Source organism: Arvicola amphibius, chromosome 14 (genome assembly GCF_903992535.2).
Source record: "Arvicola amphibius chromosome 14, mArvAmp1.2, whole genome shotgun sequence".
NCBI lineage: Eukaryota > Metazoa > Chordata > Mammalia > Rodentia > Cricetidae > Arvicola > Arvicola amphibius.
Window position 1 is genome coordinate 36,747,591 of NC_052060.1, and position 72,089 is coordinate 36,819,679.

Below are 72,089 nucleotides of genomic sequence, written 5' to 3' on the forward strand. Positions count from 1 at the left end.
CAGAGAGAGAAGCCAGAGGCGATGAAGCTCCAGCCCAAGATGGACGTACAGTAGAATCTACCTGGTAAGGCACCACTTTGTGGTGCTACACAGATTATTAGATATGGGTTAGTCAAGATGTGAGTAAGAGGCTGAAACTAAGGGCCAGGCAGTGTTTAAAAGAATACAGTTTGTGTGTTGTTATTTCGGGGCATAAGCTAACCATGTGGGATCCAGGCAGGACGAAAAGCCGGCCCGCAGCTCCACACTACATATATATATATATATATGTTATAATATAAAGTAAATGAAAATAAACATTTTCGTTTTTGTCAATATCTAAAATATGTATGTACAAAATTATGTGGTGGAAAATATGTGATGGACATTGAGATGACTAAGCCAATAAAGGCCTGCACCTCAAGCATGAGGAGGAGCTCAGGTCTCCAGCACCCACAGAAAAGCAAGGCATGGTCCTTAATGTCTTTAATCTTGTACTGAGGGCTGGCAGAGGAAAGTTAGCCTCCAGAGCTTGCTGGATATCCAGTCTAGCCCATCAGTAAACTTCATGTTCAGTGAAAGTCCCTATCTTTAAATCATAGTGGAAAAATGACAGAACAAAACATCTACTAATAGTTCCTGGCTGCCACTGCACACCCACAAATGCACATGCACCCATTAGCACACATACTACACATATACACAAATAAACGATGGGGAAAATGGAAGGAAGGATGGGGAGAGAGAAACAGAGAGAGAGTAAAACCATTTTACTTTGTTTGTAATGCTTTGGAAAGTAAATACTGGCTGTCAAGTCTCCCATGTGTGTCTGGTACCTCCTGTATGGTGAGGTAGAAATAAATCCAAGTAGGCATATCTGGGAGACAAGTGATAAGGCTTCTCAAGATAGTCAAGAAACTGACCAAGGCAAGGAACACTCAGGGAGCTCTTGAGAAATAGTCCAAGAAGCAGCTCAGAATGGTGCAATCATGATCACCAGTCTGTGGCCACTGTGAGCCCTTTGACCTTGCAGTCAGAAGGAAGGCCGTAGAGATGCTCCAGCTTCTCCCAAGCCACCCTTGGTATCCCACTTTAGTCTCTAGTCTAGTCTCTTGGCTTCCGTATCATCCTTGCATATTGTCTTCCTGATGCTGACGCTGGGGCTGGAGTTCTCAAGCCACACTCCCTCTTGCCTGCTATTCTCTATTGGAATTAAGAGTCAATTTTGACTTACAACCTGATTGGATTGAGAGATCCCCAGCAGACTGGTAAACCCAATTCTTGCTGTGTCCGTAAGAGTGTTTGCAGAGAAAACAGTCATGCCAGTGAGCAAACTAAGTGAGCAGGATTTACCCTAAATGCTTAGCATGGCATTCCATAGGCTCAGACTTGGAATAGGATAAGAAACAGAAGCATGTACTATTGTTCACATATACACCACTCCTTGAGTGGATGCTTTTGAAGAATCACAATCTCATACATTTATACAATGCGTTGATAGCACTTTTGTGCCCATTTCCCTCTCCCATTTTCCTCCCATGCTGATGGACCCCCTTATTCCAAACTTGTCCCCTTCCTACTTTTTTCTATTTGAGGTTTTATGGAGGTAGCTACAGCTTCGTTCGTGGTTACACTGGTTACGCCATATTCAGCACACAGTATGCCATAGCATGGTTCCCTGTCCACCAGTTCTTACCGTCATTCCCACCTCATTTTCAGAAATGTTCCCTGGACCTTGGAGAAAGTGACATTGATGTTCTGATTAGAGCTAAGCACTCAACACACTCTTCTTCTCAGTTATGAATCTCTGTGTTAGCTATTCCCACCTCAAAAAAAATAACTCTAGTGCAAGGCTGTAAACACAAATATTTAGAAGGCAGTTTGGCAAGATGCTTACTTAATATGATATCAGTCGTTAAGTTCCCCCTAGGGCCTGTGACCTTTCCAGCCCTTTTGACCCAGCTTAACTGTAACATCAAGCAAGCAGCAAATGCATTCAGAAAGAAGTTGGTTAATCCCCTACCCAAACAATCATGCCACTATTGCGCCAATGGGCATATCTTGTCTGGAAGGTCAGTACAATGAGCCCACAACTGGATAAGGATACCAATAACCTTTTCTTCCCTATAAGCTTGGACAGCATCCCATGGAACTATGAAAGCTTGCTAGTCATCAGGGAGGAAGTTCCAGTCCAGTTCCAGCTTTCTAGAATCTGTATTTTTAGAAATACAGATGCTTTAGAAATACATGGTGCTTCCATGTATGTATGTATACATGGTGCATGTAGAAATACATCCAGAGAGTTTTAACATCTCAGTCTGGTGAGGAAACAAGAGCAATGGAAGTAGCCCTTATTTTTTGGGGTGTCTATGTGAGATTCCTGGCCAGTAACTTATAGGGAAATATTTTTGACCTGGCACTGAAATCTATGTTTAAAATTCTATGGCTTCTTGGAGTAGCATTTTCTTTCCATACAGGGAAATGTATGAAAACAATATTTTGAACATTTGAAATGTCTACTTGAACATTTTTCAAAATTAATTATATCTTTCAGTTATCTTATAATGTAGTGGGCTTCTAGGCGACTTTTTTTTTTTTTTACTATATTCTTAGTGTTGCCTGGCCTTCTATGGATCCCTGACTTTCCCTATTCCCTTGCCTCATCCCTCTTAAACCTTTTCTGTTGTAGGAGTCACATAGCTCTTTTATATCACACATGTTTAAATATCTATAAAGTCTCTGATCCCTCCCACTGAGGCACTAGACACTGGCTTTAGAATTAGGCAGCCAGGGTCTCTGCAACGTGGTAGTGAATGCAATGCAATTTTTTGCTGGCATTCTTGCCTCTGAGTGTCAGACTCCACATTCTCAGCCTTAAAACAGAGTCTTGCACCAATGGCTCTCCTATGGGGAGTCCATGCCTCCAGTCTGACAATGGTTGCACCAGTGACTTCTTATTCTAAAGCCTCCAGTGTCTTGAACCAAGTGTATACTGTGCCTCCCAGATCTCCATTCTGCAGACAGCCATTGTAAGTCTGTTCAGCATTACTCTGCTCACGTGAGTTAATTTATTCAATCCCAATATACATAGTCTGCTTTCTTTCCTAGTAAAGCCTAATATATGAATACATATATATATATGTATATGTATATACACACATACATATATATAACCACATTTTTTGTTCCTACTTAATAATATACCTTGAGTCATTTTGACTATTAAAGCAAAACATTTGTGAAACCAAGTACAATGGTGCCTATCTGTCATCTTAGTGCTTTGGAAGCAGAGCTGGAAGGATTATGAGTTCAAACCCTAAAGGTTGCTACAAAGGTTGATGATGTATCTCAATGTTTGCCTAGTACGCAATAAGCCTAGAGTTTGAAGGAAAGTATGAACAGATGTCTGTGTAAATGCTTGCTTACTTTTTGAAATCAATGGATAAAACCAGTATATAGTCCTGAGGAATCGTGACCCGCAATTTCACTTCAAACTAGGTCTTTACACCAAATAAATGGCAGATGAAGGGTTGCACAACTGGAGGCTTCATGGTCACAGCTCATGATGCATTTTGATTGTCTGAGTTTAAATGCTTATTTTATTACTGGGATAAGTTTAACATGAATTAAAACTGATTAGTCAGTTGGTCCATAGCTGCAGATTATCATGTTTTGGCCAGAATGACTTCACTCTCTCTTATCCAAATCCCATCCTGGTTTAGTTACTTTCAAGACTATAAATGCTCTAAAATCCCCCTTTACAAGAAAGATACAGAAAACAGGCATACATATTTCTATAGACAGTTAGAATTCTTCCAAGTTCCAATGTACTTGGCTTCTGGTAAAACTAAGCATCTACTCTTATTTTCTCTTCTCTTAGAACTATGTTAGTACCCTCCTCTCCTAGCTGTTTAAAAAAAAAACTCTGTTGGTTATAAATCCAAGTCATTAAAATCATATGGACTTTGAAGTCTGGGATATACAGTGGGCATTCTACTGACTAGTCCTAAGCAGGCAAAGGCATGCATGGTTTGCAGAGTTTGCTCAGGCAAGAGCTCTTCATTTCTCTGCTGATTAAGAACAGAAGACCCACTGTCCACAGAGGAAAATGGCAGGGCCTCAGTCCTATACAGAGTCCTAACCTATCTGTCTCATGTCCTCAGCTGCCAAAAATGAGCTGAATGGTATATCAAAGGTCTTCCAAATTGAAGGAAATTGGGATTCTGTAAGTGTTTATTTAAGTGGCAGCAATAATTAAATTTTAAAAACTGTGCCCTATTGCCTCAGTATATGTCTTAAATAATCCTCCTTGTATGCTACTACCTAACTCTGACACTCCATCTCAAGGATAAAACAGAGGTCATTAAAGTATTTATTTCAATGCCCACTCTCTTAGCTAAAGTTTCTACTTCTGTGAAGAGACACCATAACCACAACATGTCTTACAAAGCAAAAGATTTCATGTGGCTGGCTTACAGTTTCAGAGGTTAAGTTTATTATCATCATGTGAGAATCATGGCAGCATGCAGGCAGACATGGTGCTGGAGAGGTAGCTGAAAGTTCTACATCTTGATCCACAAGCAACGGGAAGTGAACTGAGACATACTTCCTCCAACAAGGCCTCACCTCCTGAATAGTGCCTCTCAATGAGATTATGGGAGCCAATAACATTCAAACTCACATATCCACCTAATTTGCAGCATCTTCTTTCTCAAACTCTGTCTTTTAAGAAAAAGGTCTATGCTTTTGCTGAGAGATCGTGGGAATTTAGAGTCCCCTCAAAGCTTTCTTCTTCTCCATGAGCAGCAAAACACAGTTGGGCGTTAGAATAAAATTCTAGTCTTTTCTAGCATAGTAGACAGACTACTTTCACAACAATTAATCTTATTTTTCAAAATACCTAGAAAATTGTGAATGTTCCCAACACAAAGAAAGCAGAAGTTTGAGGAGATGGAGATCTCAATTATTTAAGGAATGTCACCGTGGGTGTGTTCAAGTGCCACACTGTACCACACAAACATGTACAATTCTTGTTTCAGTTTTAAAAGTTCAGTAATTCCAGCCTTAGAATTGCCATGCAGGTTGTACTGGTGTGTGATGGGCCAATTCTTCAGGAACACTACATTAATTGAGGCATGGCCATGTCTTAAAAGAGAAAGCCACTAATTGATTAGTTCTCAATATTCCTCCAGAAATATTTTGGTTATCAGCTCCATGGTTATACCCACAATAACTTATCTGAGACAGGTTATGCAGCCACAAAGCAACCATTAGACTCTACTTGCACATGAGCATACAGTTTCACTGTTATAAAATATTTGTCTTGGGGGCTGGAGAGATGGCTCTGAAGTTAAGAGCACTGGTTGCTCTTCCAGAAGTCGTCAGTTCAATTCCCAGCAACCACATGGTGGCTCACAACCATCTGTAATGAGATCTGGTGCCCTCTTCTGCCATGTGGGCATACATGGAGGCAGAATTTTGTATACACAATAAATAAATAAATCTTTAAAAAAATATTTTTCATAGTTTTTAACTCATATGATTTATGATATGCATACTAATACAAAAATGCATGAGATGATTATAAATACACAAAAATAGTATTTTAAGTTTCAATATCCAAAACTTTGCATTGATGAGTTTCAGAAAGAAAACTTTGGAGACCCAACCTGCTGAATAGGCAAGCTTTGAGGGAGGGAAAGAGAACAAACACTATCTCTGGCAGAGAACCATAAGATCATGGAACTCAAGGTGCTAAATCTCCAGAGCAGAGGAGGGCAAGAAACAGAATGTTGGCCTGACTGCAGGGACACAGGTGGAAGCTGATGTGAGATTTAGGCAGGGTTAGGTCCATGGAGCCTCTAGGAAATAGAAATAGTGAGTTCTTCCCAAAGGAGCAGCAAGACACTTTACCCCACCACACGTTAACTTTACAAAAACCTATGATGACTTTTTTGTTTGGTTGGTTTTTATTTTTTTGGACTTGCTACCATGACTTAAAGACAACCTTCTGAGAAAATCCCTCAGGTCAAATTCATTTTCAAGACACCCTATACACATATTAACTGCCCAAAGAATGATAAGTCAAGCACATTAATATCTCTCTCCTGCCAACAAGTTCTGAACATTCATCCCACTTATTTAATTAGGAACTTACATATGGTATAAAATAATTAAGGTTAGACTCTATGACCAAACTATAATAATGAACATTAAAGAAATTTACAATTAAGATAATGTAAAGTTATTCACAGAGATAATGTTTTTAAATGTGAGAGAAGGTTCACATTATAAACGAAACATTGGTTTTGTCTATGTTGTTAGGAGCCAAAAATATGGTGACTGTTACACTTTAGGCTAGAAAGGCAAACTGTGGCTCCACATGCTGCAAATTCCATTAGGTCACAAACTAATTAAGTATAACTTTTCCAATGAAAATATTAAAATGTGGTAATAGTATTTTTAGGTCACAAAGTGGAAAAATATATTAAAATGGAAAAAAAAAACATCCTTTAATTCTGCAGAAAGCTTTCAGTGAAACACTCACTGAATTACAATGCTTATTGTGGATACTATATATTTGTTCTATTTTACTAGGGGGCAAAAATCACTCTTCTTTTCAACTTCTTGTGCCACCATGGCTGACAAGCACAAACAGTTTGAAAGCGATGCCCAGCAGAAACCACTGTGGTTTGAGAACTTCCTAGTCATCTTGTAGTTGGAGGAGGGGGAGAGTGATTCTGAATGACAAGCATGCAAGAAATAGCAAGGAGGATGTTCAAGTAATGAAGTGCCCCCAAATGAGCAAACACCATGAAGTCACCTAAGAAAAACAAACCTTAGATTTGCAAAACACATTTTGTCATTTTCCATAGAGGACCACCTATCAGCTCTATCCCACCAGTCACTCCCCAAATAACCACATAGAGATTTAATATTAACTATAAATGCTCAGCCGATAGCTTAGGCTTGTTTCTAACTAGCTCTTACAACTTTAAATTAACCCATTTCTATTCATCTATGTGCTGCCTTGAGGCTATTTACCTCATCTATGTACTTCCTATGCTGCTCACTCTGCAATTCATGGCGTCTTCTCCAACTCCATTCTTCTCTGTGCCTGAAAATCCTGCCCAGCCACCAGCCAATCAGCTTTTTTATTAACAATGAGAGCAACATCTCTTCAAAGTACAGAAGGATTATTCCACAGCAGAAAATAGCTGCTTTCCCCAACACTGCTAAACAGAATCCAATTCAGTTAATTTATCTTAGTAAAGTTTCATTGCTGAATATATAAATAATCATCTCCACCATGAAAAGCAACTTTAAGTGGATAACAAGCAACAGTGCCTGGATACAGATGAAAGAGAAGCCTTTCTATAGAGGGAAATCCAGGTGAATCATATCATGCTCCCCCAAGTTGAAAACTCACAAAGAAAAATGCATTCTCATTTACTATAACACCAACCCCACAACAGACTAGCAAGCAACAGAGCTGTCTCATCAAACTGTGAGTAAAGCCAAGCATTCTGCACTGTTAAACAACAAAAGAATGCAAATACAAATCTCCTACTCAGACTGGGAAAGACAAAAAGGAATAGGGTCACAAACAGATGAAAGACTATTGATGAGTTTCTTGAAGTAAATAGATGGTGGTAACGTTCTCCATGAGAAAGTTTGAGCTTGGGATGCACCATTAGAGACAGTAATGAAGTTATGCCAAGAACAGAGAGGAGGATGAAAAGAAGGACGTGAAAGTGAGACAGCTCACCAGGCTGTGCTTCTGGATGGCAGAAACTGAACATTCAACATATACCTCCTTTAGAGAAAATCCATTGAGAATTCTTTGTAATGCTTGCATGAACTTGGTTTCAATTGGAAATTGTATTTTTTCCAAAAATAACATTTTTTATTAATTATTTGAGATTTTCATAGAACACACCCCAATCACACCAACTTACCATTACTCTGAGGTCTACACTACCATCCTTATTACCCCCACCAAAGAAAAATACACCAGGTTCATTTTGTGTTGCCCATGTACCATTCTGTCCTTTCTGCCTACCTATCAGGCCAAGGTAGTTTTTTTTTTTTTTTTATTCATTAACTAATACAAGCAACACATACAAAGAAGGACCTTCTATACCACTTCCCCTTTTCTGTTTAAACAAAAAGGAAGGTTTTAACATAGTAACATTCTAGAAAGAATTACAGTTACAATATTTATATCTTCTTTATCTTTTATCATAACTAAGGAAAACTGCAACTATAGATTCTTCAACTCCATCAAAGACTCCAGAAGGATATAATATTGCCTAAGTAAACAGGAAGTGCATTATAAGCAACTTCCAAAACTCTAGAATTGACAGAGACATCTCACTGCCTGGACAGTCATCCAAAGTTCTTCTGTACCATTGGGGCATCCATCTTCAGCTCACAGGCCCATAGTATTTGGCAGACTTTTCCATGAAGCAGGAAATTTCAAAGACAGTTCAGTCACATTCTTCTTTATCCTGCAGAATGTCTCACAGACTCTTTCACGAAGCAGGAACCCCCAAAGGATCGTCTCACCTTTAGGCAAGTTCAACAGTCATTGCTTTGTGGGTCCTGCCTGTCCAGTTTATGCAACAGTCCAGGCAAGAGCAGTTTCTTGCCCAAATGGCTAACCAAATTCATAAGGAGCCTCTTTGATGCCCATCTTCCTCTTGAAGTAGATTGGTGCTGCCAGGATCAAATGTGTCTCATTGTCATGAAAAGTCCTAAGTTAGTAAAACATTTTAAATGCCATATTCTGAAATCTTCAAAAGATCTGAAGAATATCTATCCGTCTGAAATACATCTTTGTACATCTAGAAAACCTAACTATCATGACTATAAGCTTGACTATTATAGATGCTTATCTATTAACTTATATATCTTAATTATACATTACATTTTTAAATGAGCTACACAAGCACAATACCTTAATCAAGATCAGAAATATGTATACATATAACAAAATTGACCTTAAATTTGTATTGATAAACCAAGATCCATACCAATGCAAATCTCTATAGCATATCCCCCTTTAAATGTAAAAGAACATTTATAAACAATATTTGGGAATATTGATGTAGTTTTGTTCATATTTCTTCCTGCTGTTTGGGGTGCTGTTAATCAGGTCTTTCATGGTATATCCTGTGTGCTAGGTTCATTTCAGTCAGCAGTTGGGTGAAGTAATTTTTTGAGGGCGTTCATGGCAACCTTTCAGGGGGTGTGATCTATCAAACCATATTTGTCTGGAAGTATTCCACAGGCCTCATTTTCTGTGGAAAAAAAAGAAAAATATCTTTTCCAAAGGAATATATCCTTAGACTCAAATTTTGAAATCAAGATACTTTTAGAACATATATGGTGGTTTAGCTTAGCAGCCCATACAATGAAGTGTCTCTCTGTACTTAGGCTCTTTCACAGTCAAAAAATTCAAAGAAAACACAATATATATAATGCAGACTCTCTGTGAATTTTCCATTTTTACGTGACTTATTTTTCTTTATTCCTTTTAATCTGTACTCTGTCTCTTTAAAGACTTTACCCTTTTTAAAAAGCATTAACTTTATTTTATGACTATATACTTTTTCTCTCTCTCCCATGCCTATGTACATTTATCCAACACTGTGACCCATTTATAGGTCTTTTAAATCTGAATTTGTCTTTACTGTGTATCTGTAATTATTTTCTGATCAGAAGTGTTTCTTAAAATACTAAGCAGCTTGGTCTCAGTGGTCCTGGGTACTGGCTCTGCCTCTGTCAGATTTTAAATATGGTGGAGGTAGTTCACCTCACCTTTAGGACTGCTGGGTAGGAGCCATCCTCACCACCTAAACTCTGGGTAGCACCATGCAGTATATAAACCTTTTGTTTTCTGAGTTAAAGCTAAATCTGCCATGCAGTGCACTCTGTATACTGGAAATATCTCTGTGTATGGTGACAGGAATCTGCCATGCTCTCCTGCTTGTACATGCCTAGCAGTCCTGATCCCACCACTTACCCACGTGGGGAGCCCCGAGCCATGGGCATGGTTTCAGCAACTTTCCTCCAGACCTCAAGTGGGTACACAAACACCCAGGCCCACAAATGCCATTTAAATGCTCCATAGCCGGGGTTCACGCTGGCAGAATGGCCCAGGAAGCTGCGTTTTAAAGCCACAGGGTTTTTTTCCTGCTATGGCTGAATCAGGAAATCCTCTCTTAAAGGAGCTGTGGTGTGCTGCCAGCAAACAGCAAGAAGCTGTGTTAAACTCTGTATTTTTATTTATTTATTATTTTTTTTTAGAATTCCTTTTCAAGGTCTCTCAGGTTTTACATGGATATAGCTGACAACTTTGGAGCAGTTACAACATTGTAGGTCTTACCACAAATGGAAAAATTGGTAATGTAGAGCCAACCACACAAGAACTCTTCGAATCCCTATTCAGCATCACCAACAGCATTTTCTATCATTTCCTTCTTGAGCCTGGGAAATTCAAGCTTCCACCATTATTATTCAAAGATGTTTAATACATTAAATACATTTTTCAGGTTAATATTTATTTATCAAACACACAGCTGAAGTATTTTAGAAGTTGCACAGGATTTCTTAAAGATCAAAGAAAGAACATCATTCCAGTGTGAGGCTACGAGCTTCCCTGATAAGCAGAATCATGTTTGGGTTACATAGAAATGTCATGTGCATTTAATGTGCCCCTAATGTTTCTTGCTTTGCTTCTTGGGCTATGCCATTGTCTTAATCTTCCTTTGCTGACACTGGGTTGCCCAGCCTCTGATTGACAGTACTGCTCATACAGCTTCCTGCCACTGAGCCAATCAGTCTTCAGCTCTCTCACTAGTTGTTCACAAACACTAATCTACATGCTTGGCAGACCCATGTCACTACTGTCTACTGTTGTTTAGAAGTACTCTCAAAAAAGAAAGTAAGGGAAAACTTATCAGTGCACTTTTGGTTCACTAGAAGTTGCAAACACATGTACCACAAGGATAGAAATGAATTTCCTTCATCATAACAAAATTAGAATTAATAGTTCTTCAAGTTGATCACAAAGAATAGACGTCTGTAGACTGGCCAGAAAATGTGCACAGTGATGGTGAATTTGGGCTAAAGTTCTATAGAATTAGAATCTCAAAGCATCATGTTTATTTATCAAATACTTTAAATATTATATGTACAATTATCTGAACATCTAATTGGTCCATATACTTTTCATTTTATTAGTATCTGAATTTTCTGTTTTATACAATTACAGCATACAGTGACATAGTAGTTTACTGGATCATCCCATATAATGATAAAACCATTACAATCATGATTTCTTCTGTACTTCTTCTCCTCCTCCTCCTCCTCCTCCTTGTCCTCCTCCTCCTTCTCCTCCTCCTGCTCCTTCTCCTCCTCTTCCTTTTCCTTTTCTTCTCTTCTTCTTCTCCTCTTCCTTCTCCTTCTTTCTTCTTCAGCATTTACCATTTTTTTGTATGTTGAGAAATTTGAGCTCCTATCTTCTACTTCTTTATAGAATAAAACAATTTAAACTCTAATTATCTAATGTGCTATAGACTCCTAGCAGTTTCTTTCAATGACTTTTATGGGGCTGAAGAAATGATTCAGTCATTAATTGCCTCCCATACATGCATGAGGATCTGGACTTACATCACAAGACTTCCATAGAAGTTGAGTGTGATACTCAACTATATCCTGTGTGCTGGGGACACAAAGACATAAATTGATGTGTTCTAGGTTAGTGGGAGATGCTGCCTCAAAAAGTGATGTTGGGGGGAAACAAAGAAGACATGAACACCCACAGACAAAGCTGCACGTGTGCATGTGAACACACACCACAAATACATGCTAAATACACATACAAACTGTCAACTTGCAACATAGTTAAAATTCGAAATAATGTTGGTCTAGGTCTAACCCTCAGATTTAAGCAATCTGTCAGGCAAGAATTATGCAAATTGAACTCGTCCAAGTAAGGTTCTGAACCTGATAAAAAGTGGAACCTGATCCAATTTTGATTTGGGCACATTTCCTGTGTCAGCTCTGCTAATGTCACTGACCTTTTGCAAATAGCACTGGTGACCTGCTTCTTCACATTGGGGATGAAAAGGAGAAGTGTGGACATGTCTTTGGCTTTGGACTCTTTGGGTACTGTGTGATTCTGAGCTGCCTCAAACATAAGGGATAGAAATCTTTCAGATTTCTTTCTCTTATCCAATGGAGTACTACACAACAGAAAAAAATAATGACATCTTGAAATTTGCAGACAAATGGATTGATCTAGTAAACATTATATTGAGTGAGGTAACCCAGACCTAGAAAGACAAGTATCATATGTATTTACTTATAAGTGGCTTTTAGACATAAAGGAAAGAAAACCAGACTACAACTCACAATCCTCGAGAACCTAGACAACAATGAGAACCCTAAAAGAGACATACATGAATCTAATCTACATGGGAAGTAGAAAAATACAAGATCTCCTGAATAAATTAGTAGCATGGGAACCATGGGAGAGGGCTTAGGGGGAGGGGAGAGGAAGGGAGGGGAGCAGAGAAAAATGTATAGTTCAATAAAATTAGTAAAAAAAAATTAAAAAATAACAAAAAATCCTTTGTCTCTCATATACAGGTGGCACAACCTAAACCTGATAGCATTTATGAAGGCTGTGTTTGAGGTCATAGCTCTGGCTAAGAAGAGTTTGGAAAGCTGATCTTATGCCAATGATCTTTTGGACTTTTAGTTTTTGTTTTCTGTTTTTCAAAACTAATTCTTGTTTATAATCGTCCTGTTCAGAGGACAGTAGTATTTGTTCCTGACTAACATGTGAAAACCATTTTAAATAATCTTTTCCAACTTTCCACAGAATACCCTCCAGGGATGAGAAATTCGGGCTATCTGGTGAGTATCTTATTTTCTCTTATTTTCTTTTCAAATGGGCTAGTCTAGACAGTTTCACCACTGGCTGGTTGTAGCAGGTTCTGGGATCAGCCGTCTCAAGTGGCATGTCTAAGTTCCTTCCAGAGAAGGTTCCAGGAGGCCCTGAGTGCTGCTGTGTGAAGAAGGTAGTGCACTTTATATAGGAGTCCCCAATTTTCCATGTAGAAATGCCTCCAGAACACAGTCCATGACCTGAACTTACTTCCTCCATCCATATTTTGAGGTCTCAGATGGAATGGAAAGAGATTAATTTTTCATATGAATTCAAGATGACTCTAACAATATGTTTCTTCCCAAGGTTAATAAACAGGAAAAGGCAAGTGATTAAGATGTGACCGTAATTATTACTCGATTCACTTCATACTGCTACATAAAGCCACAAAAGAACTATCATTACAGGCATTCTTTTTAATGTCAATCTTGTTTTTTTTTTAAAAAAAAAAAAATTACCCAGAGTTTTCTAATAAGTGGTGTAAGCTTACTTAAGTTTAAGATGGCATCATAAAAGTGATGGCATATTTTTACCATTTAATAATAATAAATATAGTAAGATTAAAAAGAACCTTCTAGTCTTAAGCTATTGTTTTACATCATTACTAAATGTTCAAAACCACAAAGTAAAAGGCAATTTCACATTAAAATAAAGATTGCCATATAGGAACTCTGTGGTTCTGCACAGATTGCAATAATTTACAAGCTTACTAGAATATTCATTATTGACCACTACTAGTAAAGCACACTAATTTACTCAATTCTGTATATTTTTAGAGAACTGATTTCTTTTTTTTTTTTTGGTTTTTGTTTTTTTGTTTTGTTTTGTTTTTTTTGTTTTTCGAGACAGAGTTTCCCTGTAGTTTCTAGAGCCTGTCCTGGAACTAGCTCTTGTAGACCAGGCCGGCCTTGAACTCAGAGATCCGCCTGCCTCTGCCTCCCGAGTGCTGGGATTAAAGGCGTGCGCCACCATTGCCTGGCTGAGAACTGATTTCTTTGAGATCACTATTGATTAAGCAATAGAACCACAAAAATACCAATAATGTAATTTCCTATAGTCTACTTTATTTCGTAATCTACACAGATATTCAAATACAGTTCACCAAAAGGTAAAAATAACAAAGGGACAAACATCCCAAAATACTTGTTTGTATCAATATTTCTGTTCTTATTTTCTTCAGTTTAGTTACAAATTTTTGCTGTCCGAAAGAGTGGCCTGTGAGCGCACTGATGACGGTAACTTGGCATAGGAGGCAGAGACTGAAGTCTTGACTCACATTTTGGGCAGGTTGAGTGAGTGGTAAAGAACACACATTCCGAAATGTGTGTGTCAAATTTTGAAACTTGGTTCCATCAGTGGTAGATTTGTGACTTGGAGAATGAACTTGATCTTTCAGGGCTTCTTTTCAGTTCCCTGTGAAAATGAGAACAATTATAATATCCACTTCATTAGGAGGCTGTGGGCTTACATATACTTTTAGCGTATTTCTTGAATTTGCCACATGGCAATAAATAATCCATTTGTATATAGGTATGTGTGCACCTGCAGTAGCCTCCAAGCATTTAAGTTTTTCTGTAGTACTCGTTATTTGGCCATTTCTCACCCCACCCTTTCCCTACTAGGTAGTTAATCCTACGTTGATTGCATCTGTATTTAACATGTACAAACTTTCCTTCTCATTTATCCCCTTAAAATACACACTGTGGCAATCCTTTAGATGATGATTATATGGTATTAGGTATTATATAGTGGGGGGCATTATAAAAGACTCCATAGAATAGGTTAGATGCAAATATCATGCCATTTTTAGAAAGAACTTGAGCTTCCTTAGGTTTTAGTACCAGGGAGACTTATATTGCTAACAGCACAATATATACTTAAAAATTAAGCCTTTCCCAACTTAAATTGGTGGCTACTGTAATTAACATCATTTTTGTAGATAAAGAATTAATCTCTTACACATATTGGTGGACAATACTTTCATTATCACTGTTATGATCTATATTATTAAAGCTATTTATCCTTGTTGCCAAATCCATTTTCTCATCTTTAAGATGGGATAAATCCCTCCCTCTAGGGGTTGTGACCAGAATTGAAAGATCTAAGTCAAGTCAATACTTGGCAAGGTCCATGGCTCATAGGAGGCACTCAGCATCCACCGGTAATTTTCAGCAGTGGAGATGATCACAGTTGTACAGTAATAGAACCGCAGTGGATTCTCAAGCATGTGATTGTTGCTAATTTTATTATTTCCTTCTCCCATTACGCACGAGGAGAATTATAAGCTAGAAAGGACCACACCACTTTGCAGAATATGAAATACGCATGAAAGGAGCCCTCTCCAGCACCGGCTACCTGTAAAGTGACATGTGCTCCTTTTGTCATGCTGTGTCACAGATCCCCATGATCCGGCCTGCTAGCTTGTGGAAACATAGTATGCACAGTAGGTAGGAATAATGATGGCAACATTATCCAAATTCATACAAACACTTCCCCTCGGGTGGCTCCTGCTTACTGGCACCCTCTCCATTACATCAGCTTTCTTGTCCTATCCTTATTGGAGAATAACGAAAAATTTGACACTGCCATAGAAAGAAAGCCCTCTGTGCCAGACTCTACGCATGCTTGACAATGCCTCTAGCACCAACCCATTTCTCTAAGAAAATAGAATGGTAAATCCAATTTTTAAGACAAAGCCACTGCGGTGTAGACCCAGATGCACATAAGAATTCTAGTCATCCTATGTAGTTAGCATACAGTAACTGTACAAGAGAATGCAGTTCCTGCACATTTTCATGGAGACAGTGTGCTTGGATGGTCTTTATTCCCCACAGCCCCTTATTGCCAGCTTTCTCCTACAACACTTCTCCCCTCCTGCTCAGTATCCCCCTTTCTACTTCCAGGTCTTTTTCTTTTTCTTTTCAAATCTAGATTCCATATATGAGAGAAAACATGAGATTCTTGGTTACTTTTAGTTCTTTCTTCACCCATGGCTGGAGATGTAGAATGAAAAGAGACAGAGTCAGAGAGAGAGAGAGGCATAGAACAATGGAAAAGATGCTATGAATTTGGAAAACGCAAAGAGGAGTATATGGTGGACTTGGAGGAAAGGAGAGGGGAAAATTGTGTTATTATAATATTAAGATTTTTTTTTAATTAAGCTGTTGCCACTTTCCGTGGGCTCAGCCCCAGGATGCTAAGAGTCTATATCTCAAGTTGCACTCTGAATAAAGGCTCATGGTAATCTTTGGGCTAAACTCTGGCTAGGAGAAGCATCAGACAGAAAGAAACAGTAAAAGAATGAGCCTGCTTCACTTTCAAAATCATAAGCTCAACTCACTGTGATGTGCAAAAGTATAAAGATCTATGGTCCGTATTGTGTAAGTAAGCAATTCAAATGAAATCTGCATGTCTTTCTCTTCAAGGGAGACACAGGGTCTTGATAGTTTCACATAAAAATTCAACTTTTTTCTTTTCCTTTCTGCTAGTTTTATTAATAAAGCCAAGCATCTTACTTAACTTTCAAATCTTCTCATTAAATAGATGAGAAGTAGGGTGAGAAATTTTACTGGATGTTGACTAATCTGGTATGTTGTCTTAGGCAAAATTGTTTTTTTTGCAACTCATCCATGGCCTATTTTCAAATATAAACCTACTTTTCAGTGGCATGCACACAGAACTGCCTAGAAGTCAGAGAAAATGACCTCTACCCAATAAAGGCAACTAAATCTTTGCACACAAATAACAAGGGGATTGATGGTCTCACCAACAGAAACTGAGAACTAACAGCATGATCTTTGTGTTCAAGGAAACAATTTTGATTTTAGCAAAGCTGCATTTGGGAGAATGGCAGAACATGGCATGAAACGTTAGAGAGGCAACTGTCATGTGTGGAAAGGGAAGTGTTCTAAATGAACCTTTAGGAATCATCAGGTATTAACTTCTTAATTGTTAAAAGATTATTTGGTCTGGGAGTGGCTGCCATCCCATGTATTCTGGAGGCTGAGGCAGGAAAAGTCCAGTTTCAGGGTCTTCCTAGGATGAAGTATGAGCTCAGGACCAGCTTTAGCAACTCTGTGATACCTATACCCAAACTAGAAATTAAACACACACATACTTAAGCACATGCAGGTTATTTTATGATGCTCTGTCAAGTTATATATTAGATACATCAGACCAGGTAGTGTCTACCAATAAAGTACATGTTAGAAACCTTTTCTACTTTGATTATAGTGTGGGATATCATGTGTTCAAAGGGGTGTCACAGAGTAATTTTTCCTGCACCTCTGAGCCTGAGACCAGCTCTTGGGTTCCCACTCTGGAACTGTGTGCAGCAATTAAAACTCATTTTGCTGGTTCAAGTGCACATCAGTCTTGTATCGTAAGCCAAGGAAGTTCCTGCTCATGTTCCCCATAGTCCTCTCTGACTGACTTTGTCTTTATGGGTTTCACCATCTCTTAAGCGCATCTCTTTTTTTTTAATTTTTTTTTCTGGTTTTTCAAGACAGGGTTTCCCTGTAGTTTCTAGAGCCTGTCCTGGAACTAGCTCTTGTAGACCAGGCTGGCCTCGAACTCAGAGATCCGCCTGCCTCTGCTTCCCGAGTGCTGGGATTAAAGGCATGCGCCACCACCGCCCGGCTTAAGCACATCTCTTAAGTGCCTGTGTTATCACTTTAGACCCATGAGATCATCACACCTCATGACTGACTAAATTAATTTCTACATATAGTCCATATAAATCCTAGGGACACTCTTTCACACATAATTCTGGTATGTGCAAGTCTGGTCACCAATCTTCATTTCTATTGTGCAAAATGCAGCAAAAATAATGTAACTTGAACTTCAAAACCAATGTGTGTTAGAAGATAATAAAAACATAAATTAATCAACACAGAAAACAAACTCATAAAAAATCCCTTGTTTTGCATATGAACTTGGTACATATTCCTTTACATCAGGAAAGGAAAGCATTAATTTACTGTGTGAGTATGTATGTATGTATCACATATATAATATATAAATATAATAAAATGTTTTTGAGTTTCCATATTTAAAAAAAAAATGTAAAATTCCCATCTATCATAATACGCCATTTGTCATGTTTTAAAAGATGTGTTTATTTTTATAATCACTTTACAACTGTTTTGTTTGCAGATATATGTGTGCTACATGCATGTCTGGTACCGCCAGAGACCAGAAGGGGATGCTGGTTTTCCTGGAATAAAATTACATACAGTAGTGAGTTGTCTGCTGTGGGTGCTTGGAATGGAACCAGGATTACTTGCAGGAACAGAAAGTGCTCTTAACCACTGCCATCTTGCCAGCTCCTATCATGTGATTTTAAAGTAGACTGTAAGAATTGAAAAGATAGCTCAAATGCTAAGGACACTCACTACTCTTGTTGGGGACCTCGGTTTGGTTCCCAGAAACTGCAACCATGTGTAACTCCATCTTTAAGGGAAACCATGCTATTGGACCTCTGTGGGAAACTGCATGCATTTGGTGCACATATACATAAATAAAAATAATAAATCAATATTTGTAAAGATATTATGAAACTTCCATTCAATAGTCTCACAGAAAAGACCTAGGTAAAATGGTCCCCGATGACACACTATATTATTTTGACTTTCTTTAATAAATGTTCCTAAGTACAATATTTTGAGTTATTATTGGAAAAGCAATAGAATATATATACTTGCATAAATGCATATATAGCAAATGCAAGGGTTACTATTTGAATATAATGTGGGTTTCTGTATTCTATAATATAAAGCATTGCTAAAGCTAACCCTTATTATGAAAATGAAGCTATGTGTTAGCTGCTATTTGCTGCTTTGAGTTTGTAGTTTCTGAATGCTCATGCATCAGAAGAAAAAGATTCCTTTTGAGACCTGTAGAGAATCTTCTGCAGTGAATCTGGGGAAAAGAACAAGAATTTCAAATTTCTACAAGTTTCAAATTTCTATGAATAAAACAAGTGATTCTAAGATGTGTAGACTTCACACATCCGAAACTATCCTAGGGAGTTCTGTAAAGATTTATAAACCATAATGAGTGTTCTAGAATTAAAATAATTATTGTGTTAAAGTAACTATGTTAAGCCATTTCTTTGAGATTCATCTACATCTTCACAAAGACAAATTCAAAGTAATATATTGAATATATTGAAAGATATATAACACACTAAAAAGAATTGAAATTTGGGGATTTTGTGTTCTGGCAAAAGTTTTGCATCATTTGAACATGAAGGTGCATACTTTTAATCCCAGAACTCAGGAGACAGAGGCAGGAAGCTCCATGAGTTTGAGGCTAGGTTGGTCTACATAGAGAGATCCAGGACATCCAGGGCTACATAGAGAAACTCAATCACACACACACACACACACACAAAAATCTATTTTGGTAGAGTTCATAAGTCTACTAGTTGATATTGAGGTTTTGAGTATTCTATTAGCTCTAAATATACTTTGTAAATTCAAACAAAACAAAACATCTCCTTGCAACCTATCTAAAGTACTTAGTGTTACTTGAGAGTTAAGATGTTTTTTGGAGGTTGATCCATGGAGGTGGGGACATTGAGTGGAATGCACAAATGCAAAGATTAAAGATCTAAGGTCTCTTCTTTCCCCAGTTTTGCTTTGCACAACTCCCCCTCCATAATGCATTCTTTATGGAAATCCTATATAGTGATATATGTATACATATATATAGTGAATATACACACATTCACGTACACACACACACACACACACATACATACACACACACACAGTATTCTGGGCCTGCCTCTGTATTAAAAACTGTTCTATAAGGAATAAGCCATCATCATAGATGAATATTTAGAAACCAAGTTTAAGAAGATTAAGAAAAATCTTGTGTACAAACAAGATTTTTTTTTAATGTCAGGGTAGCTTTGTTTTGAAAAGCAATTGTTCCAGCAGTTTCTCCAAGCAAGCAGGGCAAAAGTGTTAAAAGCTTATATGTAACTTCACTGTAAGCACAATGAATCTTATAAAATCCTTATTGTTTCAATTAAAATTGAGAAAAATACCCCATGCAACTAAATTACCAAGAAAATCAATTACCAATAAACCGACATCCTATTTGTATTATAGTGTGCCCTTTAAATAATCAAATGTTCTTCCATAAGCTTTAGCTTATTTCCCCAAAAGAGTTGACATGGCATTTTGTCTCATATTTGGAAGCTATCTTTTGCTGTTAATTTGCATTAAGCAAACAACAAAAAGACAAGGACATCAAAAGCAGTACCCCTATATGGTCCTCCCACACATCTTCAGCTCTGTGAGCAAACAGTTAAAACATGCAAATCCAGTTTGGAGGAAATTCGACATCTCTATTATAGATGAAAGGTAAACAAAGCAGATGAAGGATTAGTGCAATTCCAAATTTAAGATATTGCTCTCAGTGACTTATAATAAAGCGGTGTTGCATACGGTGGCATGTTTGAGATGACATTTCAATTGTACGAGCAATTTGCATTCTATCTGACATTAAATAACGTTCTTGGTATTATGAATTCCAGCAGCATCCCCATCTCCACAGCATAAAGATATGAACTATGAGGCACATCTTAATGAAGGGAGTAAGTTTTCCTGTCAATCTGCAATGTGAGACAAGGCAGTACCTGGGCTAAAACGCCAGCAACATTATTGTGAGTTGCCCACTCCTGGCATAGTACAAATCTTCAGTTAAGGCATTCTTCTTATTAAATAAAGATCTATAACTGAACACATGTATCTGTAATATCACTACAATCCAAAGAAAATTAAAAGACAGATTATGTCCAGGATATTACATGCACCACCACAGAGCACTGCTAGAATCTGGTATGCTCTTGTTGCTAAGATACCTGGCTAATGCCACGGAAACAAGCCCCTCTCACTAATCTAGTACAATCCATGCATGCTTCCACATATTTTGGCAGGAGAAAGTAGGAGTCCACTGACAATGGTTTGGGATATTACTAGCCAGTGTTCCTGAATTTATACATTTTTTATCTCTTTCTGGTAAGCTTCAACAATCTTAGTGAAATAAGAAATGTAACACTCTGTTAATGGCATTTGGTTGCTTTCTGCCATTTAAAACAAGTAAGATTACCTTTTATCCTTCTGCATAGTCAATAAAAGTTGTTTAAAAAGGTAATTATTTAAGTGCTTTTGGTTTCAAAATTGTGGGGCTCCCCAAAATGATCCCCCTTAATCTTTGCGATTTCTATTGTTATGTGCACATAAATGACTAACTGCGTTTTCTCTCTTTATTGCTTTTCTCAAGGAGAATGAGATATGCTGGTTTCCCTGGGTGCATGCTGAATAAGAAATCAGGCTACTAAAATGAGATACTTTGATCAGAAATCGCTTACAAATCTCATATGCATAAGGCTGACTTGTAACAATGTATCCTAAAATTTTTTATTTAATCAGTTAAGAAAAATATATACATATTTGGGAAAAGAAAATTAGCACTAATGCACAAAATTCCAAAATGAAAAATGGCTATTTTGAGGCTACCCTTTGTGTGAAATGCACATGGTTTTCCACCTCCGGGAGTCTGTTTTTAGTTGATATTTTAAAACAGGGTGCCTTTGCTAAAAAACAAACTAAGCAATTTTTTTTTCTAGTGAAAAACAATCAAGCAAATTTTATGTTGAAGGTATCCTTTCTCTGCAGTGCAATATGAGCTGCGGACCATCAGTGCCATTGAGCTCAAGTTATGATAACAATAACTTTTGCAGATGTTCATAGCTGTCAAATATTGTTCTCTAAAATGTCAGAGAATGTGATAAAAAGTAAACCAGAAAAAAATTATTCTAAAGCAATTGGTTGAAGTCAAGAAGGCGAGGGAAGGTCAAACATTAATCCTTACCCATAAACAGTGAATGAACTGTAGAGAAATCATAGCTACATTGATTTTCTTAAAAGAGGAGATAACTGTGTACTGCATAGGTGGACACACAAGAATGTGAACGCTTATACATGTGCTGGTAATGGAATGAACAGTGGACATCTCAAAGGTGCGCATTGATTTAAGAAAAAGCTTCCATTTTTATTAGCAGGGACAACCTTTGACAATAATAAACCCATGTTATTGAAATTTGCATGATGCATACTCTTCTGTTTTCCGGTCCATGGGTTTGCAAGGTCACTCTGGTGGGTTATTTGACCACGAACTCTGGGGGCTTCCTGTGTTTAGAATTCCATTCTCAGTGTTATGACAATAGCTCGTCACGAGGTGCTTTTATTAGTGCTAAAAACAAATATCATCATACCTATCGCCATGTTCCAAGGAAAGCTTGCGGAGGTATACCCGGGCTTACTATTTTATTCATATGCTTTCAATATTTGGATCCCCTCGGGACACTGTTGCAATGAAAATTATTTCTAAATGACTGTCTGGGAGCAGTATACAAGGGTGACTGCATTATAAAACAGGAGATTGCTCACAAGAAAGCAGAAATAAATCAATAACAGGTGTGAGTATCTCAGAAAATATTACTTCAACATAAATTGTCCCTGTAAGAAGGACAGAAAAATGTTTTTACAAACCTTTTATTTTTTTCAATTCTCACTGGAATCCCATGTCAGAAGAGAAAATGGCTGTTTGCTTAGAATAAAGTGTCTTAGCCACCTACGTGGGCCTGACAGTAATGGCAAAGCAAGGTGCCGATCAATACCCATCTTCTTCATTCCTGCAGTAATAACTTTCAATAGGAAAATCTATTTACTTTTACTTACCTTTATTTTATTTCATTTTGCTTTAAAGAAGTTCATTCCAGGGGGAGGGTTTACCTTGCAAACAGCAGTTAACAAACTGATGATTTAACTGAGGGCTCCAGGCCTGCGAGCCTGTTACCATTTGCTGTACCTGTGTGGTAATGCTAAGAAACGTATTTCTGGGGACTCAAAGTTTGTTGTCTTAACAACAGCCACTAAACACCTTTCAAGGCCCACTGCTGCTTTGCATGGAAGGTGCAGCAATGAGGTTGGTCAGAAACAAGGGTCAGCATTTGCATTCATATATGAATAGTTTTTTCAGTCTTTTGCATGCTGCTTTATGGAGGCATAAATGATATTGTAAGGTATAATAAGCAAAATACCACTGGTTGGGGCTTGAAAAGGAAACTGCCAACTCTTTCCTCAGAAAGAAAGTTTCCCGGATTGTATAAAAGCTGGAGTTTGGCAGGACTGTGTATTCTCTGCCCAGGTACCAAACCCAAAAGAATGTCCAATAAAAATAATCACTGAATTATTATTGTTGGGCTTTATTTTAAATTACTCTTCAAAATGAAGCACATATGTGATTATAAACACTGAAACTAAACCCTTCCAGCTCCTGGAGGTTTCTCTGTTTCCTTGCCTCTTTTAATCTCTCCATTACAATTTTGAAGTTTGTTGTTTGTTCATCTAGACTTGACTTGAACCTGTGACTTCAAATAAACATATTTGCTTGATTATTTTTCAGATTTCTTAAATTGGTTGACAGTTCTGTTTTCACAGACTCCTTCCCTCCCTCATAGCCCTATAGATAATCTTTTCCCAAGGAGAAGAACATTGTGATTTAAAATATCTGATATTCAAAAACATTCTATAACAATTCTTGTCAGTGAAGCTATTCAATGAATTTTCAGCTAAATTTTTATTTTGAAACTGTAATTAAGAGCTACTGGATTGTGATGTTCATAAAATTATAATGGCCATAATTAATGTCCAAAAATAGCTTATAAAATAACTTTTTGATTTTCCTACATCAAAAGGAAACTTGAATTATCACATTTACACACACAAAGTGATTTTAGACTATAAATATTAGAGAACTATTTTATTCTAGAAAGACTGTTTAAAATATTGGTTTTAGCATCAGTAACTTAAATTAAAAAAAAAAAAAAGAATGAACTAAATAGCAATCTGAGACCACTAAGTCTCATTGTGAATTTTTAAGTTAAGAATTGGTAATTAATTTTAAATGAAAGGGAGTAATAAAACTCTATTTCTGAATTCTGGTTCATGCATAAATCTCAGAACACTCACTGTGTGTATTTGTTACTAAGAAAGGAGATCACCGGAATTAAACCCCTGCTTAAATTAACTGCAAGTTGGGAAATAAACTAGAATCAGTGCTCTCCTTAGAATTTGTATGAAAACATATATTAACGTCGATGTAATATAGCAAGAGAATTAATTGCAAACAGAGTAAAATATACAGAACATTGAGCCTATATTAGACTTCTGTCCCTCGTATCCACACATCCCTTAATAAGATGATGTCAACAATGAAGAACCACACATTTTCCTCAGGTGGAGTCAGCCTGGGACATGGAGGACCACATTTTATAAAAAAGTGATCATCAGTTTCCCTTTGATCAACTTTGCTGTGTATGTTTCTATGTGTGTGCATATGTTCCAAAAAATAATGCACGAGAACACTGTGTGTTATGAAAACACAAGACAGACACTCTCTCTAAGCAGGACGCCCAAGAAATCCACAGAAAGACTATTGACAATTTTATTATAATAATAAAAAAGTTTCCCCTGTTAAAAGGTACCAGGAGATTAGAGGAAAAATTCAGGGTCTTAAAGGTTTTAGAAACCTTCTGTTGTTGGTGTTGATCTCAGTGACAACAATTGTTATTCTTTGGCTTGTACCTGCGCCATACTTTGGTGTAGAATTCCATCTACACTTTCATGTTCACTAGATTGTGATTAAACTACATATGCTATCATCCCCAGAAACAATCATGCTGTTAGGGAAAACACAATAACTAATAAATATTTCACTTTAGGCGTGCATTTTAAAGAAATCATTGTATAGGTTTGAACCTAATACAAGCAAGAGTAGGTGTTATTTTAAAATGCAAACAAGTTACTTAAAATAGGGAAAATTCATAAAATATAAAACAAAATAAGTTTAAATCTCAGATTTACATTAGAGAGAGCAATGTTATTTATCCCCTCCAGCTATGATCCTCTTTGCATCCCAATTAAAAACACTGTGGTGCGCTGTCAGCATTCTCTGCATTTTCACTTAATAAACCAAGAAAAAAAAAGAGCTTACACTTTACGATATGTTTTCATAATAGTTGCAAAGCCTTAAAGATGCATTCCTCTTACTTCACATCGTTAAGATCACAATTATTAAAATCTTGAACACTGTCATGATTAAGAAAAAACAGCGGTGTTCTAATATGTCCCACGGACTGCTCTTTGGGCTCATTGTAATTCCTTCCTGCAAAGCATCACAGATACACAGAGAGGAGCAGTGTCCTAGACTGAGGTGTGAAAGAAGAGGAGGAAAAACAGAGGATGGAGCAGAAGCCACCAGGACTACACATGCTCACAATGTGCCCAGCTAGAAAGTCTCATTTTTGTTTAGAGGAAATAACATTAAAATGTTCTTAGTAAGGAATTCTTCAGAAAACCAAAGGTTGTCATATTTTCTTAAAATGATACCAAGAAAAACACCATATTTTAAAGTAGCCATTAAATGTACTGGTGATGGCTTGGAGGGTGGGGGGTAGGAGAAGGGAAGAGAGAGAGCTAGTGAAGGAAGTGCTAAAATGTTTTTATAAAAATATAGGCAGAGGCAGGCGGATCTCTGAGTTCGAGGCCAGCCTGGTCTACAAGAGCTAGCTCCAGGACAGGCTCTAGAAACTACAGGGAAACCCTGTCTCGAAAAACCAAAAAAAAAAAAAAAAAAAAAAAAAAAAAAAAAAAAAAAAAAATATAGTCATTGAAAACAAATACTTAAGAGGACCTAGCAAACTAAAGTGATTGTAACAGCATGGGACTCTTAGAAGGAGTGGAGTTAATCATTCCCTACATATTTATTTCTTAAATATATGTTTATGTGCACTCGTGTGTGTGTATGTGTATGTCAAAACTATACAACTATCTAGAGATAAGTGTGTAAATTACATGTAAATAATAATATTCTCTCTCCACTGGATTGTTAGAGTAATTTCTTTCCCAATTCTTTATGTCCTTAGGTTTTAAAGAGAGACGGCAAGTGTTTTTTTTTTTTGTTTTGTTTTGTTTTGTTTTGTTTTTTTAAAGCAGCCATCTCTTAGGTCCCAATAAAAGTCATGATCAGGATTAGATACTCTGGACCCGGAGCCGAGAATGGCTATCTCAGAGAGTTGTAACTGAAACACATGACCACCATGGTGCAATAGGCTGCTTTTTGTTTATAACAGGACAGATTTACCTCTTTTCTATTTTGGAGGCCTTCTGAACTTACTCCTTTCAAACCTGGCCCCAAATGAATGGAACTGGTAGATATACACTCTCTACACTTGTAAAATAACTGATTACAGGTTTGGCACCGTGAAGTGAAAGATTTCCAGCAATGGAGCTGCTAATCTTTGTGGAGTGTTTTGAATGCGTGCCTTTTTTTTTTTTTATCTCACGTGACTTAGCAGTATAAAAAACCAAAATGTCATACGCATCGATGCCTATCCAAATCACAGATTTCTGTCGTTTGTGCTTAGGAGAGGTCTAGACATATTTAATAAAAAGATTGTGCATGTATTTGTGTGTGTGCATGAGCGTGCATGTGTGTACAGATTAAGCGTGTGAATTTTAAAAAATTCGTTCGTATCTATGACTTAAACCAAACTATGCGGCTCTAACTCATAGCGATAGAAAGGAATCATTTCGGATGAGTGAAACGGCAAATGATAGGGTGAGCAGCACCGGCCTGGCTACATTAGTCTTCCCACTCACAAGCAAGAGCTTGGAAAAAAATGCTGGTGGACAGAGGCCTTTCTTCGACGAGGTTTCACACATGCATTTTTAATCAGGATTATATTTCACAGAGATCTGTCACCGCTCACAAGTGCAGCCGGCCGTTCATTCTTGAAATGTATCAGCTCTAGGGCCTCAACCCTGAACTAGCTTTTCTTTGTACAAATCTGGGCACAGGGTGCTGCTTTTCTTACAAGGAAAAAAAAAAATAATCCCTTAGAATTTCATAGGACGCTCATGCCCACTGCTTTTATTTCAAACAACTGTTGTCATTTGGAATCTTCTCCCGTGCCCCCCCCCCATCTATCTAGCCAACAGTCTAGACATTTGGCTTTAATATATTGGTTTCTCTAAATTTGATCATTTACATAAATTTTGGGTTGTGTTTAATCTTGCTATACTTTTCTCCAATTCCTAATCAATTATATCACTAATCTACTGTCCTACAGTAATTGGTATTATATAATGAGCCAAATACAATGAAATATTATCTTGTGAATATTATTTACGAATAATAATACACTATATACTCCACATGTGGAGTATATAGTGTAGTCATAATGTAAAAATATGCTTTTACCTATAGATACAGAAGATATCCTATATAAATGTTAAATTCAGATAAGCAACTAAAATGTGTTTGTATCTATGTGTCTCCAATTAGCCAAATGAATGTAAGCTCCAAGAGAGAAAAGTAAGGGTTATGACCTCTGATGAAACTAATGTTTCTTAGAATGTATATATTTTTCATTAAATAATCTATTAAAACTTTTAGGTTATTTACAAGCACAAAAATTTATTTTCAGGTGTTTAACAATTTAAAATCAGATTTTTAAGTTTGTATGTGGCATGTCTGATATCTAACAAATGCCAAATCATTATGAAAACAAACAAAACATCTACCACACATCTGCTTATATCTAACACTGGTTAAAATATACTTTAAAAATGTTTGGGAGAAATGTTTCAGTTATCAAAATTAAAATAAACTTTAAAATCTATGAGAATGCAAACTAAAATCCCTTCAGATCTGTAAGTGGGGACTACCGCATAATAACACATTCCACAAAAATGCCCCGACACCCATAGTATCAGCAACAGTCTCCTGAAGTAACTATATCTATACGTTGTCAAGCAACTGGTCATAAAAAAAACGAATAAAAGGCCATTTGAAATCGGATAGTGCTGAAAATTCCACAGCTGATTTTTTTATATTGTCTGACAGTTTGGAACAAAGACTTTCAGACGGAGGTTTTAGACACTCCCTGTGATATCTGACTTCCCCAAAGTTTATGCAAAAGATTAACAAAAGTGAAAGGCCTCAAAATAAAAGTCAGTATATTAAGCCATTGGGTGCTTGACTCTCGGTTGCATTGTGTTCACGCGATTACTTCATCGCTCTTCATCATCATCAGGGACACTACAACTTAACATCTGTCAAAGCATTCAGAGAGCGGGAGCTCATATCTGGAAATCCGGTGTAGACGAGAGAGCCTGGGCGATCATACAACCTCTTTTTCAGAGACATTACATTTTTCAGGCTCACATTCTCTTTCTTTTTACCCCTGTGAGAAAGTTTGGGGGTGGGGGGACTCCAAAACTCTATTGCATCTAATTAGAACACAAAAACGCAGTGACTTGGATTTTTTTAAAAGCTTAAAAGATAAAATGGTCTTTAAAATCTGGTGTTGTCCTGTTTAAGTACAAGGGAAAAGAAGGTGTTAAAGAAATCAACCCCCTGCACCCCCCCCCCCCGCCAATGCTTTAAAATTTAGTTAGCAAGGAATCCGCAGCTTTAAGATTGCTGAGCCCGCAGCCTCAAACAGCACATTTATATGCCCCAAATCGTCTCATGTTTCCAAAGAAAAACTTTGCAGGATATTAATTTAAAATAATTTTCTCTATTTAGGAAAAGCTCTTTGTGTCATTTCTTTAGAAATCGTTTTACAAATTGCTTTCCTTCCACAAATACTAATATTTTGGGTACAGAAGGCAGTCTGACAGTAGTAGAATGAAGTCAATGAAATGTGACATTAAAAACTAATTTCTCTCATGGCAAAGTGGTATCAACAATGATGACCCATTATACAGTTTTAAATTCTCCTCCAATAGTTTACAGTGCTATAAGCTAATAACTCCCATATTTATATTTTAGAAGTACTGGTCTAATCTTCCTAGATCCTGTTGAAATCTATGAGACATTCATTTCTGTATATTTATCATTGGTGCCTTGTTTCACGTGTATGAAATAATTTTTGAAATGAATGCTAAGCATGATCGATTTATCACATACACGTTTTACTGGTATAAGAAAAGTGATAAGCAAAAGTTATGAATAAATCTGTATTTGAATCTTTCTTTTTATGATGTGGAGCACCAGATCTTGGAACCACAGTTCTCCAGCTTAGAAATGGGCCTCTCCTCTGTCTCCTGTGAAGGTGACATAGCTATGTCATATCCTGTGTTTCTAGGACACTCGCCCCATAACTCACAAATTCTTATCTCAAAAAGATTGGCTCACAATTTCTGTTAGATCTCCCAGGTTTTCCTTTCTTCTCATTGTATGATGTACATCAGAAAATGTCTTGATATTCATTCATCATTCTCTCCGCTGTCTTCTTTTGCTAGAATGTAAGATCCTTTTCATTATTATATTCACGATGATTCTATACCTAACAGAAAATTTGCTTCAGTATTTTATGTAGGTGTGTCTTCTATCTATCTGATGATTTCATTGGTTAAATAATAAAGAAACTGCTTGACCTGATAGGTTAGAACATAGGTGGGTGGAGTAGACAGAACAGAATGCTGGGAAGTGAGGCAGATGCCTCGGGCAATCGCCATGCCTCTCCTCAGTGGGACAGATGCCATGGAGCCAGCCACCAGGTCAGACATGCTGAATCTTTCCTGGTAAGACACCATTTCGTGGGGCTACACAGATTATTAGATATGGGTTAGTCAAGATGTAAGAGGCTGAAACTAATGGGCCAGGCAGTGTTTAAATGAATACAGTTTGTGTGTTGTTATTTCAGGGCATAAGCTAGCCAGGTGGCCGGGATCCGGGAGGCAGGAATGCAGCTCGCTGCTCCTCACTACAAGTATTTGCTGTGAGTTACACACATAAAACTGTTCTTTGAGGGGGCTGAGGAGATGCTTAGTGAGATGATTGTTGTGAAAATCTAAAGACCAGAGTTCAGACCCTCAGCATCCCTGAAAGGAAACTAAGAGTGGTGGCATTCACCTGGATTTGTATTGTGTGTAAGACAGAGAAAGGATGGTGTCTAGCATCCACTAGCCAGCCAGCCTAGCCAAATCATTGAGGTTCATTAAGAGAGTCTGCCTCAAAATAAATAAATATAAAAATAAAGTGGAGAGTGACTTAGGAAGATGCCCAACATCCACTTGTGGCCTCTATATAGGCTCACCTCCCACAAAAAAATTGCATGTTCAAATAAATACATGAGAATGGAGAATCTTGCTTCCTTCCCTCAGAAATGTCTGAGCTTCATATGCAGTGAATCTGTCACCAATGAATGGGTGACCTGACCATTTCATTCAGTACAAATGACTCCATCAAATGAGTGCAAAGTTCCGTGCTCATAAAAACTTCCCATTGTTAAAGAGCCTTTGCATGGTCTTCCTGACCTTTTACCCTCATCAGGTGTACAGGGTCATCATTCTTTCTATACGTGCAAGGCAAAAATGATGCAAGTGCTCATATCAAAGACCAGGGGATTCATCGCCTTGACAGCCCTTTTCATCTGGTTTCCCCCTTTGTTTCTGTAACTGTCCCCCCTTCTATCACATCATGATTCTTTCCCTATTTTGTTGGATCATTCCTACCAGCATTCAAACTTTCTGCACTATTGCTCAATTACAAACAAAGACTCTTTTGATCTTTCATAGAGCCATGACTACCACCTTTCTGCTTCTGCTCTACAGAACACCTACTCTATGGGATCCTTGCTGTAAACACTCTTTCCCATCTCTTTTAAACCCACTTCAGCAAAGATTTCAGCCTTACCATCCATAGAAACTTGTTCATGGAAGTCCCAAAGGTGCCCACCATAACTGAATCTAACATCAACCAGATTTCAGACTAATGTTTGCTTTAGCATCATTTAAACAATAATCAAGTTCATCCTTTCAAGCCACCTTCTCAGTCCTGAGTGATAATACACAACTGTACTCCTATTACTTGAGAGAAACATCAGAGGATCACAAGATGAAGGCCATCCTGAGCTACATAGCAAATCAAAGCCATCCTAGGCTATATCTTGTCTCTAAAGAAAGAAAAGCGTAAGGAGAAGGAGAAAGTGAAGAGCATTCCTCTCCTTAGCTGCCTACCTCTAGAAATATTTTCTCAGCTCCCATTGCCAAGATAGCAATGTTACCGCAATCTTTCCATCCTCGAACTGCTGGAGCCAGGTTCAGTTCTTTGATTTCTCCAAAACAATATCCTGTGCAGTCTTAGATATTAATAGCAGCTCTCCCATATTTACTACTTCTCTGACCCTATATTTCCCTGAACATTAGAGCCACAGGTCTCAAGTTGAAATGCCTAATAAGCATGCCAAGCTTAAAGCCACAAAATTTAAACTGATTCTACCAGTTTTGCTCTCTTCTGCATCATTGTCAATGACACCTGTTAGTTACCCTGGAAAACAAAGAAACAATAAATGCAGCCACCCAACCTAGGGAAAAAAATCTTTGACTCCTTTACTCTCTGCATAGCTTGTACCTAAGCCATGAGATAATTTCCAGCTTTGTCTTCACATTACATCCAGAATTCAATCATGACTCCTGGCATCACCTCTCAACATACTCACTCTCTCTTGCCAGGATTACAGCTCTCTAACCTGAACTCTATTCTCCAGTCCTGTTTCCCTGTGGTCTAATGCAATTCAAGGCTGAATAAAACTTTATCTGTTATACACAGCCCTCTGATGGTTTTCCATCACCTTTCAAATAAACTCTGAAAACCCAAAGTCTTATGTCATCAGCTCCACACCACCGCTCTCCCTGTGTTATCTGCTCTCCTTCTCCCCATCTCTCTTCTGGTCTCTGCTCATCTTCAAGCTTGCCTATCATACACTTACCTCAACGTACACATCATTAGTGCCTCTATGTAGAACACTCTACAGATGTTCTTTGTGTATGCTCTCTCTATCCAGACTAACTCACCCCATAGTCATTAACCGCTTATTTTATGAGACAAGAATGTAAGCTCCTTGAAGAAATATTGTTTCTACCTTTACACTGATATGCCTGTCAGTAAGCATTGTATCCAACAGTGTCGTCTCTATAATGGTGACAGGGTGGAAAGAAGAAAAAAGGAAAGGAAAGAAGTAGGGACGGAGGGATGGAGGGATGGAGAGAGAGAGAGGAAAGGAGGGGAAAAAAGAGAGAAGAAGGAAATGAAATAAGAAAAGAATTCAAATGCTATGGAAGCGATTTTTCTCATCTATATAGTCCTGAACATAATTCTAATACCCTAAGCATAAGCATTATGAATTAGATGGCCTGAAGATGATTGGAATAGCTTGGAATAGCATATTTTACTCCCTGTACATCAGTGTTATCTCTTGATGCCCCCACCTTACAACAAATATATTTTCAAAGTCTATCAGTAGTTTTTCATGATCTTTTAAGTTACAAACAATATCCACTATGAGAATTAAGACTCACTTCAGATCTGTCAACTTTTGAGTGGACTTAATATAATATTATCAGACCCAGTTCCCTTAACACACACACATACACATGCACGCGCGCACGCACGCGCGCGCGCGCACACACACACACATGTGCTGTGCATGTGCACATGTGTGTGTGTGTGCACACATGTGCACATGCACAGCAGGCCTGAGTATAGGCCTATAGAAAACAGATCATAGCGATGACTTCTTGTGTCCTTGCCTTCTCTCCTTTTCATTTCTGGGTACTCCAGAGCTGGGCAAGGGAGAAAATTTATTTTCTCATTAGCAGGATTTCCTCCACTGGTTCTGGCCAGCTCTGTCATCCAGGGCTAACTGTTTCAAGAAATCCCTTCCACCAGTTTCTCTGAAAAAACATCTTCAGATTTTCCTTTCAAGGACATTTGCACTGAATCCTCATAGTGCAGGGAAATGATATTACAAACCTAAAGTCCAAAGTGGCGGGTGACACCCACTGCTCTTGGAGAGAGGTGGTTAACCAAGGTAAAGAATAACAGCATTCTGGATGTATTGGCAGATATGGTTATAATTAGGCCACTGACCCTACCAAAGTGCACAACAAATGGTGAAGGGAATCGAACTCAGGTTTTTAAATGATGCCTGCATTTTCTACCTAGGATCACCTCCAGCCGGATTTAGTTTATAAAGGTTAGTCTCCCCTGCGAACAGTTCAGCTCAGATAAATGTGCTATTGTTTTTAAAAATATAAACCTGTTATTTGTATCACTAATTTTCTGAACATTCACTGCCCTATATTGCAATCTTTTCTGAACCTTCTTTTCAAATTAAAAAATATACACCAGAGATAAAATACCACTCTTCAATTTAATTTCTTACAGTATCTCCAGAACCATAGATAGCTTTTATGCATGCAAATGCATGCAGAGGTGTGTGTGTGTGTGTGTGTGTGTGTGTGTTCATTCATTTATACAACAAAAGTAGATTTTGTTCCTCCCTGATTTATAGGCTAGGTACCATTATTATAGGCTACAAGGCTCTGGAAATCAATCCTCAGAAACAATTGGCACACTCATTAGCAATGGGAGATTGATACTCTAGTGAGTAATTTAAACTAACAGCTAATTAAATGGGGTGAAAAGGTCTCAAGTAAGTAGTTCTGAAGTAGTGAGAGAGAGGACCAATGTAAGGGAACAGAAATGGAGGTGGATAGAAGGGCTAGTGGATAAGCTACAGCCATCCAAGGGAAGAGAGACAGAGTTCTGGGGAGAATAAAGTGCATCCCAGAAGGCCTGGATGAGAGAAGAAGCCCAAACCACACAACAGACTGAAATGAATGCAGCATGAGCAGAATAGCAGCAAGGTGGCATATGGGAAGGGCCACATTTGCCACTTTAGCAAGAAAGAAGCATTTCAGAACACAAGAAATGTCTCTGAGTAAGGAGGTGCTAAAATAGACCATACTGGATTTAGCTCAAAAAGATGGTCCGTGGCTGGAGAAACAGTTTTGATATTGTGTTGGCCTTGAAACCAAATTAGGGTGTGTTGGGAAGGTAAGAATGAGGAAGTGAATCAAGGATATAGATATTGTTTTATTATTGTACCTTTAAGGAGAAGTGGGTTGATAAATTAGTTTCTAAAGAAGAATGTGAGGCTTGAGCATGTCAGCAATCTGGGGGAAAGTACCAATAAGAAAACATTGGTATTCTTGGACATAGAGATTATCATCAAATCAAAATCACCCAGAGGATGTGAGCAATGAGATTGGAGGGCTGATGGGGTAATAAGTGTGTTTAGCTAGATCCTCTTCTTCCATATTAAGAAGGAACAGCAAAGGAAGAGAGGCGTGAATACACATAAATGTATAGCTTGGCTAGTAGGAAGTTTAAAACTATTTACTCCATAATCACCACTTTAATCTCTTCGGTAGCCTACAGAATAAAAAAAAAAATTCACCAACCCCACATCAGACAGAAGACTGATCTCCAAATATACAAAGAACTCAAAAAATTAGTCATCAAAAGAACAAATAATCCAATAAAAAATGGAGTACAGTCCTAAACGGAAAATTCTCAACAGAAGAATCTAAAATGGCTGAAAGACATTTAAGGAAATGCTCAACATCCTTAGTCATCAGAGAAATGCAAATCAAAACAACTCTTGAGATTCCATCTTATACGTGTAAGAATGGCCAATATCAAAAACACCGATGAAAACTTATGCTGGAGAGGTGTGAGGAAAGGGGAACACTTCTGCATTGCTGGTGAGAGTGCAAATTGGTACAGCCCCTTTGAATATCAGTATGGTGATTTCTCAGGAAATTAGGAAACAACCTTTCACAAGACCCAGCAATACCACTTTTGGGTATATGTCCAAAGGATGCTTAACCATACCACAAGAGCATGTGCTCAGTTATGTTCATAGCAGCATTGTTTGTCATAGCCAGAATCTGAAAACACTCTCACTCTTGAGGGAGGGGCTATATTCTTTTCCAAGACTGATTCTGGATACAGCTGGAATATTCTATGAATCCCCATTTTAACTCTGAAGAATTAGCAGGATCCACATTTCTAGCAGACCAAGGCAAAATAAATAGAAGCCAAAGGCTTCTGTACTGGCCCCAACTTCCCAACATACAGAAAGGCCTCAAATGTCTTCTATTAACAGAAACATAGCATGATCAAGTTCTATCTAGAGGAATATTACTATATAAACATCCCTATAAGGGAATTCTCAAGAATTGAAATGTCTGTGTGGAATATGTAGTTTGCTTCTGTAGTCAAGGGAAGATTGTAAGAAACAGTGTAAGGGTATTTGCCTGGGAGCAACCCAGTTTCTCAGTCCCTTACTTTCCAAAATATGAGGGTCAATTAGAGAAACCATTAACACAAGTATTTCTGGACCCAACTTCCAGAGTTCCTGATTGAACTCTGTGAAGTCTGTGAAGGAGCCCAGAGACTTTCCCTTTCCCCCTCTATCTCAAGTGATTCAGCTGCAGATGGTTTGCTCTTGAACAATCTGGTAGCAGGGAATAGAAAAGGTGAGAAGAATCCAGGCCACCTCATCCCACTGCTTAGCCTCTTGTCTCTACAGTAGGCTCAGCTCTGATGTAAAGAAGAATAGGCAGAGAAGACAAAAGCTGACTTAAGTGACAGAATCAACAGGTTAACAATCAGCATTTTAAGAAAAATTATTAACTGTGACAAGCTAGCTTTAGGGAGATGAGCAACTAGATCCCTGCTGTGCAGGCATGAGAACAGGAGTGTGGATCCTTCACACTCATGTAAAAGGTTGGGAATGCCTATGCACACAAGCATGGGGAGGTAGAGACAGAAGGGTCTGGAACCTCACGGGTAAGCCAATCTTGCCAATTGGTGGGCTTCAGATTCAACAGGAGATGCTGTCTTAAAATATAAGGGGTTGAACAGTGAAGGAAGCTATCCATCAGCAATGTCTGGTCTCTTGCACCAACAGTGCATAAACCCACTTAAATGTATATACCACACATATACAGTGGGGGAGGGATCAGAAAATAAAAACTAGCCTACAAGAAGATTTTCTTTTTAATGAATAGTCTTTGTTCTCCCCATAGATACTGCCAACTACACCTACAAAAATGGTTTCAGATGTCATTTGTGCATGAGAACCAGAGCCCTTATTAATCCATCAAGATGATTCCTCATAGCAAAAGGAGGGAGATCATGAGCAAGGAAGTCAGGACCGTGAGGGGTGTGTTCACCCATTGAGACGGTGGGACAGATCTAACGGGAGACCACCAAGTCCAGTTGGAATGGGACTGATGGAACAGGGGACCAAACAGGACTCTCTGAATGTGGCTGATGGTGGAGGAGGACTGAGAAACCAAGGACAACGGCGATGAGCTTGAACTCTACAGCATGGACAGGCTCACTGTGAGCCTTGTCAGTTTGGTTGCTCACCTTCCTGGACTTAGGGGGATTTGGGAGGACCTTGGACTTAACATAGTGAAGGGAACCCTGATGGCTCTTTGGCTTGGAGAGGGAGGGAGTGGGAATATGGGTGGAAGGGAGGGGAGGGAAAGGGGAGGAGGAGGGGAGGAGATGGAAATTTTTAATAAAAAAATGAGAAAAAAAGATGATTCCTCATTGGCTCCAGTAATGAGAATGATGAAGTATATAGAAAATGGGGATGCAGTGAGCCTTGGATGAGCACAGGCTCATAGATGCTTCCAAAATCTGCACTTGAGCTCAGCACCAAGTTCCTCAATTATAATTTTATCCATATCCAACTCTCCTTAGTCTACAAATATGCTTGCCCCTAGAACATCTTTTGTAACTGCTCTTTCAAAGGTCTGTTTTGTAAAGAAGCCATTTAACAACATGCCATGAGCTCATAACCTTTGTGACTCCACTTCTCATTTTTCCCGTGATCTAGTATTTTCCAAATGTGGTTTGCCTCGAACTATTCTGAGATGCTTATTATTCGTGATGGTGCCTATTCCTCATACAAGACCTACCAAATCAGAAGTTTTTGCTTTGGCACGCTTCCCAGCAAACTTACAGAAGCTAAATCTAAGAATAGCTGTTAGGATCTTTTATAGTCTAAAATGGTAAAGGAATCCCTCTTTTCAAGCTCTTTGATGACCTTTAAACAACCAATCCCTTAACTACTATGTCTAGTTTGGTAAGACAAATTTCTATTCTTTTGACTTCTAAGATATTATCGTTTCTAAGTTTACTGGGTACTTCTCCTTAAACATTTATCATTCTTTTACATTTCCCTTCCTAGACAGCTCTCCTGAGTGATTTTCTCCACTTTAAAATTCCTACCTCCAGCAACTGTCTGGTTCTGACACAAGGAATCTGATGTCCCAGTTGTTAATCACAGTTTTGTTGTTCCTATTATCCTTTGGAAGCCACAGCTGCTGTGGTAGCCATGAGCCAGGGTTTCCCTACGGTCTCAGGAAACAACCTTGTGCTAAATTCTTCAATGAATAGACTCCATTGCTCCTTGCTATGTACAAACATGCTCTAAATGCCTGCATGACTTATTGCTTCTCAAAAAGAACGAAGAAGTACCCAAGAAACCTTGACTCTTAAGATTTTTACGCTGCATAAAACCTCTTCACATTGAAGATGACTGAATCTGGAAATCATTTTGGTCAACAGAATGAGGCAAAAATTACATATTAATATTCAAAGTACTAGATGGTGAGTTTCAGGACATCCATGACTATGCAGAGAAATCCCGTATCAAAAAGGGGGTGGGAGAAACTAACAAGCAGCTTTCTTTTTCTAGTGGAAAGGCTGTTGTCTCAGGGAACACTACTTAGCTCTTGCAAACAAATGCTCTGCATAGGCAGAACCAGAATTGAGAGCATTTGGTTAGCTATTGCTGATTTCTGCATTTAAAACCATGGGTATGATGGAAGTCAAACTGTCTATATTTTGTGTATGAAAAGGCAATAAAATATTACATTACAGGTCACTGCAATAATTTATTCATCTATGCAAAGTTATCAAATATAACAACAACAAAAGGATTGTGTTATAAACTTTTGAAGAAAAATTGGTTTTACTACATAGCTCTGGCTGGCCTGGAACTCACAGAAAGCTGCCTGCCTCTTCCACTGCCTCCTGGGTTCTGGGTACTGGGATTAAAGGTGTGCACCATGATGCCCAGCCAGAACATTTTTGTACATTAAGGAATATATTGAAAAATACCAAAATACTTATGAAAGTACTTTGGTGTTACACCAGAATGATAAAACCAAAAGTCTTGTTAGAATTGTTTCTGTAATAGATTGGTGGAAAGGTACTATCCATTCTAAATTGGTAAGTCAAGCTCCGCCCTCTTTTTTGGAAGATGTGGGTCTAGCCCCTGTAAGAATAGATCCAGGCAATCTCAAATGGCTCTTTTTAAGCTACAAATTATGAGAAATCATTACCTCAAGTTAAACAGCCAAAGAATACAGAAAATTCTTTTCCTGTCCTATCATATAAGAACAAATAGCTAGAAAATTAAACTTAGAGTCAAGTCAACACCTGCTTTAAGTCAACAAGCAAGGAACAGGAGTGTGTTCTTAACCAACAAAGCACAGACCACCTTCCTCTGGAGAAGCATGAGACACCTTTTCCTACAGAGAGGGAATAAAACAATTCTCTTCTGCTCCCAAATCACATATTACTGATTTTACTCCCATATTCTTTCCATTGTTATCAATATCCAGCTCATCAACTCATCAAGAACACTATTAGTAGCTGAGCTGAGGTAAGTTGTGCAGCATACAGAGTGCTCCAGGCATCCAGATTAAACAAGTAATTATACAAACGCCCTTTAGTGCCCATTGGCCAACATGAAATCAGCACGAGGGGAAAACAGCAGTAAGCCAAAGTTATACACTTCTAAACACAAATTCATCATCTGAGTTGAAAAGAAGAGGCTTAATGAAAATAAGCAGAGCTTTAAGTAAGAGATTTAAAGCTTGCGTGTAGCTCAGGACAAGTTGGGACTTTTCTGTAGCACACAGGCATTCCATCAAAAAAAAAGACTGTACACTACCCAAAGGACTGGAAGATGTCCTCATTGGCATGCCTCACAACAATACTCTTTAAGGACTGTGTTTTAAGTTAAAGAAAAAAAAAATCTGGCATTTCTTCCCACATAAAATTCCTAAGTACTCTCTATGTTATCTTCTCTTTTTCATATATAATTTTACGTTGCTGAGAAAAGTCTATAAAATGGTGGTTTAAAACATGGAAAGGATAATGTTCTAAAACCTTAAAACATCTAACCTTCAGTTTTGAATAAAAATAAACAATGAAGGGGCCTAGAGAATTGGCTCAGTGATAAAGAGACCTGGCTGCTCTTCCAGTGGATCCTTGTTCAGTTCTCAGGGCCTACATAGCAACTCACAAGCATCTATCTGTAGCTCCAATCCCAGGGAATGTAAAATCGTCTTCTTGCCTCCAAACGGCTCCTAAATGCATACGGTACACTTTCATACACGTAAAAATAAATTTAAAAAATTAAATTAACAGTCTAGGGCTGGGATGTAAGTCAGTAATAGAGCGTTGTGTAAGATTCTGGGTTTGATATCCTGCACACAAGTACACACACACACACACACACACACACACACACACCCCAAACAACAACAACATTGAAAAAAACAACTATTAACATCTGGCAAAAATTAAGAGTCTGAAACACAAAATACCAATAGTCTCAGAAATAGATGCCATGGGTCACTCAGTGCATCTCATCTCGCACCTAGACAGGACCATTCCCTCTACAAGTATGAAAACTCATACAAGAGAAATGGAGTAAACCTACTAAAACACTCCAGAATGTTCAGTTGAGGCAGAATTTTACTGAACGAATACCTAGCTCTATGCTTTAAAACCTGTTTCACCTGGGACATCATCATCAACTCCAAATTGTTAGATTGTTCTTTACAAACAAATGGGGGAGATGGCAAAAGACAGCAAGGGAAGACAGGGTTATCCCAGCAACTATATTCTAAACATGTACTTTAATTATCATGCAGAGTTTCATGACTAATATGTCAATTTTCATACATATGAAATGCTGAGAATGCTCAGAGGAGTCCCCCTGCACAAGAGAACACAACAAGGATTCTCATCATCACTCTTCAGAAGCTTGACTTCTGCTGGGAAATGCCAGTGTGTTGGAGACTGTAGGGGTAGAAGTAGGCAAAGGATGGAGACTCAAACCACAATAATCTGTGATTGACAGAGACATAAAGGACAAAAGCTCCCATGGTTGAACTATGAACTATACTGCATCGTTCTGACAAAACCTTCCAACAACTGTATTGTCATTTTAATCATGTTTTCTTAGCTTATAAGCAAATTTGCTCGTGAGTTATCTCTACTTTTTCTCTAGAGCTTTCTAAAGACTGCTAGAAGTTTCTGAGGGAATCAGAGAATTAGAAGAAAAGGCAGGGAGAAGAGAGTTTAAAAAGAATGGCAGAATAGGGTTTGGAAACAGGCTGATTGGGTGTAGGTTGGTGGAGGGGGAGTTAATAATGCCTGATCTTTGCTTCGTCTATTGCCCTTTGTCTCCATTCTCATAGACACTAAATCTTGTCCTGGGAAGTGCTTTTTTACCCATTGAACAGTGGTGGGTTCCATAATGACATTTTAATTCATGTGTCACATACTATACATTGACCATACTCAACTCCTCATGTCCTCCCATTTCCCCTCTTGACAACTTTCATCTAGTCTCTTGTCTCCCTCGACAGTTTATAGGATCTAGGATTAATATGTGATAGAAAGCACTGAGCCCAGTTTATTTTGCTTACTGTGAAATTTCTAATTATACCTACTTTCCAAAATAATAGCATAACTTTCTGTAATGAAGTTAAGCATTACTTCAATACATAATATGACACATCTTTTAACCATTAATCTAACAAGCCCTCAGGTGGTTCTCTATCTTGACTGTTGTAAGTGTTGCTACAACAAACGTGGATGTGAGGTCGGTGCTTCCACACACAGAGAAGAGAGGTTATCTGCGGTGTGGGGAGGAGATTCTTTAGGATACAGCCCAACATCAGCGTTCGATCAGAAGTGACTTCCAGTGAGGTTTTAGTACAAAGCATTTTAACTTGAACCCTTCTCTCAGCTCTGTGGCTCTCAGATCTGACACCCACCTTGCTCCCAAGTGACAGAGCTTCCAAAACCAAGTATAGTCAATCCCAGATGGCAATCATCTCGTCCTTTGTTCAGGGAAGGAAACAACAGCTTTGGAATTTAGAGTCCCAACACAGCAGACAACAAATAGAAAATTGAATTCTCATGAGTCCATTTCTCATCCTGGAGTAAGTTACCAGAGTAAGTTTCTGCTCACCAGTTCCATCCCTTCTCCCCTCATGCTCACAGTGCTGATACTGAAGAAGCCAGAGCCTTTGAAATCCAAGCCTTGCCTTCCCAGAGGCTCTGGATTTTGTGCTATGGCCTGTACTGAGCTGTGTTCTCCTCTGTTCTGTCTGGGTCTCCACTAAAGACTGAAGATCTTCTCTGAAAGAAGTCATGGTGCTCTGGGGACATGTGTGTCCAGAAATGCTTCCTAAGACACAGTGGTTGGTGGATACATAGGTCAAGAAGTACTTCCTAAGACACCATGCTCCATGGATACCTTTGTCCATAGCAAAACTGGGAAAGCCAATGAGGAAACCAGCTTTGTATGTTCTGCTTCACATTAACAACTACCTCGGGACGGGGTGGGGTGGGGCTGAGACATTGAAGGGGAAAGAAATTGGTGTTCCTTTCTTCACTTATAAAAGAAGTTAAAACAATTTGGGACCATGTTAAAATCTTTTTTAAATGTCCCTATTTGTCACAATACTTTTGATAATTTAGAAATTGGAATCCAATACTTGAACATATAAAGGACCCATTACAAAAAAAAATTATTTTGAGAAAGTTGTTGAAAGTATAGAGCTACACAGTGGCAGACATGTCACAGGCTCTGCCAGATTACAAATCACTGAGGATCACTGGGCCATGAACTTGACTTTAATAAGCTCGAGTAAGGCCGGCCATCTTGTGGACCTAGAAAATTTGCAAGTGATACTATTAAAAACAAAATGTAAAACACAACTTGAGTATACTACAGTGTCAGTTCGGGATGAATGCTCCAAAGAAGTCCTTCAAAAGTCTAAATTCCAGGAAATGTGACTCTTTTTTTTTTTTCTCATGGTTTATTTTTTTTTATATTTAAAAATTTCCATCTCCTTCCCTCCTCCTCCCCCCTCCCTCCCCTCCTTCTCCCCTTTCTCTCCCCTCCTTCTCCCCCTTCCCTCCCCTCCCCTCCACCCATACCTCCCCTCCAAAGGACAATGGCTCTGGGCTCTGATTGTTCTTCATGGACGGGCTCTGTGGGAGCCTTCTCAGGAAATGTGACTCTTATCCTCAGAAAGTGGCTCATTTTGACCACTTACATGTTATAAAGTTCATTTCCCTCTTTGCCATGATTACGAGGAAGCTTGAAGGCAAACCCCTTGCTTATCAGAGGAACTGTATGGGATTATATGTTATGCCCCATTCATTAACTAATGCACCCTAGTATTATATTTCCATTGTATTTTTCCTTTGTTACAAGTTAATACCTATATATTTCATTTAATTGTTATATACCTTTTCATAGAATACTTAACATTCTCTGTAATAAAGTTTGGCTTATTCAGATTGGTTCCTAACAAGTGCACCACTATGTCAAAGGGCGTTGCAGGCAGTGTGGGAAAATATGTGAAAAGTCTAGAAAGATTATGTAGAACTCCATAGAGCTGTATAAAGGAGTGTTAACTCTACATGAGGGTCATTCCTTTGTTACTGCTACTAGTGTTGCCTCTATTGTTAATACTTACTATAACAGTGATTGAGGCTACTGTTTCATGGTTAGCATGGGCCCAGCATTGGGCAGGGGACACTATTTCATTTTTTTGAATCATAAATCATACATAGACCTACCCTATAAATCTGTGAAGTTATATTGTCCTCAGACCTTTTAAGGCTCAACAGAATAACTTGCATAACCACCAGGCTAGCTTTGTTACCTGATACACAGGTGACATCAAAGCCCATACATTCCTGGCTAAGCATAAAGCCTCCTGCAGCTTCACAGAAGAGCCAGTGCTTATTCCGAAGGGTTTCCAAAGAGACTAATGAGGGGAAGATGTTGGGAGTGGAGTAAGTCCTGAGCGGATGTGTATTGTTTGACATGAGCATGGCCCCAATACCTTAGACCCATGGGAATGGCAAAGTCATCCTCTGGTCCCTTATATCAGGATATTGTTAGTCAATAGAGAAAGTGATGACTGTAACTTCCTCCTCTAGAAAAGAGTCTCATTTGAAGGGCTTAACAGAAGGTTCATTAAAAGTGGATATCATTTGGATATGCAGATTGAAGGAACAGGAAAGCCTCATAACACTAAGCCAACCACCCATAGTCCTAGGTTAACAGACTGACTGGACAAGAATGAAAACCTGGTTGGAGAAGGTGAGGGTGAAGATGGATGATGAGCAGCTGTAGCTGGAGTGCTTTAAGGAGTTAGTAGGGAGAAGGGCAGGCAGAATTGGAGGCAAGAAATAAATGAGCCATAATTGTGTGTCTATTATCGTGGAAAATGCAGAAATACAGAATATTTCTTGGAGAAAAGCTGATTAAATGGAAAAAGAGCTTTGCAACGTCAATATCTAAGATGTCCATTGAAAGTTAAACTCTTAAATAGCGCACGGATAAAGAACAGTGTATAGGAAGAAGATCAGAAGGGAGCAATCACACACAGAAGCTTCACATGTAGTCCAGTCCATGGAGAGCATGCCAACTACAGGCCGTCCTGGCTTCAACCTTCAGCATCTCAGAAACTTAGCATGGTGGCACAGGTCTGAAATCCCAGCACTTGGGAAGCAGAGGTGGGAGGATCAAAAGTTCAAGGTCAACTTCAGCTGCAGAGAGAATTCAATGTCAGCCTGGGCTACATGAGACCCTGCCTCATAAAATAACAATAAATAATCCCACAGAAACAAGCTGTGGGCAGAAGGGAAATATGTTCAGTGTAGTAAGACACAGAATAGTAATAAATAAAAATGTGTCACTCGTCTTAAATGCATAATTCCCTCTTTAATCTTCAATTAGATGAGATTTAACAAAGCAACGGGAAGATTGTATGGCAAAGATGCAGATGTACAGAGAGCAAGAGCAGACTGAAATCTCTAGAATCCTGGCTATAAATCCAAGAATCTGGAGTAGCCATGGTGTCTTCTTGGTATTCCTGTAATTCCTGTAGCATATTCTCTGTCCACAAGAGTTGACTAATCAATAGGCTAGGATGCGGGAGCAAGGCTGGCAGGGGTAGGAAAAAAGTTCATTAAATATAATATTTAAGCAATATATATAATATAATAGTATAGTATAAGTTACATTAAATATATATTATACATATATCATTTAAAAGAGATTATTTGCAGGCCTAAGTCAAGAGAGGTTTCCAATAAGCACTGATACATGAGAGAAGCAAGGTGAGTTGAAGAAGACAGTAGTCATTTCACAAACTAGCAAACAAGTCAAAAAGAAAGAACGTGAGGAGAATATAGACAGCTAAATGGTTATTCTAGGAAAGGAAGGGAAGGGAAGGGAGGGGAGGGGTGGAGTGGGGAGGGGAGAGGAGGGGGAGGGGAGGGGAGGGCAGAGGAAAGGAAAGGAAAGGAAAGGAAAGGAAAGGAAAGGAAAGGAAAGGAAAGGAAAGGAAAGGAAAGGAAAGGAAAGGAAAGGAAAGGAAAGGAAAGGAAAGGAAAGGACCAAAGGAAAAATGGGAGAATTAGAGATGAAGCATTCATAATAAAAGGGTGCCAAGGGAATCACAAATCAAAGGCGAACTTCGGTTGCTTTTGTGAAGTCGAGCTGAAGCATAGAGATAGACTTTGTCCCCGAAGATGACAGTAGGTCAGGTGGAGAGGCTTAGTCAGTAGCCTAAATTTCAGTAACCACCACTAGAAATGGGGGGGAGGAGAGGATAGGGGAGGTAAAAGTTGGCAAGATGGACTCAGACCGAAGAAATTAATTCTACTGTGTAGCTCCATAAAGTAGATATAGGCTACAACAACTTAATGTTTCAAAGTATGTAGAAAAGTCTGAAAGCTCCCAACATACTAATGAGAAGGAACTGAAGGTTAGACATGCTAATTGCCCAATATATTTTTACACTGTCTATGTATCATACTGTACCCTTTAATATATGCAAATGCCACATCAATTTTGAAAAATTAAAAAGTTTAAAAGAATTCTGAACATATTGCCACATATAAACAAGAAATTATGATGTTTGAAAAAGGACTGAGGATTCTTTGAACAGGCCATGGGTCACCTTTCCCATCATCCCTCCCTCTCCACAATCATTGAATCCCAAGATAGTAACAGGCATATCTGGTTCTCATCATCATTTACTGTATCATTTACATAACAGGAGGCAACGTCTTAGACTTTTTAGCTCTATGAAACATGCCTTTTTCTTTAGGTCAAACACAGTCTCACATATACCTGGTTGTTTGAGAGCTTTCCCATTGCTGGCGGCACCTCCAATCCATTCGCATTAACCATGTTGAGGGTTCTGCTTCGTGATGCATGTTCGCTGATTGATACCAATGACACGTTGTTTTTTTCATATTGTAACAGGTGCTGGAGTAAGTGTATCCTTTATCTTCTAATCACATCTCTGTTTTCTAATTTTTTGTGAAATATGTTTGAGACTCTGTGCCCTCTTCCAGTACTAGAAAGCCAAATACTCTCTAACGCTATTGCACCGAATTCTGTTCGCACAATGAACACACAAAAGCATCTAGTATGGGGTCCACATCCCTACTCAATATTCTCCAGCCTGAATCTGTGCTAACCCAGGATGTGTGAAATCCTAGCTTATTGTTGTTTATTCCACATTCCACAATAAGCACATTCTGTCTGCTTTTAGCCTATTAGTTTGTTTGTTTTCTAAGTGGTATGTGTGTGTGTCCTTTGCCTAGCTTTAAATTTTATTTATGTGTGTGTTTTACGAGTTTATGTGTCCCATGTGTGTGCAGGTCTAGAAAAGAAAGCATGAGAGCTGGCGTTACAGGTAGTAGTAACAGTACAGGTAGTAGTTACAGGTACCTGACATGGGTACTGGGAACTGAACCCATGTCCTCTGCAAGAGCAGTAAGTACTCTTAACTGGTGAGCTATCTTGCTAACTTCTTCTTTGCCCATTTTCATATTGGCTTATATTTGTTTTTCCTTTCAATCTTAGAAACTCCTTATATGCTAAATATCAGTTTTTAATCACTCACATATCCCAAATATCCAGGAGCATTTTACTTTATTTTTTCTGTGTCTTAAAGAATTTCTTGAGATATCAAAATTTCTATCTTTTAAGTATAATCAAATATAGTAACATCTCCTTGCACAGCATGTGTTTTTGGTCATAAGAAATACTCTGCTTCCCAGATCTGATGTTTTCTCCCATACTTTTGCTTACAGCCTAATTTTCACATTAAGATAGTTAGTTCTTTCAGAACAGTATGAGTGTTTCTTCTGTGTGGCTGAACTATTGGACCTACTCTCATACTGTGGTTTGGGGACGTTTTATCATTTCCCACAGACCCTGGATTGGGTCCCCATTTACTGAGGTGCCTCTGTCTGGTCTGTCAATGATACTCTGTTTCAGTAGCTCTTCATTTGAATGAGTAGAGAATAATGTCTCCCGTGCTCCTCATCATCTCCAGAATGAGTTCAGGTTATTCTCTGTCCCTGTGTCTCTCATATAAATTGCAGGAGTGGTTCATAATCCTCCACAATCCCTTACTGGAATTTTGAATGAAATTGAATCTGTAAAGTTCCTGTGCAGACATTTTCTCATTTTGTTCTCCCAACTCAACAAGACAGCTGAGTTACTTTTCCAACTCGGAGACAGAAACCTATATTAAGAAATATTTAGGAATTTACCTCAAACATATCTGAAATAGAAAGTCAGATATCTAAATGGTGGTGACATTTGTGTTTTCTGTCTCCATTGTGTTGTTCTCAGGTTGTGGACACTCCTGTGTCATCACCAGCACTTCCCAGTTCTTAGTTGGTGACCGCACACACACACATAAACACATGCTTGCTCAGTGCTTCAGGTGAATTTGATCACAGAGAGGAGAAAGGCAAGAAGTGAGTGCATGGTAGCTGAAGGAGCGACTCCAGTATTTGCTTTGCCTCAACTTGCATATGTGTGTCTTTTGTTTGTTTGTTTTTTGCCAGTTCTGACCGCTGGTCCCTTCACCTTGTCAGTCTTTTGTTTACATAAAATGGGACTATTTTAAAATACAGAGGTCAGAGAAATGATGGGGCTGGCTTCTCTGCCCTTACTGTTAGTTAAGTTAATTTGTGTGGAGCTGTGTGGTAACCACACACAATTATTCACATTGACTCCACTACTTTTTGAGGGAGATAGGGTTAGAAATATTTGAAGAATTTCTGTTTCATAGAATGGTTAAAAAAATTAATGAATATTCAGCTATGAGCAAAAGATGACCAAGAAAGGAGAAATTCCAAAGTAACAGGCTATTTTAAAGATTTTACTTAATTGAAATATCTTCTGGGATAATTTGATGTGTATTTCACTGAGATAGCTTAAAAAACATGTTCAAACTTTGTTTTAAATTTAATATTTCTCTCTTTAGGAAAATAAGCCCCTTGAAAAACAATATTTTATTTTAAACAAATGCAATATGAATAAATATGAAGTATTAGTAAAGTTACTGACAAAACTATGAAGATAAACATGTGAAAGAATTTAAAATTCCATTGACGTTATTCACAGGAAAACTTAGTGCCTTTAATAGTATATAATGCAATGCCTTATGGTATTAAACGTATGTTAATTAATTTGATTTTCTAAAATTGTATTTTTGCCATAGTTTAAAATAATAATAATATCTTTCCTTGAAACATAAAAAATCCTGCAAATATTTAATTGTTAGTCCTGATAAACTTGAAAGTTAGGTAGGAATTATAACTGCAAATGTATGTCACCAGAAAAGACAAAGGACTCAGGTGTTGCCTGTTTTCCCACCTCCATCATCAAACAGAAGCCTAGGTTCAGTGTGTGGGAACGTTTCCAAGAGACAAACCAAGCTTCATTCCCCTAAATGTCTCCCATAGTCCGTAGCTATTGGTACCTCAGGACAGAATGAAGAAAGAGAAAGGGAAACAGGAAAGGGGGCAGACAGCTGGATTAGACTGCACTGTGTATATTAGTGATGGGCAGACTTCAAAGACTTAGAGGTTCATTTTGGACAGGTGCCCAGAGATTCGCAGGCTTACCCAAAAACCTTCCATAACTTCTGATTTTAAAATGGAGCTGGAATTCTTTTGAGAGCAGACTTCAGTCTTAAGTCATATTCTATACTCATGGTCCTTAGAATAAATGTAGGCTAAGAAACTCTAAACTTTCTGATCTCTGTAAAATACATTACTTATTTTAAATAGATACTAGTTTTTTAAAAGCATGATTCTAAAAGTAAAACAATAAACAATATGTTTTTTCTCTTTCTGCGAGAGAGGTTTACCTGATATTTAGGCCCAGCTTTAAATGATTTGGCAATAAAGCTGTGGGAAGATTTTATTGTATCTCAATAAAGTAAATGAGTAAAGTCTTCATTCCATTCAACTCACTCATGAGGATTGGTTATGTCAAGTATTCAGCTTGTATGAGGCTTTACCCACTGCTGTCCATGAAGTGGCAGTCTGAGAGACAGGTGCTCGGAGAGACTATCTTATGTAGTTTGGTAGAGCATCAAAAAGTCCATCTGAAAATGGGACTGGAGATGTGTTCCTATCGCTCTAGAAACAGAGATATTTTGAACAGCACAACATGAACCACTCAAAGAGCATGAACATTCTTTGGTCTTAATTATGTATCTATTTGCACGCTTCTCAATTATCTTTTAAAAACACATTATTAACAACAAATCCTGCTATGAAAAATTACTTATATGAAAGTGTGAAGTGATTTTTAAAACCAAAAAGGTAATTTTTGATATCAGCTTTACACCAATAATAGTAAACACTCTAGTGTTTATTAGTATAGTGGTTCATAAGACTAGGTTTCACACTTTTCTAGAAAAAATAAAGAAATAGGATATGAGCTGAGTAAGATCTAATGAAACATGCCACAAACCTGTCTTTGAATACAACCAGCAGTGGTCATGGAGAAGAAATGTTTACTTGGATTAACTTCTAAGTAAATAGAGATTCACAGTCTGCATCACACAACAGGCAACCACTGAGTGTTCCAACACTTAATGTGCCACATATAAAACCTATATGTTCCCTATAGCAAACAACAATGGCTCCATCATAATTAAGTGTGTTGGCAGAAAGAGCTACAGCTGGGAATAAACTTGCCATTTATTATCACACAATTTTATTCCCCAAAGTTTCTAATAACTAAGGGCTAGAGGAGAGCTAGCTGCATCAACAGTCCCAAGTTTCTCGAGCTCTGAAAAGCTGTTGTCATAAATGCCTTATGTCAATGCACATTATAGTTAAAAACATATCATTCTTTCTAAAATAGCAGTAGCTTACTTGGATCTTTGTGCTCTGCTCTAATAAAAATGTAAAAATTAGGAACAGTTGTTCCATGTCAATTGCAAGCTGAAAGCAGATCCCTGGCAGATATGAAATCTGCAGGAAGACTGTATCTCCCCACAGTTCTGTCATAGAATTTTGTTTCTAAAGCAGACCTCATTTGATATTTCAAACCCTTTCTAACTAAGAAAGCACTTGTAACCTGAACTATGTTGTATCGTTTGGCCCACGCTGTTTTAAAGCTTCTCCAATTGTTCTTCTCTTTGTAGTTAACTTGATTCAAACTTTCTAAATAATACAGTAAATGTTGTAAAATGATGGCCCAAAGCACTAGAATCTGTTAGTGACTCTCATTCGGTTGATATGTGCCAAAAGAGAGAAAAGAGTAACAAGCAGAAATTAACTTTGCTGTCAACATATACACTTTCCCCCTACGTTTTCCCAGCTCTATTCAGAACAAGTATGAGTTTGTTGTTCCTCCACACCTAGCTTGAAAACTGTGACTGAGAATTAATTCTAAGAAGTAAAAACCCAAAAGAGAAGAAAATTGTTCTCTAAATTATCAAGAAATTGCTGCTATATCTCTAAGATATTCATTCATTGGTTAATCATTTCTGGAACATCGACCATGTTCAGAGTTTACTTGAGTAGTCTGTCTTGACAAAATGTAATTGAACTCTTTGAGTATATGAAAATAATAAAGATAAGCAGAGCATGATAACATTCTTGCTGTATGAAACAAGTCACATTCATGATGAGCCAGTAATGCTCTTCCTTTAGAAAAAAAAAAAAAAAAAAAAACAGACTGTCCTGGTGCTAGCTCATGACCAACCAAATACATTTCCATACCCAATGACACATTTGGCAAAATCTAGTTTACATGTTTTCTCAAAATGAGGAGCATGAAAGAGTTCTGAAGACTTTGTCTGAAAAGTTACAAAGAAGTAAACAATTATAATCTCAGAGCTTTACCCCCAAATTCTTCAGTGAAGAAATGCCGTAGTCCAGTATTTTCTGCGACTTGCGAGAAGCATCATATGCGACCTTAGAAGGCATCTTTGGGATTTTTTTTCTCTGAGACAGACAACCATGCAGAAATAGTCAGCAGAGAGTATCCAAAGCTTGCATCAGTGTTAATTTATTGAACAACTTTCAAAACTCACATGCACCGTGTACTTCCTAAAGCACATAGGCATATAAACTGCTTTGGAAATTGTGTATTGACAAGTTCATAACTTCTTATCTCTATATATTTAAATTAAGACTTCAATAAATAAACCAGTAAATGCATTTATTATTAAAAAGAAATTTCTTTAAAAATTCAAATCTTAACTTATTAAAAAATATAATAAAAGACTTTTTGTACTTTAGTATGCAAGAATTAGATTGCTTGACCTCTGTTTTAATGACTTAATTAGCTGTACTAAAGCCCAGCTGGGCCTCTGCTGACAACATAGCTAGATATTTCAATCAAGCAGTGTTATGGAGAATAAGTAATAAATGCTACCTTGTCGCCATACAGTCCCAACCCATAGTGCATGCTGGTAATGCTAAATTTGATCAGTATGCCTCATATTTCAATTAGTCGTGGTCTGAATCCTTAAAACTGTGTAATGTGTATGAATTCCTGATATCAGATACAGAGCCACAGGCTCCCACAGTTAGAAGCCATTGAGTTTGCTTTTATTAGTGGCCAATTAATGGCAAAAATCTGCATTGCTTTTAAAATTTATAACCTCCCTTCCAGCTGCATCCAGCACTCCCGCTCTACTGTGTACAACCAGATCCGTCTCACAGTCGTGAGTCAAACAGCTGCAAACTGTACTCTGTCCACAGAAGGGAAAAATCCTTTCATACAGAAGCTTTTTCAACCTCTTAGAAGTTCTTTTCAAAGCTCAGCAGCACTGGGCACTTTGCGACAATGAGCGATTTAATACAGAGAGAAAAGAAATCTACACCAAGGTAGCCTCTTGGGATGTGCTAGGTTTTCAAACGGAGTGAAACCCTACCATTCCCACACCGCAGAAGGGCAAGCAAAACCACTTCTCCTGACCAAGGCTAAGAAAATATAAACATATAAAACCTGACCCTCACGCAAAGTTAACCCGTTGAAGTCTATGTAGTCATTAAACAAAGTGGTATTACATGAGTTTAATAGGGAGAAACTTACATAAAATTTTGGTACTCGAATCTGGATGCTCAGACCTTAGGTGCTGGTCTAATAAAACATTTGTGGGGATCATATTCCCCAACAAGAAGCAGTTTGTTGCATACCTCTAGATTTCTAGACATTATATTTGGGAACCAGACTCCTTTTGACATATGATAAGACAGGAGATTTCGATGTGGTCAGATTTAGTAACAAAGCATAATTGCTTTGTATATTGTCAATTCTTGGCTCTCAAGACTATAAGGGGAACAGTGCAGCTTTATGGCATAATACAGCATCTGTGACCTTATACCTTTGCAAAGTATGCAATATTTTGCTATAGAAAATTCAAAACATTGTTTTGGGAAAAATGAAGTTTTTTCATCTGGTTTTCTAGAAATTAGGAAATTTTTGAACACATATTAAATTCCCACATACAAATTATCTTTTGTATTCTTCTATTTCATAACATAGGGGTTAATGTAACTCACCTTTAAAACATGTAAAAACTGCTAATTCTAATGCGTAACAATAGAAACGTTGTATTAAGATAATACAAACTGGTGCTACGGTCGTTTAAAGACAATAAAATCCTATTGTACAAATTTCAACTGCTAATAGCCAGCAGTCTCTCTAACTGCTTAAATAGTGCTGCAAGACTTCTAATGCCACTGTGAAATCATAAGCGGGGACTTCAAAGGCATTGTATCTGTTACAAATTTAATCTTCTCTGCTTTGTCACAACTGATTTCAACCCAGCAGCTTGGAGATGTGACATGACAACATTCTTGTTGTCCTAGACAACCTGAACCAAGCCACTAAATACCTGCCCGGTGCCCAAGAATGACTGCAGAAATATTGCCTTCGGAATCTCCAGCAATGGCCCCCCAAAATGTGCGATTTAGTCTGTTCCAGTTAATAGGAGGGGAAAAGCATGCTTCGCAATGTTCACAAATTAGAGGCATTTTAATGACGGTCAGAAATCTGCACTCCATTTTAGCCACCATACAGCGCCGTGCTCACTGCCCTTAAACAGCGTTCCTCTTGTAACATTTTAAATGAATACATTTCACAATTATGTAGTGCAAGCTAACACAGATTTGCATCTCGAGTACATTTTTTTTCTGCACGGGGAAATAATTCTTTCATTAAGTATCACATTTCTTAGAGACCTGATCCTCCTCCCTGACTTTCATTTAAACACCGTGTTTTTGTCTTTGAAATACCAATTTCAGATAGGAAGCTCGATACCAGTGCACACTGCTGCTTCTCTGCTCCACATGACACACTACAGGCAGGAAAAGTACAGGCACTGGCTGAGATGAAGAGCTAAACACATCTGTGTTCAAGAAGCTGCACCGCCAAGAAGCTAATGGACCAGGGCACTGGAATCCCCCCCCCCACACACACACACACACCGAGGTTTAATTACTAGCCATAAGGTTAAAATCAGCTCAGTCATAATGAATATTGTTAACTGTCAAGGACAATGCTATGTCTATCCATGAGCACATGGACTTGGTAGTTAGATGTTATGTGTGGATGTGCGCACATCTGCAAGAATACATATCCTATAACAATACAGCATTGATAATGATGGAGAAGACAATGCTTTGTATTCAAATCCTTTTATATCTGCAAATCCAATGCTCTGCTCCTGGATCCCTTTACCTACATCATCTGTCTACATCCTTTAAATAATACTAGAAAGCATTTCTCCATGAATATTTAATTGCCCAGTTCCATGTGGTTTTTTTGCCAACCAAGAAAAATAAATGCATAGAGAATTATGGCTATTACAGTTCTGTAGGAACCGCTGAGAATCCTGGAGTTCCAGCCAGAGATCACGGCTCTATGTGCAGTAAAGACCACTGCTAAAGTGGAGGTGCTGAACGTGAATCCCATGAAGGGTCTGACTCTAACAAATGCGACAGTGTAAATTGATGCCACAAGATAGCATCAAAAATCATGCGGGTTTGTTCATAGCAATTCCGTTCATAAAAACCACAACCCCAAGATAAGAAAACACAGTTTGTTGGCAAACTTCAGACAAAACAGAATATACTGATTATAAATATTCTATATTTTTGAAGAGATGACTTGTTTTTATCATAGTATAAATTACTTTAATAGACAATGGCAAATGAATTGACTAAAATTATAAATGTTTAAATGCATCCTGTAACCAGCATGGCTGTGACACCACTGAAGGTATATTAAGTTGTCCATATGCAATGCACACTTGTGACTTTTCCCTGCCATTCATGAATTATGCAGTCACGCCTAACTCATGGAAATGAAAGTGCATTAACTGTCCACTGCCATGCATTGTCTCTTCCTATGTCCTTGTACACACATTTCCACCGTCCATTATTCATTGAGGCATCTATGCAAGTGCAAATTCACGCACATAATGTGGAAACATTCACATATGATCAAAAACCAATGAGTCTTTTATTTGTAGATATGTAGACTTCATTCCAAGCCAGCAAAACTGTTAAGGGATCTCTCTATTTCTTTTGCTGAGTAACAGGTGGTAAACAACACAGAGATAATAAACTCAGTTACAGAGGAATTTCTCACATGGGATCCACAATACAGAAGCTGTGCCTTTCATCTTTTGAGTTTTTTGATTTTTTATCATAAAAAATTATTGCTAGGATTTATTAAAATCTTACTAAAATGCTGTTTTTAAACTGTTGCGTGTGTGTTTCTATGTTCCGTTTCTCCACATAGATGTGATGATAGCTCATTCCTAGAAGAAGCAATTATTTGAAAAAAAAATCTTTTAGGATAAGTGATCATCTCTTAGCCTTTGGCTAAGAGTGGGTGTGGAAGAAACAAAAATTTGATATTTCTTCCTTAACTGCTGTGCAAAGGTGACTTTTTCCAGACTCTGCCACTAGTCTGGTGCAGGGTGGACACGTTTGGTGGGTAGTTTAAGCCCCCGTATGGCTAGATAACTGAATGCGCCATGAGCGAAGATCTGTGAAGCGGCAAACAGTGAGACCTCCTTCTGATGAGCATAAGCAAAGCTGGCCCTATTAAAATAATTCTTTCCGAACTGAATACAATGAATTTTATCAGACGTTCAGGGTTTTAATTTGTTTGTAATAAAGATTCCCTAAGTTATTGCTGCAGGCAATAAAAAGCCAGATTTAATGACATGCAAAAGTGAAAGACTTTTACAGCATAGATTCTAATTTGAGTGCAAAGCATCAAATGTTCATGTTTAGAATTTCCCATAAAAGTTAACACTGCAAGACAACACATTTAATGTAAATCATATCGACATAAAGCTAATTTTGGAGCACTTAATAGTGAAATTATTGTGTAATAATTTATTCTCTGTTAAATATTATTTAAAATTAAAACCGAAACAGTGTAGGGTTCATAAAGAGCTTATTAAAGTCACACATTGAGAATGAATTATATACTTAATGTTGCAAATGTACATATTTGCTGAAAAACATGCCTTTATTTCATGATTTTATGGCTTCTTTTTATCTATTCTTTTCCAATTTTTTAAAAAATCATCCATATTTTATGCCTTAATATTTAAAAGAGGTTTGCATAACCGCATGAAACATTATTAAATATTTTAAGTTGATTTTGTTTATATATTAAGTTCCTTTGTATTTCTCAATTTACAAGTAAATTTCATGATTCTCAAATTTTATAGAGATTAATAAAATATGAGCATTCCTCTCATCTTAATTGGACACAGTGTGACTGGAAAGCTAAAACACTGGCAACCAGAACAAGATCAATTTCAAAATAAAAACAATAAAAATAATCTACATTTTAAGTTACATTATGTAGAAAACACTTTCTCTCTAAAAGAAAATATTCCAAAGATCTAATTTTTGCTGAGGTAAAACAGAAATGTAACGTGTTAATCCCCAGCACACTGTATTTTCATGCCTTGAAGTTTTGATTAGCAGAAATAGTTTTGCTGAGTCAATATACATTCTCAACAACAGTTTAGGATAAATACATTTTCATTACTATACAATTTATTCACATCATAAATAAGGTGTGACCAGTAGAAGGCACTGTTACAATAAATATATACACACAGCTGCTCATCTGTCAACTGATTGAAAATTCTGATAAGAGATTTACAAACTATTCATAGCACAAGTATGCTTTTCACGCAGACGTCAAATTATAAATTTGTCCTGTAAATGTGAAGAAAAGATGATTATGTAAGTCCTTTTGTGTCATTTTACTTGAGGTTCAGCCCATTTGCAATTTTATTACCCTCATTTTTAACTTCCTTAATTCACAAAAGAATTATATGGTCACACTTACCATCTTCAACACTGCATTTAAAGGACGCTGCTCTCTTGAGAAATGACTCAGACTGTTGAGCAGTTAGAGATTCGTACAGGCTGCTGCAAAACAAGCATCTAGTTTCATTCTTATTAACCTTCCGAGGTTTGATCATAATTTGCTAGTACATGCAGGATGCTCTTTTTAATGGAACTGCTTGGATGGCTGAAAACACCTCTAATTAAAGCTCTGTCAAACATACAGCTAACGAGGTTGTTTAGTTGGTGTTCGTATACAAAATCTCTTGAGTGTCTCTCCAAGTTTACAAAATCCATGTTAAAGGAGCCAGCACTGAAAAAAAAAAAAAGTTACGGCATGTGTTTGGATTTTTGTATTTCAGAGTCCTGACTACTTTATCTGAATTAGATTTAGAGCTTTGTTATGTGTGATAGTTATGATAATATGATCACTGAAGGCATGGAGACAGGGAGACTCAAATCCCTGTGAAAATCCCTTGCTCTATTTCCTACAGCTGCTGCAGCACTTTAATATCTGATCGAATGATGAAAAGGAACAGGCCGAACTCCAGTTTTAATAAAAATTTTAACAGGTCTACATATAGTTATGAAAAATGTTATTTGCAATGCCAATTTTTAATAAAATTTTCTTAAACCAAAGAAAAACTCCCCAGGGGAAGCTGATATGAATGTGTTTTTCATATGTACTATTTAAGGCTCTTTAAAGGTTAGGAAGTGACTGGTAAAGTTCTGGTCCACACAACACAAACCGGAATGTACTTGCACTTTCCCATTTTCATCAAATAAATAAGCAAAGCTTTCATTTTGTATATTGGATCAGAAACAAATATTATCATATTGCATAATCAATTTTATTATTAGCACTAAAAGCTCATATTGATAAAGAACCGTCAAAGCCCAGTTAGTACACACCAAGGTGTTCTATGCCATAGGAATTCCTAATGCCAAACACCTAATAGATTTTTCAAGAAATTAAAATTTGGATTCTGAAAATGTTTTTTTTTTAAACTTGAGAAATCATAGGAAATTAAATGTTTATTTTTCAAAAGAGAAAATAAATATGTAGGGAGTTTGTGTAAACTAAAATTGAATTGAGACTAAGAACTTTAGGACTTTCAAAGACGCTGTATAAAGCAAACCACACCAAGTCCGGGCAGTGGTGGTGCACACGTTTAATCCCAGCACTCGGGAGAGAGGCAGGTGATCTCTGTGAGATCGAGGCCAGCCTGGTTTACAGAGTGAGTTCCAGGACAGGCCCCAAAGCTACAGTGAAACCCTGTCAGAAAAAAAAAAGAGGAAGAAAACAAACCACCCCAAATAGTGAAGTTTCCATACAGTGGCTCTCCAGACTGCCCTGTTCTACAACCCTGGGCATGACGATAACACTAAGACATAAGCTCCAAACCCCCAATGTGTCTCTCATTACAGAAAATATATAAGGTATGTACAGGAGACCAGAAACAGACTTTAATTTACCAATCTAACTTGGACCAAGTTGAAAAATAGGAAAACTGCATATTTTCTATCATGCAAACACAAACAAGGGGTCAAGAATTAATCCTTGGATATCATTATTACCAATAAAGGCAATGTGCTCAAGTCAAGCACTGATTGGCTAGCAACACCAGCCTTGTCATTTCTGAAGGGAAGGCTTGTTAGAACAATTCACCATGTGAAACACACTAACATCTATTAAAAGAATTTGACAGACTTTTAGAATTCATGCTTGCTTGCACTAAAATTAGAGTCTATGGGGCATGCCAACCCTAATGCAAGGGCTTTGCTTCATCATAAACAAATACTAACTTTTGGAATTTAGTTTGAACTGAAGTGAAAACAGTACAGTACGAACAAGTCGATGCTGCTAACTGAGAGGTTGAGGGATGGAGCCATCTCGTCAACGTTTGGGTTCTCTTGCTCCACTTGCAAGTGATTGGTTCATACTACATTTTACAATCCTACTGCTAACAACCTTTACAACTGCAATTCGACAAGCAAATCAAACGTGCTCATCTAATTTTTTTTTTTACTTAGGTTCCCCAGTTTGTGTAATTAAAAGGCCCCTCTTAATAGTATAAAGGAGTCAACGACCTTCTTTTACAGGTTTGAAAGAAAATTGATAGAATCATTTGAACAAGAATGAATTTAAAAAAAAGCCATTTATGGCTGTGATTATTTTCACTCTTGGTTTCTATATTGGAACTATGGTTGATTTTCTTCAACCAAATATTATTTATCAGGGCTATTGTAGACACACTAAGTTATACAAATGAGAACATTAGTTTCTGAAACCATATCAGAAGTTTAAGCACTTGTTAATAAGACATGTAAATGTACAAAAAAGGAGGGTGGACCCTTTGTCTAAAATGATGTTTCAGAACTAAGAATATCTTAAACTTCGATCTTTGGGAATCTTGATCTCATTCAGAAAGGACTATTACATTTGTAATTAGAGTATGTGTTTTCAAAGTAGGAATTAAGTCCAAAATGCTGGTGTAAACGTGACTCAAGGAATTTTGCCATTTAAACTGCTGTAAGACTTTATAAACTAAACTGGGACTTGCATCCCAGCACCTTGGAGATGAGGCAACACAACATTCTGATTGTCCTGGACAACCTGAACTAAGCCATTCAATACCTGTCTGATGCCCAAGAATGATCACAATACCTGATACAATGCTTTCTAAAAGAGAAGAAATCTTAGCCTTTAAAAATGCCTGTTCCAGCTTTTCGTGGGAGTTCTCATAGAGGAAACATGTAACAGTAGCTGCGATGCCATGTAAGAAAGCATAGATCTCTGCATAAAAATATCTAACTATTCTAAAGTAAACAAGCCTACTTTTCAAATCAAATAAGTTTTTGTTCAAATCAAATGAGTTTTTGACTTAAATTTTAGTAAATTATGCATACTCTATTCTCATAAAGCAAGAAACTATGTTCTAAGCAATCCTTCTCCATTTCGCCAATCCCCAAAACTATTCAAATACAGGTTAAATGAATTTTAATTGGGCAAAATACAGTAGTACTATGTTACTTTTATGACATGTATACTGTAACATTTTAACAAAATTGTATGTTTTTTTCCTGTAAATTTTACCTTCAGTGTTTTACTAGTTTGCGTTCAATTTCATGCGCCCCTTAGATAAGATAATCTGTGCATGATCACTTTTCATAAATATTATGCATGTTAATTTTCATCTATATTTTAGCTACATATCTCAAAATACTTAAAAATGCACAATTTGATGAAAAAAATAATTACATTAAAAGTTTAGGCTGCTAATTTAATTATCGAAAGAATAGATGAAATGGTAAATATTATCTAAAGCGCTCTCACTCTTTAATTTTCATGGTTACCCTTGGTCTCTACGCAAGCTTGCAGTATGACTGGTGAAGTTTTTCTCTTCTAAAATTAATGGTAAAATAAATTGCACTAAAATCGCCGTCAATCTACACACTCTCTTTATAAATAAGCACATTTTTATAAATACGGAGATGTGGGAGAACGGAGAAAAATGAATTTCTCAAGTAATACTTTTTTCTCACTCGGAAGTAAGGCATATGACCCATTTGTCCTTGGCTCCATAACAAACTATTATGAGTTAAGGAATTGCTATAAATTATGCATAGTAACCTCAACCTAGTATTTTTTCCTCATGGAACTTAATCTTGGTGGTCCTGGTTCTTTCTAATTTCGTTATTAAGTATGCATAATTTTACTTTTTATAAAAGGCATTTTTAAAAAAAATCTTGTAAACTTTTCTTAAAGATTTTCAAACATCGAGAGTTGCTGAGAGGTGAAATTTCTGGTTTTCTATTCCAAATCCCAGGATGACCCCGTCTTGGAAAGCCAGGTAGCATGAATAAACAGATACCTTGGGATGTGATGATTCACATCACACAAGGATCCTCAGATGGCATCATAGGGAGCTCTCTGGGTAAGTGTTGCTTGTAGGTCCCTAACTACAAGGTCAAGACAAAGAAACTGTGGAGACAGAGAGAAGCTGAGCTGAAGAGCTGGAAGATACAGCCAACTAGAGATCAGTTGGGACTAAGAAAGCAAAGCAGGCACATAGTGAGCATGTAACTTCCAAAAGACAGAGTCAGAGTCTATTTACATGTGTGTATATCAAATATGCAGATACATACCTATAAGCACACACACACACACAAAAGGGACATCTTTAACATAATGTAAAATATTCAACATCCTAGCTTGAGTCAGAAAGTTTATTTTAGAGATTTAAAAAGATTTATTTAAATGTATGCTACTGGAAAAATGCATTCACTCATAGAGTATACACAGTGTCTTCTTTAAAGTTTTATGGTACAGCAAGTAGTTGACCTAAACCTAATATGCTTGTACAAAATAAGTATATTCTAAACACAGCAAAGTTACTACATTCGTACTGTAAGGCATTTGCTAATTGTGTAATTTTTTAATAAATGTTTTTAATTTGTCACTGTGAGACAATATACATTTGTATGTTTTCCTCTATAATATGCTTAGAGATTTACTTTTAGAAAATGATAAATTACAACAACTAATTCACAAAATAAACCTTGTGTCTTGCAAGAATGTAACAGATCTGAGCTCACAACCATTGAAGATACATTCATCAGTTAAGACTGTACTCATAAAGATGTAAAGTCTCTAGATACTCCCTCACTTAGTAACTTTTGAAAGAAAATAAAATGTATATTTATGGAGGTAAAATGATTTTTAAAAAAACCACAAATTCACATTATTTTGAGACAGGGTCTCACATGTTCCAGGTTGTCCTAGAACTCATCAAGTAATGGAGAACAACCTTGAACATCTGATCTCCTGCCTCCGCCTCCCAAGATACAGGCACAAACCATCATATCCAGTTGTATTTGTTGCTAGAGATAGAATGCAGTGTTTTCTGCATACTGGGCAAGTGCTCTACCAACTAAGCCACATCTTCAACCACAAATTCCCTTTATATATCCATTTGCTTTGTTGTCCATAGTATTACCCTTCCTATATTAATTACCAATGACCCTTTGTTTCTTGAATTGCTGAATTTCAGTGTAGGTTCTCTTTGAAGTCTTCAATATAAGAAAGTAATTCGTACAGTGGGATAATGGCTACAGATCATGCCCATTGTTGAGTTCATCTATCTAGACTCAGAGTTCAGTTGCCACACCTGAAACTCTAGCCTGCCCAGCACTGGGAGAGGGAGGTGACCAAAAAATCATCTTATATTCTCACCTATGTGAAAACTATTCCTTCTTTCCATGATATACTACTAACAAGTTTAGGAATGTTGTTTGATTTGTAAAATAGTTTCAAAACCTTTAGTGTTTTATATTTGTAACAAACTTTGATCTTAGCATGCACATTTTATACAGACCTCTAAAATCAATATGAGTCAACAAGAATAAAGAGACGTTGTTAATGAACCATTAATTTTAAAGTACTTAAATCAATTTCCACCAACATTTTAGGCATAACTTTACATTGATACGGTATTGTTTAAAAGGAAAGTCATACAGTGTAGAAGGGAGTTGCCCCTTCTTTCGAGTAAGAAAGCATACATTTTATGAATTGCTTTAACGTCAAAGCTTTTATACTTCATTTCGAGTCAGGAGGGAGGGTTAAGGAATAAAGTAAAATGGTTCAGAAAAGAGAAAAGGCAGAAAGGAGAGGAAAGAAAAACAAGCTTCTTATTACAGCTAAACTATTTCAGAAGAGGGGTAGGGGATGGATTTAGCAGTAGCCGCTAAGCCAAAGCACAATGCAATGCAAGAAAAACATGGGCAGTGAAGGTGGTGCACTTCAAAGTCGGAAATCAATGCACGGCATTCGAAACTTTTCATCTCGCTTTTGGGATAGCACCCTTTGTTTCAACACCATTCCAACTCGACATCCGTCACAACCAGGGCCTTGTACACAAACAAAAGTGTCACTAGCTTCACAGTAGGCATTATGCATTTAGCAGCCAATAAGTCGCAACCTCCTTAAATCGTGTACAGTATTAAAATTTTGGAATTTTGACCATAATTTTATTTGAGCTGCTGAATGATAAATTTACATTTCGGTACATGAATTCTATAGGACTGTTTATAGCCTCTATGCTTGTGTCTCACCTTCTTGCCTATGCACACACTGGTAGGCTATTGATAGGTCTTGAATACTTAAAGCATGTCTCAACTGGTACAATGAAATCAGTTTTTTAAAGCATTTGATGGCCATGAACATCATGTAAGATTTTTTTTCTTTTAAGAAACATGTAACTAGTCTGGTTATATTGTGTGTGAGATAATAATAAGCAGCTTATAGTCTCATTAAAAAGCCATACTGCATAACAAGGGACAAAATGCTCATTTAATTTTGCTTTGCTGTTTGTGTTATAACTTTGTAGTGACTACTTTTCACAATGTGGCATTGTAAAATGACCATGATTAACATTCAAAGAATAATGAAAGTTTCATCTTCGGGAATGTTTTATATTTTCTGGGATGGGTTCCTGAATCTGGGAATACTCCCATAACCACAAAATTCCTATCAGCATGCCCTTCTGCCAGAACCACCAAGACCTGGGATATCCCATGTCAGCTCAGTGCTAGTAGAAATAAAGAAATTATTTATTCTTTGATATCACTAGCACAGACATACTCAAATGAACAGCTCTGAGGTCAAATTGAATTTACATAATTCAGTAATGTGATGATTTCTGAAAACTGATTTAATAATAAATATTAACTGATCCTAAAGAAATGACTTAAAATCAAGTCTTCAAAATTGAGTACTCCCAAAACAAAGTATACATATAGTTCCAATTATGCAATATGCACTTAAACTATACTCATCGAAAACTTAGAAAATATTTTCACATTCATTTTAAAGCCTTGTAGTTTATAAGTAAGAGAGCATTTTTCCGTAATGTTCAGACAGCCGTATTTGCACTCTCTTCTTTACACTTCAGGCTACAGAGGCGTTAGTATTGTTCGGCATACTCCTTCCATACAGCTGTAGCTAACACTGACATCAGCACGTGAGACTACACCCTTCCTGACAAAGGACGCTGTCATTTTTGTCTAGTCGTGTGTCATCTCACAAGCATTGGATTTAGTTCTAAGCCATGATGTGCCAGGCCGCAGAGCACCCCTCTCTCTGAACTGGTGACACCGCAGGAAAAAAACGGAGGCATTGATGGCAACTAAAATCAGCAAATGTTATTTTTTACATAATAATCTACTTTGGAATCGGAAATAGTTATCCATTCAAAACAAGCCAGAGGAAAACACATATTTTAATCAATGACTTGAGTTCCGGATGAATACTTTCACTGGAAAAACAAAAACAAAAAAGAAAAGAAAAAGAAGCAGGGGAGTAGGCAGCTATTTCAGTTGACTTTTGATTGTCATGATACCTTTAAGAGGGTTGAAATTATTTCTCATCTGAAGACAAAACTTCATCATGCCAAAATGTTACAATAAATTGCTCTGAGGTTTGGCTAATTAAATCACTAGTTTTAGCCCAGTCAATGAAGCACATACTTTAAGTAACAAAAATGTGATAAAGAAATTTATATGGTATCATAATTTGATTTTTCTAATAATATTGTCTTTTTATTCCCATATATACATTTAAAGAGTATATTTCATAGTAACCTAACTATGTAAATACCAGATATGTAATTAAAATAATTATTCAGTATCTGAGAAAAGTGGCCTTAATGAGCTTTAAGGACACACTAATACCAACTGTTACAACACCTGAATAGATGCTGGAATGGAACATTCTGGATCATTTAAGTGTTGCAAAACTCTTTGTAATTCTGTGTATATGCTTACAGTCTCTGATCTGGGGAACCATTCCAAAAAGTGAGACAATTGCAGAGATGATTGCAGAGACGATTGGTGAGCGAGCCAAGTCAGGAACAAAGAGGAGAAACGGCAGGATGCGGAGCCACTAAGTGTGGTTATGATAAATCATGCCTTTTTTATTTCTGTGTACAAGGGTGTGGAAAGTGGTAACTACAACCAGTCCTGTAACACTATCTGTCAACAGGAGGGAGCATCATTCCAGCTGAAACTAAATTAAGTGGCGATCTCTGAAATATGATTAACAGATAGGTAGATGGATTAGATAACTCAATTTGATAGCCAGAAGGACTGATACAGAGATGCATGAGAATATGAGAGGACGGATGTATAGAGTGACTGGTGGACTGAGAAATGATAGGTAGATAATAGGTATTTAAAGTTCCCTAAAGCACTCTTCAATGACTTTTCTTTCTTTTTTTAATTAAAATTTATTTTTTTATTATTAAAAATTTCCGCCTCCTCCCTGCCTCCCATTTACATCCCCCTTCCCCCTCCACTCCCCCTCCCTCTCGTACCTGAAGAGCAGTAAGGGTTCCCTGCCCTGTGGGAAGTCCAATTACCTCCCCCCTCCATCCAGGTCTAGGAAGGTGAGCATCCAAACAGGCTAGTGCCCCCCCCAAAGCCAGTATGAGTAGTAAGATCAAAATCCAGTGCCATTGTCTTTGGCTTCTCAGCAGCCTTCATTGTCTGCCATGTTCAGAGAGTCCGGTTTTATCCCATGCTTTTTCAGTCCCAAGTCCAGCTGGTCTTGGTGAGCTCCAATTGGATCAGCCCCACCATCTCGGTGGGTGGGAGCACTCCTCGCGGTCCTGACTTCATAGAATCACCACCTCCTTCCTCACACCTTCATTCCAAAAGTTTATATGATAAAATGAAGACACTAGGCAGAGAGAGAGATATATCAAATTATGGAATAATATTAAAAACCATAGAAAGAACTATACAGCTTTTTTATGAAATGCCTCGCTGAGATTTCAGCTTTGATTAAGGCTGTATCCACCATGAGAATGTGGCTCACAGAACCTCATTTGTCAAGTAGGTCTTATAAGATTCTCCATATCTGTGCCTTCTTCCTTTGCTTACTCAAAAGGATAACAATATAATGATACTTGGGACAACAAAAAATTTTAAAATATTAACATATTCATTCCAAATTTCAATGTAGTGATGAGCTGCTGGCCGGCTTCCCACCGCCCGGCTCCCAACCACCGGCTAGCTTATGCCCGAAATAACAACACACAAATCGTATTCTTTTAAATACTGCCTGGCCCATTATTTTCAACCAACCATTTTAAAAGCCCAGATCTAATTCTTTTCTGTCATAAATTTTGAAATATATAATGTATTGTTATAGACTCTGATACCTATGGTATTGGTTTGGTTGTCCCTGTACAAGTCAACTTCCAAGATCTACTAAAGAATTTGAAGAAGCAAATGATACCATTACACACAGCCCATCAGCTGGCGTGCAAGAATTCACTTAATAGCATTGAGTTTTTTCATCACAATCATTGCTAAGATTTTTAAACTGATCCTTGCCTTCACGGGCATGCTTGCAACAAGTATTTGTAAAAGTTTCTCATTTTTAAGAGACCACAATGATACTGAATCATGTTTTCACATTCTGGCTTTCTTGTATATAAAATATAAAGCAATTGGGACTAAAAACCAGCAAGCACATCCTGGTGCCAAGTAATTCTTCTAAGAAGTTTAGGGGACACAAAATCTCTCGGCTTTACTTTGTTAAATAGACAAACACTGGATTACTGTGGAGGAAAAATGTGCTGGCAGAAATTTTGGTTAGTCATACAAAATGATGAGATATATATACAAATCTTACCCTCAATTTCTTTGTGTTTTTATTGTAAATGATCTTTTTTGCCAATATCTTTTTCAAACATTTGAGATTTAAAAACATTTGGGTTAACTGAAAATTATTTTTCTGCAGAGAAACATAAAAATGATTAAAATGATAGAAAATTGATATCAGTGAATACGTATCCTCTGTGATGTGATATTAAACACTTTTTTTGGCAGAGTGTGTGACTCAGTGGTTGATTGTTTGAATCACACATTCAAACTCTTGGATTCCATCCCCAGCACAATAAAATGCATGGTTAAATTTGTGAACATAAATCGAATATCTATTGATTTCAGGGTGAACAAGATTTTTCAGTGGGTAGAACACTTGCAATGCTGCCAAGATGACCTTAATTCAACCCCTAGCATGCATACAAAAGTGGAAGGAAATAACAGAGTCTGCAAAGCTGTATTCTGACTTCCACATTCTACCAAGTATCTATCTACACCAATAATATGTATATACTACGGGCATGCTTGCAACAAGTATTTGTAAAAGTTTCTCATTTTTAAGAGACCACAATGATACTGAATCATGTTTTGGCTTTCTTGTATATAAAATATAAAGCAAAATATAAGTAAAAAAATTTAAACTATTAATTTTGTTTTTTTTAAATTATTTTATTTTTTATTTATTTATTAAAAATTTCTATCTCCTCCCATTTCCCTTCCATTCCCCTCACTCCCCCCCACCTCTCTCCAGTCCTAAGAGACATCAGGGTACCCTGCCCTGTGGGAAGTCCAAGGCCCTCCCCTCTACATCCAGGTCTAGGAAGGTGTGCATCCAAACAGACTAGGCTCCCAAAAAGCCAGTACATGCAGTAGAATCAAAATCCAGTGCCATTATCATTGGCTTCTCAGTCAGCCCCCACTGTCAGCCACATTCAGAGAGTCCTGTTTGATCACATGCTCGTTCAGTCCCAGACCAGCTGGCCTTGGTGAGCTCCCATTACATCAGTCCCACCATCTCAGTGGATGGACGCCCCCCTCGCGGTCCTGACTTCCTTGCTCATCTTCTCCCTCCTTCTGTTCTTCATCTAGACCTTGGAAGCTCAGTCAAATAGCATATTATTTAGATATAATTTCAATTAGAAATATTCTGAATATTTTATCTATATATTTATATATATATTTACGTCATCCACACTAAATGAGTACTTGGTGTTCTTATTAGGTCAGAAACCAATGAAGAAGATATAAGAATATTTATACTGTATGTATTGACTAAGCTCTATGTATGAGGATAAATTAAGGACACAGAAACTGGGGGTTTTGGTAGATGATGAAGGATGGAAGTCCATGCTCTTTCCCTTTGATCCTCTCTTTTACTAAGAAACTATACATGATTTTTAAATAGTAGGCTTTTGGTTCAAGACAAATATTATATTAAAACTGTTGTGGACTGAATATGAAATGCACTCAAAGGTTCATAAGCTTGAATTCTCAGCTGGTTGGACTGTTTGGGAAGGTTGTGAAAACGTTAGGGGGTAGAAAACAGCTAAAGGAAAACCATGTGCTCACAGAGGATTCCACTTGGCTCCCATTTCCAATATTGCAGTTGTTTCCTGTCTGCAATGAGATGGAGAAATTTTCCTGTACTGCATGTTCCTGCCACAGTTATGTTGTGGCCCAAGCACAAAGAACCAAGGGACAAGGAACTGAACCTTCTGAAACTATGTGCCTTCCTCCTAGAAGTTGCTTTTCTCAGATAAACACCACCGTGTTCAAAGCCTCACTAACACAGAGACTACAGAAGAATAGGAGGAAGATGGAGGAGGAAGAAAAAGAGGAAGAACAGGAGGAGGAGGAGGAAAAAAAATCCTAAAACTATTGTGAGCACTAAACTATGTTTAGGTTATTTTGAGTAGTAACCTATGTCACTAAAGTTCAAGCCCCATCATTCAATACTTACTAATAAAACGTTATGTTTTGTATGATTGCATTTATATGACATTCTAGAAATGACATTATGAAATCAGAAACCAGATAAATGGCTGCCAAGAGTTGAAGGTGGGAGGTGTGAGGAAAGAGCAAACATAACAAGGAAGTCATTGGGATTGTGAACGGGTGCCTGCTGGGATTGAAGGTGTCTTCATCTTCACTGTGGTGCTGGACATGTAAAAACACACATGAATCAGAACTTCAGACACGTGAATACACACAGCTGAAAGATGAAAAAGTTGGTGTGTTGTGTGGCCGCAACGTGGATATAACATTATACTGTATTTTGCAAAATGTTATCAATGAAGAAATAGGTAATATAGTGCTAATTCCAAGTGAATCTATAATCGTTATGGCAAAGAACAAAGTATTTTAATATTACATTTCTAAAAGGAAACATTACAGGATGGCTTAACAGTCAAAAAAACCTTTACTTCCTACATTTTCAAAATCACTTATATGATCATAATTAGTATACTTGAAAAGCTCACCCTTTTCAGTGGTTGTAGCATGATAGCTCTGTGTGTTTATGTGGCTCACTGCTCCATAGATCTACAGACACAGTGAATCGGTGTCAGCTTATTTCACTGGAATGGAACTATATAGAGGCCTCTACATCCATGTTAGTCTTAGTCATGCCATAGTTAACTTCATCTGTCTACTTGGTATAACTCAAGAGTCAATTGGGAAGAGAAAGCCTCAACTGAAGAATGACTTCTGGCGTATTGGTCTGGGAAGCATTTTCGTGATCAGTGATTGATGTAGGAGAGATCAGCCCACTGTGGGCAGCATCATTCCTAGATGAGTATTCCTGAACTGTATAAGAAAAGTAGGTGACCAAGACAGAGAAGCAAGCCAGCAAGCAGCATTCCTCTCTGGTTTCTGATTTTGTTCCTGTCCGGGCTGCCATATTGATTTTCTTCTTTGGTTTCCCTCAATAATGGACTATAGCCTATGAAGTGAAACAAACCCTTTCTCCTCAAGTTGCTTTTTAGTAGTGGTGTTTATCGTAGCAACAGAGAGTAAACTAGAACTAGTTACAATCACCAAAATTCACTTCCCTAAATTTCATTAACAATTACGCTTAGTCACTACTTAAGAAAGTTTTAACTCAATATCAAACGCTGATGTTGCCATTGTAAAAGCATTTAATGAAATGTTGAAGCGTTTGTTACATAGGTATGTTTTACAAAAGATTTTCTTTCAGGTGACGCTTGTTGTGTCTTCGGCATTACTAATGGTTGTGATAGTGTGTGGCTGAGCTTAATCTCCTCATGCTAGATGGGAAGTAACCACCTACAGCCATTCCTTATCTTCAAAGCTTTCTATAAAAATTCCTTAATGATAATAAGTAATATTGGTAAGAAGGAAAAGTATAGGCTTGGAGAGCATGCACATGAAGAAATGACACATGATATTTGCATTGATGTGAACCCCACTATACTATAGAGTATGCAAAATAAATGAGAAAAATATACACAATTCTTTGAATCCCAAGCACCTCGGCCTAATGAAAACAACACAGCCAAGAGAGATTTTAAACATAATATTTTGGGATATAAAACTCAACAGATAGTTTTCTAATTATCAATTTTAATTTTCTATTCACATGACCATTATATAAATACCAATTATACACTTAGAAATTGTATCTAATCCTAGAACTATCTCTTTCTTTCTTTCTTTCTTTCTTTCTTTCTTTCTTTCTTTCTTCCTTCCTTCCTTCCTTCCTTTCTTTCTTGTTTCTGTTTTTGGTGTTTGGAGACAGAGTTTCTCTGGGTAATATTGCAGGCTGTTCTGGAACTAGCTATGTAGACCACGCTGGCCTCAAACTCACTGAGATCTACCTGCTTCTACCTCCCAAGTGCTGGAATTAATAGAGTGTGCCATCATTACCCAGCAAGCTTTATTTTTAATATATTCCATTTATTTAATCTTTGTCAGAAAAAATAAAAAGCATTCTTGCTTTCCTACATAATTGTTAGTTTTCCCCCTTTGTGTAGCTGGCTGACAGGTTTAACCTTTGCTCTCTCTCTGGACTACGAAGTTCACAAGCTATATTTTGTTGTTTGTTTTGGATTTTTGGAGACCCCGTAATGTAGCTCAGGTTTACTTTGAACTCATGACCTCCCACCCCATTCCCTGAAGAATTAGGAACAGAGGCAGGAATCTCCATACCCAGATTGCTAAACTTATTTCCCATCTAAGTAATCTGAAATTTTTACAACATCATGACAATTCTTACAAATTTTTGTCACAAAATTTACAAATGTTTACAATCGTCCCTAAATTGTGATAAAAATTTTCATTTATGTGTTAACAGTGCAAATGATAACAAAATGTTCTCTGGAACAATGGGAGAAAATAACTCTCAGTGGTCTCTATTAAAATCAGTGCTTTCTCTCATCTCTCAACTTTGCTGAAAACACAGAGAAAGAGGGGAAGAAAGCCCGTCTGTGGCCGTGGGCCAGCACTCGGATAACCTGTGCTGTTTTCTTGTGCCCAGTCCACCCTGGGGCAGATCAAAGAGCTGCTTCTCTTCCTGGCGCTCTTCTTCCCTATAAGAACACTGTGCGGCCCACAGACTCTTGAAGGAATCAAGGCGTGGAAACCTCCTTCCGGAAGACTAGCTAGTGTGGTGTCTGAAGGTAATGTGCTAGCTACAAAAGGAGACAAGCAATAGACCGTCCTACCCGGCTATAAAACCTATGAAGCACAGCAATAACCTGCCTGGCAAGCTATTCCCAATGGTGCAACAGTGATGCTATTACCTTGGGGATAACCAACAGCCATGTAACTGGACTAAAGGTCCACTCAACAGGAGTGAATTCGCACCTGATATGGTTAACCTAGTGGGGTGGTTAGGATGAGAATGACCCCTTATGCACCTATGTTTTGGTTCTTGGACCTAGTTGTTGGAACTGTTTGGGAAGCAGAAGGAGGTGTGGCCTTGAAGGAGGAGGTGTGTCACTGGGTGTGGGCTTGTAGGTTTCAAAGGATTCCCACCATCCCCAGCATGCTCTCTGTCTCCTGCTTGAGAATCAAGACAGGAGTTCTCAAGTGCTTCTCCAGCTGCCCGATACCAGACCTTCACCCCATCATCATAGACTCTAACCCTGTAAAATTGTGAGTCGAAACTGAACACTTTTTGTCTATGTCTCCTTGGTCATGTGGGTTTGTGTGTGTGTGTGTGTGTGTGTGTGTGTGTGTGTTGTTGTTGTTGTTGTTGTTGTTGTTTTTATTTAAAATCCTTAATGTTTTCCTTGGTCTTTTTTTAACTTTTATGAATTCTTTGTGTATTTCACATCATACACCCAATCCCACTCCTTTCCCCATTACTTCGTATCCACCCACTGCCCTTGAAATTTGCCCCCAAAATAAAATAAAATGTAAAAACAAACAAGCAAAGACAAACTTAAACAAACAAAAACCTCATGGTGGAAGCTGTAGTGTGTCGCAGTACGTCACACAGAGTAACCTCTAATCTGTACATCTTTCCTTGCAAATATTCCTTGAAATGAGTAATTGGTGTGATTCAAGGCCTCTGGCTTCTGCTACACTCTTAATACTGGAGCCTCATTGGTACTCCTCCTGACTGTCCTGTTGTTGCCCTGTGTTGTTGATCCTGCAGCTCTGTTCCAGCAGTTCACAGATGGGGTGGATTTGGGGTAAGCCAACTCACAGCCCTGGATGCAGGCTTGGGTGGTAGCTGGGTTGGTCAGCTCAGCAGTTCTGTGTCCTCACCACCAGGACTAGTACTCAATACTGCCCTGGCTAGCTTACCCAAAGCTGCAGGCAGCAAAGGGTAGGGCCAGGTCTCTGGCTCTCACACCCTCGGGGTGGCTCACCCATATCCATAGCACCAGGGCCAGCTCTACTATGGTGCCCAAGGGATGTGCAGGACTAATCCGCTCGCCAGAGTGCAGACAGAGAGTGACAGGGCCAAGTCTATGTAGCCCTTGGATATCAACACGGTTCCAGGCAACAGTCCAGACCAGGGACATTCACGGGGCCTTTGGTGTTAATATGGGCCATGGACATCTACACAGAGCCCTGCTGTTGTATGGTCACAGACCTAGACAAGGCTTTCAGTGGCAGCATAGGCTGGAACCACCATAGCCTCAGGGGGCTTCCAAGGCTACTCCCATGACTGTTCCTCTCCATCCTACAGTCTCCAGATCCACCTCTCTTCATAGTGATCCAGCTGTCCCACTTCTCTTTCTGTCCCATCTCCCTACCCCATACTTGCACGTCACGGTGACTCATGCTGCAGGTGGGTCACACACTGGGCAAGGCCTCTGGGCGTTCAATGTTTGTACCAATGCAAAGCTCCCAAAGAAAATAAATCTCTGGCCAAAGTTAGACACAGCACAGTAAAACTGCAATTCAGCAGAGAGTCGTGCAGCCTCGTGGCTGAAGTACCACCAACAACAACTAGAGAGAGTAGCAGAGAGGCCAGTGATGAAGTAAACACAGCTTGACA